General features: G+C 44.5%; 2 protein-coding genes and 1 pseudogene across 2 annotated transcripts; 2 read left to right on the forward strand and 1 right to left on the reverse strand.

The window, feature by feature from the left end:
- The first annotated feature begins 6,822 nt into the window (after nucleotides 1-6,822).
- Nucleotides 6,823-18,830, forward strand: LOC135571469 (mucin-2-like). Its single transcript, XM_065017922.1, has 5 exons — nucleotides 6,823-7,005; nucleotides 14,839-15,766; nucleotides 16,656-17,189; nucleotides 17,297-17,890; nucleotides 18,805-18,830. The coding sequence occupies exons 1-5, from the start codon at nucleotides 6,823-6,825 to the stop codon at nucleotides 18,828-18,830; spliced, it is 2,265 nt and encodes a 754-aa protein (XP_064873994.1).
- A 5,837-nt stretch (nucleotides 18,831-24,667) lies between these two features.
- On the reverse strand, nucleotides 24,668-41,968 carry LOC115120755 (guanylate-binding protein 1-like). Its single transcript, XM_029649732.2, has 9 exons — nucleotides 41,753-41,968; nucleotides 32,893-33,020; nucleotides 32,620-32,729; nucleotides 31,813-32,009; nucleotides 29,520-29,762; nucleotides 29,137-29,417; nucleotides 28,595-28,807; nucleotides 28,330-28,432; nucleotides 24,668-26,110 (listed from the first exon to the last, which is right to left on the reverse strand). The coding sequence occupies exons 1-9, from the start codon at nucleotides 41,922-41,924 to the stop codon at nucleotides 25,653-25,655; spliced, it is 1,905 nt and encodes a 634-aa protein (XP_029505592.1). The 5' UTR covers nucleotides 41,925-41,968; the 3' UTR covers nucleotides 24,668-25,652.
- Nucleotides 41,969-46,683: 4,715 nt separating this feature from the next.
- On the forward strand, nucleotides 46,684-59,429 carry LOC115120754 (guanylate-binding protein 1-like; annotated as a pseudogene).
- The last annotated feature ends 12,660 nt before the right edge of the window (nucleotides 59,430-72,089 follow it).

Here is a 72,089-nt window from a genome sequence, read left to right on the forward strand (position 1 = left end):
AAAAATAAAAATAGATATAGTCATTGTTCACTCCAGACCTGTCTGCCCTTGACCAGCACAAAAACATCCTGTGGGGTACTGCATTAGCATCGAATAGCCCCCGTGATATGCAACTTTTCAAGGAAGATAGGAACAAATATACACAGGCAGTTAGGAAAGCTAAGGCTGGCTTTTTCAAACAGAAATTTGCATCCTGTAATACAAACTCCAAAAAGTTCTGGGACACTGTAAAGTCCATGGAGAGTAAGATCACCTCCTTCCAACTACCCACAGCACTGAGGCTAGGAAACACTGTCACCACCGATAAATCCACGATAATTGAGAATTTTTCTACCACTTGCCTTGCTTTCCACCTGGCTACCCCTACCCCGGTCAACTGCCCGGAACCCCCCACAGCAACTTGCCCAATCCTCCCTCATCTAAAATTATCTGCTGAAATTGTTGCAACCCCTATTACTAGACTGTTCAAATTCTCTTGCGTATCATCTGAGATTCCCAAAGATTGGAAAGCTGCCGCGGTCATCCCCCTCTTTAAAGGGTGTGACACTCTAGACACAAACTGCTACAGACCTATATCTATCCTACCCTGTCTTTCTAAGGTCTTCGAAAGCCAAGTTAACAAACAGATCACCGACCATTTTGAATCGCACCGTACCTTCTCCGCTATGCAATCTGGTTTCAGAGCTGGTCATGGGTGCACCTGAGCCACGCTCAAGGTCCTAAACGACATCATAACCGCCATTGATAAGAGACATTACAGTGCAGCTGTATTCATCGACCTGGCCAAGGCTTTCGACTCTGTCAATCACCACATTCTTATTGGCAGACTCGACAGCCATGGTTTCTCAAATGATATCCTCGCCTGGTTTACCAACTACTTCTCTGATAGAGGTCAGTGTGTCAAATCGAAGGGCATGTTGTCTGGACCTCTGGCAGTTTCTATAGGGGTGCCACAGGTTTCAATTCTCAGGCCGTCTCTTTTCTCTGTATAGATCAATGATGTCGCTCTTGCTGCTTGTGGTTCTCTAATTAACCTCTACGCAGATGACACCATTCTGTATACTTCTGGCCCTTCTTTGGACACTGTGTTAATTAACCTCCAGACGAGCTTCAATGCCATACAATCCTCCTTCCGTGGCCTCCAACTGCTCTTCAACGCAAATAAAATTAAATGCATGCTATTCAACCGATCATTGCCCGCACCTGCCCGCCCATCCAACATCACTACTCTAGACGGCTCTGACTTAGAATACGTGGATAACTACAAATACTTAGGTGTCTGGCTGGACTGTAAACTCTCCATCCAGACTCACATTAAGCATATCCAAACAAAAATTAAATCTAGAATTGGCTTCCTATTTTGGAACAAAGCTTCCTTCACTCATGCTGCCAAACATACCCTCGTAAAACTGACCATCCTACCGATCCTTGACTTCGGCGATGTCATCTATAAAATTGCCTCCAATATTCTACTCAGCAAACTGGATGTAGTCTATCACAGTGCCATCCGTTTTGTCACCAAAGCCCTATATACTACCCACCACTGCGACCTGTACGCTCTCGTTGGCTGGCTCTCGCTTCATACTCGTCGCCAAACCCACTGGCTACAGGTTATCTACAAGTCTCTGCTAGGTAAAGCCCCGCCCTATCTCAGCTCACTGGTCACCATAGCAGCACCCACTCGTAGCACACGCTCCAGCAGGTATATCTCAATGGTCACCCCCAAAGCCAATTCCTCGTTTGGTCGCCTTTCCTTCCAGTTCTCTGCTGCCACTGACTGGAACGAACTGCAAAAATCACTGAAGCTGGAGATTCCCATCTCCCTCACTAGCTTTAAGAACCATCTGTCAGAGCAGCTCACAGATCACTGCACCTGTTCATAGCCCATCTGTATACAGCCCATCTATCTACCTCATCCCCTGTATTTATTTATTTTGCTCCTTTTGCACCACATTATCTCTACTTGCACATCCATCTTTTGCACATCTACCATTCCAGTGTTTAATTGCCATATCGTAATTACTTCGCCACCATGACCTATTTATTGCCTTATTTGACCTTATTTGCACTCACTGTATATAGACTTTGTTTTTTTTTCTACTGTATTATTGACTGTATGTTTCGTTCATTCCATGTATAACTCTGTGTGTGAGTAATTCCATGTGTAACTCTGTGTTGTTGGATGTGTCGAACTGCTATGCTTTATCTTGGCCAGGTCGCAGTTGCAAATGAGAACTTGTTCTCAACTAGCTTACCTGGATAAATAAAGGTGAAATAAAATAAAAAATAAAAATCACTGAGCCTGAACATGGTAAGGATCTGTGTCTCTGCTTCGTATTTCTGACAGAGTAGAGATAATCAGCCAATTAAGTATTCTCTGATTATGCCCAGATAGCAATTTACTCTGCTTTCTTTTTTCCAATGTTGTAAATATAATCCTTTGATTGGTTCATGATTTTTAAAATGTTGATTCTTTCTTTTGAAGCAGTGCTGGTGTCAGCTTGGTAGGTTAGGTCCAACACCAGCTGACTGAGAGGGCTCATTTCTGGGCTCAGCTCTTGGGTTTGAAACGCTTGACATTGGAGACTTGAGGGTGAGAGAGGGTCAAAAATAATGTTTTGCAGCGTCTAGACTAGCGTACTGCTGTCTTAGGCCCTACTATCTCCAAATATTCCAGTGCACCTGTATAATGAAATCCATTCTAATCATCAAAACATTGTCATGATCTGATACAAATCTTAGCAATAAGGGTGTTTGGTGTTTTGCTGGCATTGTTGTCACGAAACATCAAACCCGTTCTACAACAATCTAAGACGTCTTGGGGTTAGCTTTCTTTTTTTTGTGATAAAAACATTGTAAATATTGGTTAGACAGGTACTAATGGAAAAAGGGTTCTCTTTCTAAACTAATAAAACAAATAAGAGATTCATATTGATCATCTGAGTAAATTTCAATAATGAATAACATTAATATCTGGTGGTAAAATCAGTCCTTTATCGTTGTTACGAATCCCTTTTGGCCCGACAGTCTAGGGGGGATGGTAATGAGACCCGTAACATAACTCATGCAAATTATTATTGTGACAAAGTAAAAGTGTGCACGAAATAACCACGACAACAGAAATCTACCGTCAAACTCTAGGTTTATTTATAAACACACGGTAATGGGGGGAGCAGGAAAAGGGGCTGAGCTGGACCCAAGGAAAGAAACAATAAGTATTCAAAAACACCCCTAAGCTAGACTAGCCTACTTTAACAACAGCTAACTAACCAACCAAAAATACAGTTGGTGGTCCGCCCAGTTCTAACTAGTGTATTTAACAAAGTTCACCTACGGGTAGTGTATGCCCATGGGCGACTTGTCTTGGTTTCCCCCTTTTCCCACCAGCAACAAACAAACACCATAACCAAAAACAATACTCACAGGTGATGACAAAGTGCTATGGAGGTGCTTTAAACAAAAGAGAGGTTAAGACACAAAGCGAGAGTGAAACACAGAGACCTACAGACATGGCATTTACAGAGAGATTGAGCTAGAGATTGCTCTAGAGCAAACAAATGATGGGGTTTTTAAACCATGGGGAAGGAACTGTGATAGGATAGGAAGTAGGAGGAGGTGTGTCTTCTGATTGATGATTGATTGTTGACTGATTGGGGAGTGATGGTTTTCACCTGTGAGGGGAGAAGGAGAGAAAAGAAACACACACAGGATACACACACACACAGGATAACTGTATCCGTAACAATCGTGATCTTGCCCACATTCTGATGGTGCCCACATTCTGATCTTGCCCACATTCTGATCTTGCCCACATTCTGATGGTGCCCACATTCTGATCTTGCCCACATTCTGATGGTGCCCACATTCTGATCTTGCCCACATTCTGATCTTTCCCACATTCTGATGGTGCCCACATTCTAATCTTGCCCACATTCTGATGGTGCCCACATTCTGATCTTGCCCACATTCTGATCTTGCCCACATTCTGATGGTGCCCACATTCTGATCTTGCCCACATTCTGATCTTTCCCACATTCTGATGGTGCCCACATTCTGATGGTGCCCACATTCTGATCTTGCCCACATTCTGATGTTGCCCACATTCTGATCTTGCCCACATTCGGATGGTGCACACATTCTGATCTTGCCCACATTCTGATGGTGCCCACATTCTGATCTTGCCCACATTCTGATGGTGCCCATATTCTGATGGTGCCCACATTCTGATCTTGCCCACATTCTGATGGTGCCCACATTCCGATCTTGCCCACATTATGATCTTGCCCACATTCTGATGCTGCCCACATTCTGATGGTGCCCACATTCTGATCTTGCCCACATTCTGATCTTTCCCACATTCTGATGGTGCCCACATTCTGATCTTGCCCACATTCTGATGGTGCCCACATTCTGATCTTGCCCACATTCTGATCTTGCCCACATTCTGATGGTGCCCACATTCTGATCTTGCCCACATTCTGATGGTGCCCACATTCTGATGGTGCCCACATTCTGATCTTGCCCACATTCTGATCTTTCCCACATTCTGATGGTGCCCACATTCTGATCTTGCCCACATTCTGATGGTGCCCACATTCTGATGGTGCCCATATTCTGATCTTGCCCACATTCGGATGGTGCACACATTCTGATCTTGCCCACATTCTGATGGTGCCCACATTCTGATCTTGCCCACATTCTGATGGTGCCCATATTCTGATGGTGCCCACATTCTGATCTTGCCCACATTCTGATGGTGCCCACATTCCGATCTTGCCCACATTCTGATGCTGCCCACATTCTGATGGTTCCCACATTCTGAACTTGCCCACATTCTGATCTTGCCCACATTCTGATGGTGTCCACATTCTGATCTTGCCAACATTCTGATGGTGTCCACATTCTGATGGTGCCCACATTCAAGCTGTTGAATCTACACATGGTATAAAAATATCTCTCTTATCTGTCCACTGTCACCATTGTGACCAGATTTCCTTGTGTAACGGTGTGATTAAGTTGTTAAATTCCGGCATAAAATGGTTATTATGCCACCTCCTGGTTGATTAGTGTGTTTACGTTGTCTAATACACTCAGTGATAAAAATATGGGCTTCTGGGTAATCCACAGCATATTTATGGAGAGTTGCTGTGGAAATTGAATGGTCCCGGGATAGAAATTTATAAGGTTGACATTATGTCATAAAATCAACATTTAACATCGTACATTAGCAATTTATGTAATTAGTAACTAATGTTGTTGGTTTGGCGTCAAATAAGCCACTCTTTGTATGTTATTTGCTGAAGCTCAATTTGCCATTTGGGTTTTATGCTTTATGTTTTATGAATTTATGAGCACCAGCTAGCAGTGTATTAGCCTGGTTCTGTTAGCTGAGGAAAATATGTGATACATTCTAGGTGTTATATTTCTTTGCCACAAGAGCGTGACATTGAGTCATTTTTCAGGTTCATTTTATGTATTTTGAATACTAAAATGGATGATAGTTTATTCTGTTGTGAATATGAAATTACACATGGAAACATTATATATTTTTTATTATAGTAAATTTGGAATTATTAGAAATGGTTAAATCCACTATTTGATCACAATGACTTTGAAAGACATTTAAATTGTTCTTTTGCCAGTATATTATACAGCAGATATATGGAGAATTACTGTGGGAGTGCTATTATATCCCGTCTAATACTCATCATTCATCCATACTGTGTGTGTCCCATGATCGCAGCTTTGGAAATAAAATAACTATCCATCCATTACTCCTTCCTGTGTTGACACACCGACTTGAGGGATGGGATCAGGAAGGTCACATTGGTGCCGTGACCCGGATCATCAATCAAGATTGGTGTTCCTCATCAAACTGATAGGACATCTTCTCAGAGTCTCCAGGCAGCGAGAGGAAACACAACAAGCTGTAACGCTGATACAACACTGATGCATCTGTCATTTGATATGATTTTTTTCTTTCATTCATTACAATGAATTTCAAACGTATTGGTTGTTCAGATCTGCTTACACCTGTCAATGTTGGTAGGGGAAGAGGTGTGTTGAGGTCACCTATTCCTTTCCCAACTGGTTGTCCTAGTGTGTGTGGTGATGTCAATGGTAGTGAAATTGCAGGGGAAGTTGCTTTAGTCAGTGGGGACAATGCAGCTTCTCATGGTCATCATGCAGTCAACTCACCTAGGCCCGAGGTTGTTGGCACCTCCACTCCTAACCACAACGACGATTGAGTGCTAATAGGCCAGATGAGTACCATAGTCCGAACAAATAGGATAGTAGCTAGCTTATAGCATTATCATGCACTTCAGCTCTATTAGCCCAACAGGAGCTACAGCCACAGGCCAAAGTGAACAAAGACAGAGACCTGACCCTCCAGTTAGCCAAGTTCTAGACTTCTCCCAAGTCCAAGCAGTCACCCAAAGAAAAGTCTAAGAACCACCTTCCTTTAGAGGGGAGAGATCAGACACAGTTAACTCTGATGAATGGGAAGAGGCCATGACAAACGTAATTAAAAAGGGACACATGAAAATAGAGGAGCAGGCCGAAGAGATTCTCATCCATCTCAAGGGAAGAGCAAAAGATGTAGTCAAAATGGAAAATAAAAAATAGTGACATTGGCATTCTAGCTAACCCAGATAACATCTATAGTGTCCTCAGGAAGCACTTTAGCTGCAGTCAATATTCAAATATTCCACTCCAAGTTTTCTACATGACTCTACCCAAAGAACAGGAGGACCCATATGAATACTAGGCCTGAAGGAACATGGTAAGGCAAATGAGGATCTTAGTACGGACATCACACGGATGTTCATCAGGAACTGCCCCAGCAAAGAACTAGCCTTCACGTTCAGAGCCAACGCAATGTACAAATGGTCTGCACCTGAAGTACAAGATGTGTTAAACGACTACCATGCAGAGATGAGTTTCAAAGCCACCGCAAAAGTGCACAGAGAAACGAGTGAGAGATTCACTGTGAACAGAGTCGAGGTTAGTTCCACTTCAGTCCCATCTGCAGATATACAGGAGCCACAGCAACTTAAGAGCTCAGATCACTCTGCTCTAGAGAGAGTAATTGATATGCTAGAGAAGGTATTGCTGTGTGGCCCTAGCCCAGTTCAGATCTTAGGGAAACGGACTGCTAGTATTCTACCCAAGATTAAATGCCTGAATGCCACACCATGTTCTGTGTGCAATGATTGGACTCACTCTGCCCATCTCTTGCCCCACCAGGCCACGCCCTAGCTGCACTCAGAGAAAATGCATTTTTCTCAATGATGGATTTCACGTCAGGCTTCTATAACGTTCCTTTACACGAAGAGGACAAGAAGTATATTGCGTTTTCACAACCGTTTGGACTCCATGAATACAATAGGTTACCACAGGGCCTGTCGAACAGTCCAACTATCATGCGTATGATTACATTTACATTTAAGTCATTTAGCAGACGCTCTTATCCAGAGCGACTTACAAATTGGTGCTTTCACCTTATGACATCCAGTGGAACAGCCACTTTACAATAGTGCATCTAGGTCTTTTAAGGGGGGAGGGGGGGAGAAGGATTACTTTATCCTATCCTAGGTATTCCTGAAAGAGGTGGGGTTTCAGGTGTCTCCGGAAGGTGGTGATTGACTCCGCTGTCCTGGCGTCGTGAGGGAGTTTGTTCCACCATTGGGGGGCCAGAGCAGCGAACAGTTTTGACTGGGCTGAGCGGGAACTGTACTTCCTCAGTGGTAGGGAGGCGAGCAGGCCAGAGGTGGATGAACGCAGTGCCCTTGTTTGGGTGTAGGGCCTGATCAGAGCCTGGAGGTACTGAGGTGCCGTTCCCTCACAGCTCCGTAGGCAAGCACCATGGTCTTGTAGCGGATGCGAGCTTCAACTGGAAGCCAGTGGAGAGAGCGGAGGAGCGGGGTGACGTGAGAGAACTTGGGAAGGTTGAACATCAGACGGGCTGCGGCGTTCTGGATGAGTTGTAGGGGTTTAATGGCACAGGCAGGGAGCCCAGCCAACAGCGAGTTGCAGTAATCCAGACGGGAGATGACAAGTGCCTGGATTAGGACCTGCGCCGCTTCCTGTGTGAGGCAGGGTCGTACTCTGCGGATGTTGTAGAGCATGAACCTACAGGAACGGGCCACCGCCTTGATGTTATTTGAGAACGACAGGGTGTTGTCCAGGATCACGCCAAGGTTCTTAGCGCTCTGGGACGAGGACACAATGGAGTTGTCAACCGTGATGGCGAGATCATGGAACGGGCAGTCCTTCCCCGGGAGGAAGAGCAGCTCCGTCTTGCCGAGGTTCAGCTTGAGGTGATGATCCGTCATCCACACTGATATGTCTGCCAGACATGCAGAGATGCGATTCGCCACCTGGTCGTCAGAAGGGGAAAGGAGAAGATTAATTGTGTGTCGTCTGCATAGCAATGATAGGAGAGACCATGTGAGGTTATGACAGAGCCAAGTGACTTGGTGTATAGCGAGAATAGGAGAGGGCCTAGAACAGAGCCCTGGGGGACACCAGTGGTGAGAGCACGTGGTGAGGAGACGGATTCTCGCCACGCCACCTGGTAGGAGCGACCTGTCAGGTAGGACGCAATCCAAGCGTGGGCCGCGCCGGAGATGCCCAACTCGGAGAGGGTGGAGAGGAGGATCTGATGGTTCACAGTATCGAAGGCAGCCGATAGGTCTAGAAGGATGAGAGCAGAGGAGAGAGAGTTAGCTTTAGCAGTGCGGAGCGCCTCCGTGATACAGAGAAGAGCAGTCTCAGTTGAATGACTAGTCTTGAAACTGGACTGATTTGGATCAAGAAGGTCATTCTGAGAGAGATAGCGGGAGAGCTGGCCAAGGACGGCACGTTCAAGAGTTTTGGAGAGAAAAGAAAGAAGGGATACTGGTCTGTAGTTGTTGACATCGGAGGGATCGAGTGTAGGTTTTTTCAGAAGGGGTGCAACTCTCGCTCTCTTGAAGACAGGAGGGACGTAGCCAGCGGTCAGGGATGAGTTGATGAGCGAGGTGAGGCAAGGGAGAAGGTCACCGGAGATGGTCTGGAGAAGAGAGGAGGGGATAGGGTCAAGCGGGCAGGTTGTTGGGCGGCCGGCCGTCACAAGACGCGAGATGTCATCTGGAGAGAGAGGGGAGAAAGAGGTCAGAGCACAGGGTAGGGCAGTGTGAGCAGAACCAGCGGTGTCGTTTGACTTAGCAAATGAGGATCGGATGTCGTCGACCTTCTTTTCAAAATGGTTGACGAAGTCATCTGCAGAGAGGGAGGAGGGGGGGGAGGATTCAAGAGGGAGGAGAAGGTGGCAAAGAGCTTCCTAGGGTTAGAGGCAGATGCTTGGAATTTAGAGTGGTAGAAAGTGGCTTTAGCAGCAGAGACAGAGGAGGAAAATGTAGAGAGGAGGGAGTGAAAGGATGCCAGGTCCGCAGGGAGGCGAGTTTTCCTCCATTTCCGCTCGGCTGCCCGGAGCCCTGTTCTGTGAGCTCGCAATGAGTCGTCGAGCCACGGAGCGGGAGGGGGAGGACCAAGCCGGCCTGGAGGATAGGGGACATAGAGAGTCAAAGGATGCAGAAAGGGAGGAGAGGAGGGTTGAGGAGGCAGAATCAGGAGATAGGTTGGAGAAGGTTTGAGCAGAGGAAGAGATGATAGGATGGAAGAGGAGAGAGTAGCGGGGGAGAGAGAGCGAAGGTTGGGACGGCGCGATACCATCCGAGTAGGGGCAGTGTGGGAAGTGTTGGATGAGAGCGAGAGGGGAAAAGGATACAAGGTAGTGGTCGGAGACTTGGAGGGGAGTTGCAATGAGGTTAGTGGAGGAACAGCATCTAGTAAAGATGAGGTCGAGCGTATTGCCTGCCTTGTGAGTAGGGGGAAGGTGAGAGGGTGAGGTCAAAAGAGGAGAGGAGTGGAAAGAAGGAGGCAGAGAGGAATGAGTCAAAGGTAGACGTGGGGGAGGTTAAAGTCGCCCAGAACTGTGAGAGGTGAGCCGTCCTCAGGAAAGGAGCTTATCAAGGCATCAAGCTCATTGATGAACTCTCCGAGGAACCTGGAGGGCGATAAATGATAAGGATGTTAAGCTTGAAAGGGCTGGTAACTGTGACAGCATGGAATTCAAAGGAGGCGATAGACAGATGGGTAAGGGGAGAAAGAGAGAATGACCACTTGGGAGAGATGAGGATCCCGGTGCCACCACCCCGCTGACCAGAAGCTCTCAGGGTGTGCGAGAGCACGTGGGCGGACGAAGAGAGAGCAGTAGGAGTAGCGGTGTTGTCTGTGGTGATCCATGTTTCCGTCAGAGCCAAGAAGTCGAGGGACTGGAGGGAGGCATAGGCTGAGATGAACTCTGCCTTGTTGGCCGCAGATCGGCAGTTCCAGAGGCTACCGGAGACCTGGAACTCCACGTGGGTCGTGCGCGCTGGGACCACCAGATTAGGTGGCCGCGGCCATGCGGTGTGGAGCGTTTGTATGGTCTGTGCAGAGAGGAGAGAACAGGGATAGACAGACACATAGTTGACAGGCTAGAGAAGAGGCTACGCTAATGCAGAGGAGATTGGAATGACAAGTGGACTACACGTCTCGAATGTTCAGAAAGTTAAGCTTACGTAGCAAGAATCTAATTGACTAAAATGATTAAAATGATACAGTACTGCTGGGGTAGGCTAGCTGCGTTGTTGACACTACCCTAATCAAGTCGTACCGTTGAGTGTGAAGTTTCTACAATGCTGCTTTTCGGGAGCTAGCTGGCTAGCTAGCAGTGTTGGTTACGTTACGTTGCGTTAGGAGAACGACAATAGCTGGCTAGCTAACCTAGAAAATCGCTCTAGACTACACAATTATCTTTGAAACAAAGACGGCTATGTAGCTAGCTATGTAGCTAGCTACGATCAAACAAATCACACTGTTGGGACTGTAATGAAATGAAATGAAAATGTGATACTACCTGTGGAGCGAAGCGGAATGCGACCGGAATGCGAAAGTTCTATTCAGTAGACGTTGGCTGGCTATTGGCTAGCTAGGAGTGTCTCCTACGTTAAGGACGACAAAATAGCTGGCTAGCTAACCTCGGTGAATTAAGATAATCACTCTAAGACTACACACTCTAAACTACACAATTATCTTGGATACGAAGACAGCAAAGACAACTATGTAGCTAGCTAATACTACACTAATCAAGTCGTTCAGTTGAGTGTGATAGTTACTACAGTGCTACGGTAGCCGGTGAACGTATGCTAGCTGGCTAGCTGCTAGGCAGATAGGAGGACGACGAAATACGATAATAACGCAATTATCACTCTAAGACTCCACACTCTAAACTACACAATTATCTTGGATACGAAGACAGCAAAGACAACTATGTAGCTAGCTAACACTACACTAATCAAGTCGTTCAGTTGAGTGTGATAGTTACTACAGTGCTACGGTAGACGGTGAACGTGTTGGGCAGATAGGAGACGACGAAATACGATAATTACCCAATTATCTTTGATACAACGACGACTATGTAGCTAGCTAAGAAGAAATTGCTAAGATTAGACAAATCAGACCGTTGTACTATAATGAAATGTAATGAAATGTAATGAAAAAGTTATACAACCTGCAGACCGAAGCGCGGATGCGACCGGCTCGCTCCAACCCGGAGCGTGTGTTGACTCACGGACTTGAGGGACGGGACCAGGAAGGTCACAATTGTAAGCAAATTATTTGATATTTTTCCTAAGTAAAATTTATTTTAAGATACAGTACATATTGATGCCACCTGTCAATGATTTTAGAGGGCAGGACAATGGTGATTTAAATGGTTTCAGTCTTCAGAGCAATCACACACAGGGCTCCCAAGTGGCGCAGCGGTCTAAGGTTGTCACGATCGTTGTTGTAAGAATCTAACCAAAGTGCAGCGTGGAATGGTTTCATCATCTTTATTCGAGTGAAACGCACAGAAAACAATAAAAAGCCAAATGAACATGAAGCTATGCAGTGATCACAAGCAACAATACATAAACAAGATCCCACAAAAACCCAGTGGGTAAAGGCTGCCTAAATATGATCCCCAATCAGAGACAACGATAGACAGCTGCATCTGATTTGGAACCATACCAGGCCAACATAGAAATAGAAAATCTAGAGTACCCACCTTAGTCACAACCCGACCTAACCAAATTAGAGAATAAAAGGCTCTTTAACCTGTTGCTTCTACTCGGGATGCTTGCGTCCCAACTAGAGCTCTGGAAATGCAAATGCGCTACGCTAAATGCTAATAGTATTAGTTAAAACTCAAAAGTTCATTAAAATACACATGCAGGGTATCAAATTAAAGCTACACTCGTTGTGAATCCAGGCAACAAGTCAGATTTTTAAAATGTTTTTCGGCGAAAGCATGAGAAGCTATTATCTGATAGCATGTAACACCCAAAAAGACCCACAGGGGACGTAAACAAAATAATTAGCATTTCGGCGTTACACAAACCGCACAATAAAATAGAAAACATTCATTACCTTTCACCATCTTCTTTGTTGGCACTCCTAGATGTCCCATAAACACTATTTGGGTCTTTATTTCGATTAAATCGGTCCATATAAAGCCTAGATATCGTTATATGTAGACTGTGTGATAAACGAAAAAAACATTGTTTCAAAACGTAACGTCATTTTTTAAAATTCAAAAAGTCGACGATAAACTTTCACAAAACACTTCGAAATACGTTTGTAATGCAACTTTAGGTATTAGTAAACGTTAATAAGCGATAAAATTCATCAGGAGGCGATGTAAAGATCATTAGCTGTCCGTCTGGAAAAATGTCCGGCTAGAAACTCAACGAAAATATCCGGTCCTAGACCATAGGAGATACGGTGCCCTGCATGTGTTTGACCAAGAAAAAACTCGAAGGGAAATGACAAGACTCTAGACACCGTGTGGAAGCTGTAGGTACTGCAACCTCAGTCAATTAATTGTGGTTCACGTTTATCAATGGGTTCAAGTAGCGCATGGATATATTTTCCCATTTTCAGTGATCAGTTTTTCCTGTGCTTTTCAATGTAAATGCCGTTCTGTTAAAGCCACAGCAGTGATTTAACCAGTTTTATAAACGTCTGAGTGTTTTCTATCCACACAGACTAAGCAAATGCATATACTATATTCCTGGCATGAGTAGCAGGGCGCTGAAATGTTGCGCGATTTTTAACAGAATGTTCAAAAAAGTAGAGGGTCGACTTAAGAGGTTAAGATCAGGGCGTGACAAAGGTACTACATATCTGTGCTAAATGTGTCCCTACAGACCCTGGTTCGATTCCAAGCTGCATCACACCTAGCCGTGATTGGAAGTCCCATAGGGCTGCACACAATTGACCCAGTGTTGTCTACAAAGCATGTGACAAATAACATTTGGGCTTATGACACCATGGTCTTGGAGGCTACTTTCACATTCAGTAGCCTGCTGTGTAGTTTTTGCCATTTATAGATGGTGGGATGAGGGTTTGCAGGGGATCCTTGAATGTTTCTGGCAAAGAAAATACGAGTCTACGTGAGTATCAGGATTTCAGGGATCCAAATGGGCTGAATACTAACTTTAGATCTGCAGGCTAAACTTATTTCAATTCAATCTATCATGGCAAACTCCCATCAATAACAATTGCTTTGCAAATGCATCTCAAGATTGAATTCTGCCCTATTCTTCCTAGGCATCTCCAAGTATGTGTTCCACATCTGCACTAACACGCCTGTTTCAAATATTCCACTTATAATGGCCTTAAGTCTGGACCTTTAATATTTGAATATCGTGCTAATGCTGGGTTGGAATAAAATATACATACATGTTGTCTCTTGGCACAAGAGAGTGGAATGCATTATCATGGGAATTTAATATAAGAATCAATGATGATTAACTTGTATCAACCATTAGCTGCTTTGAAGTGATCATTTGATCATGGATTTCCCAACGTGCCTCTTTAAAAACAATGACATGTTATTGTTCTCAGAAAGCAGTCCTGAGCCATACTTTCCTGACTCCATAGACTATACGCAGTACACTGATATTTTTTCATGCAATTGTTTTTACTTGAGAAATACTGCACCCAACATCTTAGCTAGATGTAAAATGCGCGACTAAGATTTTGACCCCGGCAAAAAGTATTAAATTAATTATAGATTTCTTTATGCACCTTAGAATAATTCTGATTATTTTGAGGGAGTCACTATTTTGAGGAAGTGGCTATGATGCTACGGTGACTCAGGAGGGACAAACAACAGAACCTGCCAGGGTATTCAGTCATAGCCTCTAACATTTCTTAATTAGCTTTGGTGAAAAACAAGGTGAAATAAGGAAGTACATTCGTCCATTAAATATTTGAATAGTGTGTTAGTGCTTGGTTGGAATGAAAGCCTTGTATTTTGCAATCGGCACAAGAAAGAGTGTGTTATGGTTTATTTGGGGGACTTAATATTTAAAACTCAAATATTTAATATTTAGGTATTATTGAGGATTAATCCAATAACTCAAATAACTCATTCACAAAAGCGTTTGGGGATTTGCGTGTTGGCCATTTGGTGTGCTTAAATTAGGCCCTAAGGTTTAGGCTTAAACACTAATGCCAGATAGTTTTTTAAATCTATGAAGGAGAAAACCTATAGATATAAATTACACAACAATGATGATTCATTCATGGATTTTTAATGTATTATTTTCTCTTTATTCAACCAGAGCATACAGTGCCCATCCACCCCTCAACCAGACCGCCACCCATCCGCCCTCCAACCAGACCGCCACCCATCCGCCTCCAACCAGACCGCCACCCATCCGCCTCCAAATAGAGCTCCACCCATCCACCCTCCAACTGTAGACCAAATGCCACCCATCCGCCCTCCAACCAGACCGCCACCCATCCGCCCTCCAACCAGAGCTCCACCCATCCACCTCCAACCAGACCGCCACCCATCCACCCTCAGTACAACCAGACCGCCACCCATCCGCCCCCAACCAGACCGCCACCCATCCACCCTCCAACCAGACCGCCACCCATCCGCCCTCCAACCAGAGCTCCACCCATCCACCCTCCAACCAGACCATCTACCCATCCGCCCTGCAATGGCCAGACCGCCACCCATCCGTCCCAGGATCCAACCAGACTGCCACCCATCCGCCCAACCAGACCGCCACCCATCCGCCTCAACCAGACCGCCACCCATCCGCCCTCCAAAGCCAGAGCTCCACCCATTCCGCCACAGAAGACTCCAACCAGACCGCCACCCATCCGCCCTCCAACCAGAACCATAGTACCCATCCGCAGGTTTCCTCCAACCAGACCGCCACCCATCCCCCTCCAACCCAGACCGCCAAATCCTTCCGCCCTCCAACCAGACCGATATTGTCACCCATCCGCATTGATTGGTGTAATATTCCTCCAATTTCAGACCGCCACCCATCCGCCCTCAAAATGGCCAGACCGTCCACCCATCCGCCCTCCAACCAGACCGCCACCCATCCGCCCTCCAACCAGACCGACCCATCTCTGCCTCTGGGAGACAGACTGCCACCCATCCGCACCTCCAACCAGACCGCCAGCCCATCCGCCATCCAACCAGGACCGCCAGAGTTCCCATGCCCATGCCAGGACCAGGGCCGCCCTCCAACCAGACCGCCACCCAATCCTGCCTCCAACCAGACCGCCACCCATCCGCCTCCAACCAGACTGCTGCCACCCATCCGCCCCTCCAACCAGAGCTCCACCCATCCGCCCTCCAACCAGACCGCCACCCATCCACCCTCCAGTTGAGACCGCCACCCATCCGCCCTCCAACCAGACCGCCACCCATCCACCCTCCAACCAGACCGCCACCCATCCACCCTCCAACCAGACCTGCTTTGTTTTGTCCCATCCACCCATCCAACAGACCGAACCCATCCGCCCTCCAACCAGACCGCCACCCATCCACCTCCAATTTAGACCGCTACACCCATCCACCCTCCAACAAGACCGCCACCCATCCACCCTCCAACCAGACCGCCACCCATCCGCCTCCAACCCTCCACCCATCCGCCTCCAAAACAGAGCTCCACCCATCCACCCTCTGTGGCCAGACCATTTTATATATAGCCACCCATCCGCCCTCCAACCAGACCGCCACCCATCCACCCTCCAACCAGACCGCCACCCATCCGCCCTCCAACCAGACCGATCACCCATCCGCCCCTCCAACCAGACCGTGACCCATCCGCCTGCTCCATTACCAGAGCTCCACCCATCCGCCCTCCAACCAGAGCTCCACCCATCCACCCTCCAACCAGACCGCCACCCATCCGCCCTCCAACCAGATCACGCCACCCATCCGCCCTCCAACCAGACCGCCACCCATCCATAGCCCTCCAATTTTTCAGAGCTCCACCCATCCGCCCTCCAACCAGAGCGCCACCCATCCTCCTCCAACCAGACCGCCACCCATCCGCCATCCAACCAGAGTGCCACCCATCCACCCTCCAACCAGACCGCCACCCAACCGCCCTCCAACCAGAGCGCCACCCATCCGCCCTCCAACCAGAGCGCCACCCATCCGCCTAGGCTCCAACCAGAGCGCCACCAAATATTTAATATTTAGGTATTATTGAGCCAATCCAATCCGCCCTCCAACCAGAGCGCCACCCATCCGCCACTCCAACCAGAAGGAGAAAACCGCCACAACCGCCTCCAACCAGACCGCCATGATGATTCAACCGCTCTCCAACCAGACATCGCCACCCATCCGCCCTCCAACCAGACCGCCACCCATCCGCCCTCCAACCAGACCGCCACCCATCCGCCCTCCAACCAGACCGCCACCCATCCGCCCTCCAACCAGAGCTCCACCCATCCACCCTCCAACCAGACCGCCACCCATCCACCCTCCAACCAGACCGCCACCCATCCGCCCTCCAACCAGACCGCCACCCATCCACCCTCCAACCAGACCGCCACCCATCCACCCTCCAACCAGACCGCCACCCATCCACCCTCCAACCAGACCGCCACCCATCCACCCTCCAACCAGACCGCCACCCATCCGCCCTCCAACCAGACCTCCACCCATCCACCCTCCAACCAGACCGCCACCCATCCACCCTCCAACCAGACCGCCACCCATCCGCCCTCCAACCAGAACCAGCTCCACCCATCCACCCTCCAACCAGACCGCCACCCATCCGCCCTCCAACCAGACCGCCACCCATCCGCCCTCCAACCAGACCGCCACCCATCCGCCCTCCAACCAGACCGCCACCCATCCGCCCTCCAACCAGACCGCTCCACCCATCCACCCTCCAACCAGACCGCCACCCATCCGCCCTCCAACCAGAGCGCCACCCATCCGCCCTCCAACCAGACCGCCACCCATCCGCCCTCCAACCAGACCGCTCCACCCATCCGCCCTCCAACCAGAGCGCCACCCATCCTCCCTCCAACCAGACCGCCACCCATCCGCCATCCAACCAGAGCGCCACCCATCCACCCTCCAACCAGACCGCCACCCATCCGCCCTCCAACCAGAGTGCCACCCATCCACCCTCCAACCAGAGCGCCACCCATCCGCCCTCCAACCAGAGCGCCACCCATCCGCCCTCCAACCAGAGCGCCACCCATCCGCCCTCCAACCAGAGCGCCACCCATCCGCCCTCCAACCAGAGCGCCACCCATCCGCCCTCCAACCAGAGCGCCACCCATCCGCCCTCCAACCAGACCGCCACCCAACCGCCCTCCAACCAGAGCGCCACCCATCCGCCCTCCAACCAGAGCGCCACCCATCCGCCCTCCAACCAGACCGCAACCCATCCACCCTCCAACCAGAGTGCCACCCATCCACCCTCCAACCATAGCGCATTTCATGACCCTAAACCTTCCCGCCCTGTGGATATAACCACAGAAGGTATTTTTCTTTACTGTCTTACAATCTAGTCTTACTCGCCCTACAGACGATTCACCTCTCCTCTCTTGACACTAACAATGGATTCAAACTGAGCAAATAAGAAATGAATCTCTGTCTTTGTTGTTGAGTGTTCCAACTACTTTTTGCCTCGAATTAGTCCTTTTAAAAGGTTTTTCTTGATAAGCCCTTGTTGTTAGAACTACATTGTACAGTTCCATTGGCACCCATGAATAAAAGCAACTGTGAATTGTTGGAGGGAACCATTAAGGAGAGAGCTGAGCTATAAATAGGTCTGGTTGCAAGGCTGAAATAGCAAGGGCATGCACATTAAGAGAAGATGACACCCAGGCCTCATGACACAAAGCTATACTCTATTTTTGAAAGAGTACATTAACCAAGACCATACGAACATTTATGACAGCTGGACATACTATGGTCAGCAGGATACAGAAAGAAAGATGGAAGCAAGATAACTGATGACTAACACGTGAAACATAAGCATGCAATGCATACATTATCTTTAGAACATGGAAAGAGTTCTACAATCATTATAACCTAACCAAAAGCAGATATTAGCGTTAGTGGGCGTGAACTAGCTCTGAGATGAGGAGAAAATAATAAAAGGTCAAGGGGAGCTATTTTTATATAGAGGGAGGGGACTTCTGTATACTTCCGGCCCGTCCTTGGACACTGTGCTATCTAACCTCCAAACGAGCTTCAATGCCATACAACACTCCTTCCATGTTCTCCAACTGTTCTTAAACGCTAGTAAAACCAAATGCATGCTTTTCAACCTTTCGCTGCCTGCACCCGCACGCCCGACTAGCATCACCACCCTGGATTGTTCCGACCTAGAATATGTGGACATCTATAAGTACCTAGGTGTCTGGCTAAACTGTAAACTCTCCTTCCAGACTCATATCAAACATCTCCAATCTAAAATCTAGAGTCCGCTTTCAATTCCGCAACAAAGCCTCCTTCACTCACGCCGCCAAACTTATCCTAGTAAAACTGACTATCCTACCGATCCTCGACCGGCGATGTCATCTACAAAATAGCTTCCAACACTCTACTCAGCAAACTGGATGCAGTTTATCACAGTGCCATCCATTTTGTTACTAAAGCACCTTATACCACCCACCACTGCGACCTGCATGCTCTATTCGGCTGGCCCTCGCTACATATTCGTCGCCAGACCCACTGGCTCCAGGTCATCTACAAGTCCATGCTAGGTAAAACTCCGCCTTATCTCAGTTCACTGGTCACAATGGCAGTTTTACTAGGGTAAGTTGGCGGCATGAGTGAAGGAGGCTTTGTTGCGGAATAGAAAGCCGACTCTAGATTTGATTTTCGATTGGAGATGTTTGATATGAGTCTGGAAGGAGAGTTTACAGTCTAGCCAGACACCTAGGTACTTATAGATGTCCACATATTCAAGGTCGGAACCATTCAGGGTGGTGATGCTAGTCGGGCGTGCGGGTGCAGGCAGTGAACGGTTGAAAAGCATGCATTTGGTTTTACTAGCGTTTAAGAGCAGTTGGAGGCCACGGAAGGAGTGTTGTATGGCATTGAAGCTCGTTTGGAGGTTAGATTGCAGTAAAGCTCATAGCCTCCTGGTGTGGCGTACGTCCCCTCCTTCATCCCCTGATCCATTTGAGGAGACAGCTTCTCCAGAAGGGCCTTGGACTTCTTCTCTGCGGCATCCTTGTTTTGATTGAAAAGGTCAGCGGAGTGGTTACGAATGGCCTCCTGAAAGATTAATTGGGAATTTTCAGAATCAGGTGTGCAGAATATGATAAAAGATCAGACAACTATAGAAAGACAGTTGTAGAAAAGGTTTATTACAGCATGCTAACATTGGAGAAGAAAGTATAAACCACATGAGAAACACAGCAGCTGTAAGTCAACCTCGATACAATAACACGTTGTAGATCAGAATCTTCTCTAAGAAGCAACTTTTTATAGTATACAAGGTCAGGTTGACCTTCAGCTGATACTAGCTTCAGACATGTGACCCCGGTATGAGCTGATACTAGCTTCAGACATGTAAACCCTGGTATGAACTGATACTAGCTTCAGATATGTGAACCCTGGTATGAGCTGATACTAGCTTCAGACATGTGATCCCTAGTATGAACTGATACTAGCTTCAGACATGTGAACCCCGGTATGAGCTGATACTAGCTTCAGACATGTAAACCCTGGTATGAACTGATACTAGCTTCAGACATGTGACCCCTGGTATGAGCTGATACTAGCTTCAGACATGTGACCCCGGTATGAGCTGATTCTAGCTTCAGACATGTGACCCCTGGTATGAGCTGATACTAGCTTCAGACATGTAAACCCTGGTATGAACTGATACTAGCTTCAGACATGTGACCCCCGGTATGAGCTGATACTAGCTTCAGACATGTAAACCCTGGTATGAACTGATACTAGCTTCAGACATGTGACCCCTGTTATGAGCTGATACTAGCTTCAGACATATGAACCCCAGTATGAGCTGATTCTAGCTTCAGACATATGAACCCTGGTATGAGCTGATACTAGCTTCAGACATATGAACCCTGGTATGAGCTGATACCAGATTCAGACATATGAACCCTGGTATGAGCTGATACTAGCTTCAGACATATGAACCCTGGTATGAGCTGATACCAGATTCAGACATATGAACCCCGGTATGCCATGTTCCTATAGTGATAAAGGGTTACATATTGGCACCATATCTATATTAAGCTTTAATTCAATATAGTGTTATTTTTTATCCGAGTTTAAATAACAAATTTGAGCACTGATTTTCACAGTAGTGTTATTTTGTCTCTAGAAGTTAATTGAGTGAGGAATTGCACTCCTTGGTCATATTCCACCTGGTGTCCTTGGGTCCTACTGGTGTTACTGTTACTGGTGATTATAATTTTGATGCATAAGCTAATCAATCATGTTTCAGTTGAATGGCCTTGACAATGTTAAAAATGCATTGTGTGTATCAGGCACAGATCTAGAATGATGATCCATACCGCAAGAGCTTTCAAGAATTCTCAAATTTCGTCTTTGAAGGATCGCTTCATGAATGCCTGTGTGGCCTAGGTCTCTGAGCGAAGGTGGTTCTCTGACAGCTGATTGATGTCCACTGGGAATAAGGCCTTCACATCCTCCATTCCCTTCTGGTACACCGCCAGGCCCTCAACCATAGCAGCCTTGTCACGCTCGCTATCCTCAAATTCCCTGTCATAAATCGACCAAGGAGCAGCATGTAGTTCCACATCTTTCAATGAAAGTGAAACCGAAACAACCAAAAACCAAACAGGTAAACAGCAAAGAGAACCCGAGGTCAAACACACACGGAAAAATAACTACCCACAACCCACAGGTGGAATAAGGCTACCTAAGTATGGTTCTCAATCAGAGACAACGATAGACAGCTGCCTCTGATTGAGAACCACACCCGGCCAAACACAAAGAAATAGAAAGCATAGAAAAATTAACATAGAATGCCCACCCAAATTACACCCTGACCAAACCAAAATAGAGACATAGAAAGCTCTCTACGGTCAGGGTGTGACAAGCCTGTTTCTCAATTTTAGCCATGGCCAACATAGCATTCTCCAGACAGGGCACATTGCCTTTGGCTATGGTCTCCACATAGGTGGTGACCAAGTGCCCCAACACTGCAATCAGATAGAGGTGGGAGGAAAAATATGTGGCACTAAATATTTAGTGGTACAATAATATTCAATATATCAATATATTTATCCGTTTTCACATACTGTACTATAGGTAGATATCTGACTCACTCTCTCCAGTCAATGTGTGTCCCCCTATAACAGTCTTCATACGGCTCTCATGGAAAATAAAGCGGCAGAAAGTATCTGCGACCTCTCTGAAGCGTTCAGAAAGCTCAGCCTCGTCCATGGAGTCCAGTCGGTGCATGATGTCAGGAGTTGTAGGGGAGGGGAACACAAAACACTTGCGTGAGGGGAAGAAGTTCCGGATGCACTCTCGCGGGAGGTTGTAGTCACTGATCTTTTTACTATAACCTGAAAGATAACATTGGCATTACTACATTTTATAGTACATGCAGATCTTGGGTACGTCCCAATAATATGTCCTTTCTCCTCCAACCTATTAGAGCTCTTGCACCATGAACTGATATGTTGTCCACCCAATCAAAGGATCAGAGAATGAATCTAGTACTGAAAGTATAAGCTACAGCTAGCTAGCACTACAGTGTATAAAGTGTGGTGAGTAATGGACGTAAAGAGAGAGAAAGACAATAGATTAACAGTTAACAAATTTATTTCTTTAAAAATGAAGGAGATGCAAAAGAGAGAGAGAGAGCAATATTTGCTTGCATTTTTTAAACTTTCGAATGCAACTAGCTAGATTAACTTACTCAAACATCAGGCTAAAATAGTGAGGGATGCTATGTTAGCTATCTGGCCATGGCTATCCAACACTGGAACTCGTCCAAGGTAAACTTTTGGTTTTATGAATTAATTGCCACCGGGGCCTGCAGGTGTAACTGCTAAACTGGTTGCTGACTGTACACTGTACTGGATGATTGTAGCTGGTTAACTAATGCATTAGTTATAGTAGCTATGTTGTCTAGCTATGACGTTAGCTAATATGCTGACAATAATGTTGGCTGTGTGTAGCGTTTAGTGGCAATGATATGAAGGTCTGGTTTGGAAAGGAATTTCTCGTCTGGTCACTGACAGCTGATGTGTTGTCTACTGAAGTCCACAAGCGAAGGGAAAAGGTGAGAGGAGGAGAGAGCATAGATGTGAGAAGGAATTATACAATGAACAAAATGATCATGCTGTTTGTATGTGTTTACGTGTGATCAGAGGTGTATTCATTCCCCCGATTCTGTTGAAAAACATTTCTGAAATGGAACAAAACGGGGATAAACATACTTGAATTTGTCCAATAGAAATTCTCGTTTGCAACTGTTGGACTAATGATTACACCCTAGATCAGCTAGATGCAGGCCAGAATGTGTAAGATGGTATTGATCGTGTCACTGTCTGTCACCTTGATTACTGAAATATGTCTCTCGACCTGTGCACCTACGTTGTAAACTTCAATTCATAGGCTAAGTTGTAGCAACCTCATGATGGGTGTAGGGAACATTAAAGTATCATGTAGTACCCTAAACCTATCACTGTTACATTGAACTGGTGAATGGAATATGAATGACAGTCATCCAATATGCTTTAATAGAAATAAGGCCAAGCTCACAAACATTACTGACCGCCACTGTTTCATTCATCTGCTGGATCTTGAATTGAGCTTCACAATGAAGTTTTTACCCTTTTCCTTTATAAACAACCAGGACTACAAGTATAACATAACAATTGCAATTGCAGTTGCATTCGTGAGTTGTATTGTGAATGTCAATAAAAAAATAAGGTCCGCCTTAACAGAAACCCGATTTAAAAAATGTAAGTACAGCAATTGTTTACTCAGTGGGAAATTAATATCCAACTCATCAGTGACAAGTTTGTGGAGTTTAGAGATTGTGACAGCAACTATGTGATCTTATTACAGTATTATAGACACCATAGCTTCCGACCACTCTTGTGTAGCTTACATGTGTGTTTGTGAGTGTCTCAACTTTTCATATTGGGGTCATAATTGTCTGTAGCTCAAACTGGTGGCACATTACAGACGTTTTTTTTGTGAAGAGAACTGTTTTCGGGATCCTTTCTTGTCACACAAACTCCACTCTATCTCAGCCCCCATTAATCACACAGGTTAATGGTTGGTTTCTGCAGATGAAGAAGGAATAGACACATCTGATTAAAAAGTATGTAGCTCAAAAATTAAGGGGTTGGAAGTATTAAATCACAGTGGTGTGATTGTGGGACTCAAAGCAAGATGGATAAAAATAATAGGCTTATTGCTGATTTATCATGATTATACTGTAATTTGTAAATAGTAGAGGCCTGAGAGAGTGAGGTATATTTAAGCAGTGCAGCCTGAGAGAGTGAGGTATATTTAAGCAGTGCAGCCTGAGAGAGTGAGGTATATTTAAGCAGTACAGCCTGAGAGAGTGAGGTATATTGAAGCAGTACAGCCTGAGAGAGTGAGGTATATTGAAGCAGTACAGCCTGAGAGAGTGAGGTGCAGCCTGAGAGAGTGAGGTATATTTAAGCAGTGCAGCCTGAGAGAGTGAGGTATATTTAAGCAGTACAGCCTGAGAGAGTGAGGTATATTGAAGCAGTACAGCCTGAGAGAGTGAGGTATATTTAAGCAGTACAGCCTGAGAGAGTGAGGTATATTTAAGCAGTACAGTCTGAGAGAGTGAGGTATATTTAAGCAATATGGCCTGAGAGTGAGGTATATTTAAGCAGTACAGCCTGAGAGAGTGAGGTATATTTAAGCAGTACAGCCTGAGAGAGTGAGGTATATTTAAGCAATAAGGCCTGAGAGAGTGAGGTATATTTAAGCAGTACAGCCTGAGAGAGTGAGGTATATTTAAGCAGTACAGCCTGAGAGAGTGAGGTATATTTAAGCAATAAAGCCTGAGAGAGTGTGGAACATGGCCCAAATACCATGGCTAAGGGCTGTTCTAATTTACGACGCCACGCAGAGTCCCTGGATACAACCCTTAGCCGTTGTATATTGGCCAAATATAACAAACCCATGAGGTGCCTTATTGCTATCATAAACTCAGATTCATTCTTCCAATTATTCCTCTCTTTGGTGTGTCGTGGAAATGTCCTCTATTTACCAAATCATGAGAGCAAACCACAACACAAGTCAGAGTTAGTTATCAAAGTCCATCTTTAATTATATGAGCTCCATCACAACCCTGTGACTCTCAGATCAATTCAGTGTCTATCAATGAATTCTCTGAGAGTCCCTTCCATATTTCAACTGAGATCCTTTAATAGCAAAAAACACACATAGCTAGACAGCATAGACATAATTTATCTTTCAGCTTTGTCTCCTAAACTATGTTATTTACTCAAACTCAGAACCATAAACAAATCCTCCATATCAACAGGCATATATCAAATCCATCCTATCTTGACAAGATCACAGAGACACACTGACTGGCACACAGACATTGTGGAGCCAAGAGATACACGCTTGACCTCTCCCCTCTCCCCGGTCCAAATAACTTAGTCTTGACAGAGAACAGATACTGCGACCCCGCCACAGTATTATACAAACACATTCTGATGAGAAGTAACTTACAAACATATGATGAATACAAAACATCTAACCTATGTTACCAACTAATTCTGATTATTCCCCAACAGGTGTGAACAGGAACGATTCACGCTACTAAATCAAACAATTGGAAAACGAGACGGACTTGTGTTGCTCTAACTAACCTTTCCCTTTGTGGTAGAGTGCTTACCCACTGGATGTTGTGTGCTGAAGTTTGTACTTGTTCTCACACATTTTATAATCACAAACAATGAGTTATTATTCAATTTGCTGGTTTAAGAAAACGACAAAGACGACGATGACTAAGCCGGATTCGGGGTTGAGATCATGATCCCAGTCATGTGCTTATAGCATTTATCTGAAAGATTCTCGCGATCTGTGTGTGGAGTGTTTAGGGTTTGGAGGGTTCACAAGAGGTCAATCAATCAAATGTTTTTTATAAAGCCCTTTTCACATCAGCTTTCATAGATAACCAGCAGGGTTAGATAAAAAATAATGATGGTTATAGAAGACAAACACTTCAAGACTCAATATCAGTTTACTTTTCATAGTCAAGAATTCAAGGTGGAGTAGATCACATTACGATACAGGACGGCTGAGGAACAAGGCGTTCAACAACTTGTACAGGGGCCTGTGATCTATTGTTGAGCTCCCTCATTAACATTTCCATCTGTTCTTTCTGTCCCACAGCCTGCCGATTTAATAATTCCATCAGAACCTTCTGATTCTGGGTATTGGTCTCCCTTTCCAATTCATCCCTCTTCTTAATCTCCAAGATCTCTTGTCTCATTAGCTCAGCCTTCTCCTTATGGCCCTTCTCCAGGAGATTTTTCTGATCCTGCATCCTGCGTTCCAGCATCCTGTTGAACTCCTGCTGCTGTTGCTTCCTCTCCTCCTCCATCTTCTCTTTCATCTCCTTCAAGTACTTCTCCTGGCTAATGCGATTGTTCTCAATGGTGCGCTCCATCTCTGCCTGTTGCTCCCTGAATGCTGCCTTCTCCTGCTCCAGCTCAGCTGTTTTCTTCTTCTCAGCTGGAAGATCCAAGGAGAGAGAGAAATAAATAGGAAAACTGGACAACTCATTTTCTCATATAGATTCATACACATTAAAACCCTCTCGAGTCTATTGGCCAACAGTGCTTCAATCTAAGTAACATAATAAAAACAAAAATGATTTAAAATCTGTCAGTTAAAGCTAGAGATATGTATATTTGCATTGGGCTGCGTCTCAATCCACCACATCCATCTACGTCGCCGTTCCTCACCAGAAGGTGGGAAGGGGCAGATCTACAGCCCTGTTTGTCAGATCAGGAGACATCCTGAAAACGGTTTAGCCTACAAACTAATATGACCACAGAAAGGGGAGACTCTCACCAACACGATGAAATTCCCCATTTTGCTCTACGACCACAAGTGTCACGGGACTCATCTGAAGGTATCCCGGTACCCGTTTAAAAAAGGAAGTAGCTTTTTGCCAACAAAAACAATTGTTAAATATTTGTCCCAAAAAACCTATATATATTTTTTCCCCCTGAGCTTTGTTATATCACTTAGATTTAGGACAGATATTTCAAAACCTTATTCCTTATGATTTCATTTTTGATTAACTTTTTTTGCTATTTCAGAGTGTGCTATTTAATATGTTTCTTAGGGGCAAGAGTAGTAAAGGCCAAATTCAATATTTTATTTAAAAAAAATGTTTTATACTTTTTTCTACTTTTAAGAATTAATCAAAGAACAAATGGGCAAGATGATCGTTGCTGGACCAGGCAAACACATTTTGAGTTATTTTGTAAATCAACTTTATCACCACTCTAAATTCATGAAGTCAGTCTCACACAGAACAGATGTAAATGAAGGTTGGGTTTGTTTCAATCCACATGCCCACTGCTGGCAGCACTCAGGTAATCATCCATTCAGAATGCAGCTGCACGCAACCCGATCTCAATGCCTGTGGTAAATTTGGGTTCAATTTGGATATCCCTATGGCGCTAGTTAGTCGGGCACCAGATTGGTATACAGTGCATTCAGAAAGTATTCATACCCCTCGACTTATTTCACATTTTGTTGTGGATTAAAGATATTTTTTCACTCAATCATCTACACACTACAATGACAACATGTTTTAAACTTTTTTTAAATGAAATACAAAAATGTGTAATTTACATAAGTTTTCACTTTTGGCAGCGATTACAGCGGTGAGTCTTTTTGGGTAAGACTCTGAGAGCTTTCCACACCTGGATTGTACATTTACATATTTGCCCATTATTATTTTCAAAATTCTTCAAAGTGGTTGTGTTGTTGAACATTGCTAGACAACCATTTCCAGTCTTGCCATAGATTTTCAAGCAGATTTAGGTCCAAACTCGGCCTAAACTGTGACTGTCTTCTTTGTAAGAATTTCCAGTGTAGATTTGGCCTTGCGTTTTAGGTTATTGTCCTGCTGAAAGGTGGGAAGCTGAACAAGGTTTTCCCCTAGGATTTTACCTGTGCTTAACTCCATTCCATGTATTGTTTATCCTGAAAACTACAAAGTTCTTAACAATTACAAGCATACCCATAACATGCAGTCACCAATATGCTTGAAAATGTGGAGAGTGGTACTCAGTCAATTAGGTTAGTATTGTGGAGTAACTACAATGTTTTTGATCCATCCTTTGTTTTCTTCTATCACAGCCACACTCTGTAACTGTTTTAATGTCACCATTGGCCTAATGGTGAAATCCCTGAGCGGTTTCCTTTCTCTACGGCAACTGAGTTAAGAAGGATGCCTGTATCTTTGTAAAGACGGGGTGAATTCCATCCAAAGTATAATTAAGAACTTTACCATGGCCAAAGGGATATTCAGCGGCTACTTTTATTCTTCTTTTTACCCATCTACCAATAGGTGACCTTCTTTGCGAGGCATTGGAAAACCTCCCTGGTCTTTGTGGTTGAATCTGTGTTTGAAAAAGTCCAGGGGTGGGAATAATTTCTGAAGGCACTGGAAAATAATCATATCATTCAAAATAGCAGATAATAGCAAAATGCTTATTCATGAAATCTGTCATAATTTATATGTTTGAGTCGGCCACCAATACTTTCTACTCCATAATACTTAAAGTTTTATTTTTGGGCGGGGCCTGGCATTAGGGTGGGGCCTGGCATTAGGGCGGAGCCACTGGTCTTGTTTTCATCTTCCGAACATTAGCCTAACACAGTTGATTTTTATTTTATAATTGGAAGTAAAAAAAGATTGAGGTGTGGATTACCTTGGATTTCTTTCTCATTTTCCGTCAGTTGTTTGTCAGCTTGCAGGATGGAGTTGGACTCTGCACTCTTGTCCTTCAGGAACTGCTCCAGAACCTCTTCAGCCTGCAGGAAACAGGGCCTTATAGGTTGTTGTATTGATTTTGATTCAAACCGTAACCAGCTGACTGAAATTTGTTGAAATGTTTAATTGTTCATTACTGACTAATGATGGATGTTTTTGATTCTCTAAAATTATGATGTTGCTGTTTGGTTTCCAGCTCTTACCCTGACTCCTTTGTTAGGTTCGGCCCGGTACTGTGCCACTATGTTGTCATGGTGATTGCAGTAAAGCCTATAGCCTCCTGGTGTGGCGTATGTTCCCTCCTTCATCCCCTGATCCATCAGAGCAGACAGCTTCTCCAGAAGGGCCTTGCAATTCTTCTCTGAGGCATCCTTGTTCTGTTTGAAAAGTTCGTCGGAGTGGTTGACAATGGCCTCCTGAAAGATTTATTGGGAATTTTCAGATTCAGGCATGTGAACACTGGTATGCCATGTTCCTACAGTGATAAAGGGTTACATATTGACTCCATATCTATATTAGGCTTTTATTCAATATAGAGTACATTTTAATCCAAGATTTAAAATCTCATCTGAGCAATCATTTTCACAGTAGTGTTCTTTTGTCTCAATAAGTTAATTGATTGAGGAATTGCACTGATTGGCCATATTCCACCTGGTGTCACTGGTGTTGCTGTTGATGATTATGCTTTTGTTGCATAAGCTTATCCATCATGTACCAGGCACAGATCTAGAATGATGATCCATACCGCCAGAGCTTTCAAGAATTCCCCATCGTTGTCTTTGAAGGATCGCTTCATGAATGCCTTTGTGGCCTGGGTCTCTGAGCGAAGATGGTTCTCTGACAGCTGATTGACGTCCACTGGGAATAAGGCCTTCACATCCTCCATTCCCTTCTGGTACACCGCCAGGCCCTCATCCACAGCAGCCTGGTTCTCAATTTTAGCCATGGCCAACACAGCATTCTCCAGACAGGGCACATTGCCTTTGGCAATGGTCTCCACATAGGTGTTCACCAAGTGCCCCAACACTGCAATCAGATAGAGGTGGGAGGAAAAACATGTGGCACTAAATATTTAGGAAAACCTCTCTCATTTTCACATACTGCACTATAGGTAGATGTCTGACTCACTCTCTCCAGTCAATGTGTGTCCCCCTATAACAGTCTTCATACGGCTCTCCTGGAAAATAAAGCGGCAGAAAGTATCTGCGACCTCTCTGAAGCGTTCAGAAAGCTCAGCCTCGTCCATGGAGTCCAGTCGGTGCATGTTGTCAGGAGTTGTAGGGGAGGGGAACACAAAACACTTGCGTGAGGGGAAGAAGTTCCGGATGCACTCTCGCGGGAAGTTGTAGTCATTGATCTTTTTACTAGTACCTGAAAGAAACATTGGCATTAATAGATTTTATAGTACATGCAGATCTTGGGTGTGTCCCAATAATATCTCCTTTCGCCTCCATCCTATCAGAGCTCTTGCAGCATGAACTGACATGTCAACCCAATCAAAGGATCAGAGAATGAATCTAGTACTGAAAGCATAAGCTACAGCTGTCTTGCCCTACAGTGGGTGAAGTGTGGTGAGTAATTGACTCAAAGAGAAAGACAAGTGATAGAGTGCTACATCTTCTTATATTTTTTTTACTTTCACTTAGCTAGTGAATGCAGCTAGTTAGATTATCCTACTCAAACAACTGGCTAAAACAGAGAGGGATGCCATGTTACCTAGCCGAATGTCTATCCAACACTGGAACTCTTCCAAGGTAAGATTTTGGTTTTATTAATTTATTGCCACCGAGGCCCACCGGTTTAACTGCTAAACTGCTTGCTCACTGTTAACTGTAACATTACTGCATGAATGTAGCTGATTTAGTACCACCTTACTTCTATTAGCCATGTTGACTATGACGTTAGCTAATATGGTGATAACGATGTCGACTATGTGTAGCGGTTAGCGGTTATGATATGAAGGTTTGGCTTTTTTTTGTCTGGTCAGCTAGACAGCTGATGTGTTGTGCACTGAAGTCTACAAGCAATGGGAAAAGGTGAGAGGAGATGCGAGAAGGAATTATATATTATATATATATCATAATGCGCAAAAGAATCATACTGTTTGTATGTGGCTCCTATGAAAGTGAACTGTGTTTGCGTGTGGTCAAGGGTGCATTAATTCCGCAGATTCTGTTGAAAAACATTTCTTAAATGGAAAGGACCCGTGATAAACCTGCATTTGTCCAATGGAAACTCTCGTTTGCAAAAAAAATCTTTAATGTCTCTGACCTGTTTCATTCATCTGCTTGATCTTATATTTAGCATCACATTGAAGTGTTTTACCACGCTCTTTCTATGTAGAAGAACCCCTTACAGTATCATAGACACTATGTCCTGGGATTTACTATGGTCTTCTATGTAGAAGAACCCCTAACAGTATTATAGACACTATGTCCTGGGATTTACTATGATCTTCTATGTAGAAGAACCCCTTACAGTATTATAGACACTATGACCTGGGATTTCATATGATCTTCTATGTAGAAGCACCCCTTCCAGTATCATAGACACTATGTCCTGGGATTTACTATGGTCTTCTTTGTAGAAGAAACCCTGACAGTATTATAGACACTATGACCTGGGATTTACTATGATCTTCTATGTAGAAGAACCCCTTACAGTATTATAGACACTATGACCTGGGATTTCATATGATCTTCTATGTAGAAGCACCCCTTCCAGTATCATAGACACTATGTCCTGGGATTTACTATGGTCTTCTTTGTAGAAGAAACCCTGACAGTATTATAGACACTATGACCTGGGATTTACTATGGTCTTCTTTGTCGAAGAACCCCCAGCTATGTTACAAGCTATTTTGTCGCCAGTAGCTATGACTGGTCTGTAGCGTAACCTCCATGATAAGGCTTTTCCCCTTGGTCTATTTTTTAATGCATGCCTTCCAGCGCTGGGTGCCAGCCGGTTGCCGGAACACATCTTACTGTCTAAACCGAGTGAGGCTCATCACTGATCGCAGGAGCCTGTGTACCCAGAGTGGGCTAGGCTTTAGGCAAACCTTGGCACATGAACACAGGTTTTTCAACTGAGATCCACAGTGTTCACGAGTGTAAAAACTGGTGTGTCTCCCACATATGAGTTAGATGAAAAGTGTCCCATCTCCACATTCAGACACACAGTTGTCAAGATTGGTGGAAGAATCTCTCCCAGACCCAGGATTTCATTGGCCTTGTCAGACATGATTGTAGATCCTTCAGCCAAAGTCGCGAGAGTACTCCTTCAGGGAACAGTAATTATAGTCATAAGGCTATGCTTTGCATCATACCGTGGTATATTGTCTGATATACACACAGCTGGAATGCTGTTTAAGCCAATCAGCATCTAGGTCTCAAACTACCTGGTTTATATGAATGAAAATCACCTGTCTTGAGTTTCAGGGAATTCTCCAGATACTCGTCTGGAGTGATTTCTCTGCCGTCTATCTCGAGCTTTAGAGTGAAATCTCTGACGGTCCACACAAAATTAGGAAAGAACTGCATAAACGGTGTGCCCTCTCCTTCCTCCTCATCGCCAGTGGAAGACTTAACCTTGATCATCTCTGTCAGCTCGTTCACATATCTGTAGGACCGGTTGAGGATTGATACAGCATTTCCCAAAGCTCATGTCAATGTCTTACACAGTTTGTGTTCAGGGGCTTGAATTTCAGGGAAATTACAAACAAACATAAAAACTAACAAAACAAGTCATTGTCAGTTTAGATTTCAATTGACACAGTAACTTCATTTGTTTGAAAGTCACAGACATTGCTTTTAGTCAACACCAGCTCTTCATGTTCACTGAAGCTAAGAATCAATCACGGGAACCGGCATCCTGAGATTTCTCAAACCCTTTACAGTTTCCAGAGAAATAAATGACTACGAATGACTGATAAACACGACATATGCAACTTGCATATGCTATATTTAATTAAATGGAACATATTTAGTTGGTGAATTATGAACATTTAAATGCTCTACCATATCACTGATTAGGTCTAGCCTACAATTAAATAATGTTAAAAATATACATACAAATTCATTAAAATGTTCATCACAATTAGCTAGGCTTTCACTAATATGGCTGAGATTACTGTCAAAAGCCTAACAAACAAGCAAACTATCAAATACCACAACAGATTTTGTCCACAAGATGCCACAGAATGGAGCCAAATGTTGACCCAAAAGGATACTGAAGCTTCTCCACAGCATCATTGTCGATGGTCCCTCGACTGTTGTAGACCAGAGTACTGCTTAACAGAATGGCCAGCGAGAAGATCCAGGCATCATTCTTAGAATCCCCCTGAAACAAGTATCACAACATGTATCGGATCTCTGACGAAGTAATCATCTTGTTTAAATGATGAGGGTGCAGATACAGTATGTGTTCACTGTGCTTTGTTAGTAAATGAAGGAATGTGAATATGTCATGTGGATTGTAAAGAGATTGAACTTTGACCTCCTACCTTCTCCACGTCCCCCAGTCCCTCCGTATCCAGCAGCACGAGGGTGTGGTCTGTTTTTTCAGGATGAGGGACACACCACATCCAGATGCCCTTAGTCTTAGATTGGATGGTGGCTCCAAGGGCAAAACCTAAATGAACAGAGATTGATGAGGACATTTACAGTATAAATATTAAACCAGCCTATAACACTGTTACAGAGCTGGATCAGAGCTACTGCACACCAGAACTAGCTAGTTACGACTTAGACCAGAGTTAGTTAGTATGGACCAGAAATAGCTAGTTACTAGCTACGCCTTAGACCAGAGTTAGTTAGTATGGACCAGAACTACTGCAGACCAGAACTAGCAAGCTACTAGCAAAGCCCTAGACCAGAGTTAGTTAGTAGGGACCAGAACTAGCTAACTACGCCTTAGATCAGAGTTAGTTAGTATGGACCAGAACTAGCTAGCTACTAGCAAAGCCCAAGACCAGAGTTAGTTAGTGTGGACCAGAACTACTGCAGAACAGAACTAGCTAACTACTAGCTACGCCTTAGACCAGAGTTAGTTAGTACGGACCAGAACTAGCTAGCTACTAGCAAAGCCCAAGACCAGAGTTAGTTAGTGTGGACCAGAACTACTGCAGAACAGAACTAGCTAACTACTATCAAATCCCTAGACCTGTAAGGGTTTTCCTGTGGTGAAGGAAAAGCGGACCAAAATGCAGCGTGGTGGTTATTCATGTTCTTTAATAAAGGAACTAGACATGAAATAACTAACAAAACAATAAATGTGCGAAAACCTAAACAGTCCTATCTGGTGCAAACACAGAGACCGGAACAATCACCCACAAACACACAGTGAAACCCAGGCTACCTAAGTATGATTCTCAATCAGAGACAACTAATGACACCTGCCTCTGATTGAGAACCATACTAGGCCGAAACATAGAAATACCCCAAAACATAGAAAAACAAACATAGACTGCCCACCCAACTCATGCCCTGACCATATTAAATAAATACAAAACAAAGAAAATAATGGTCAGAACGTGACAGTACCCCCCCCAAAGGTGCGGACTCCGGCCGCAAAACCTTAACCTATAGGGGAGGGTCTGGGTGGGCGTCTGTCCGCGGTGGCGGCTCTGGCGCGGAACGCGGACCCCACTTCACCATTGTCTTAGTCCGCCTTATTGTCTGCTTCCGTGGCCTCCTAACCACGGCGACCCCTCTAAATGACCCCACTGGACTGAGGGGCAGCTCGGGACTGAGGGGCAGGGGCTCTTGGCTGAGGGGCAGGGGCTCTTGGCTGAGGGGCAGGGGCAGGGGCTCGTGGCTGAGGGGCTCTGGCGCCTCTGGGCTGAGGGGCTCTGGCGACCCCTGGCTGACTGGCGGCACTGGCGGCCCCTGGCTGACTGGCGGCACTGGCGGCCCCTGGCTGACTGGCGGCACTGGCGGCCCTGGCTGACTGGCGGCACTGGCCCCCCTGGCTGACTGGCGGCACTGGCGGCCCCTGGCTGACTGGCGGCCCCTGGCTGACTGGCGGCACTGGCGGCCTGGCTGACTGGCGGCACTGGCGGCCCCTGGCTGACTGGCGGCACTGGCGGCCCCTGGCTGACTGGCGGCACTGGCGGCCCCTGGCTGACTGGCGGCACTGGCGGCCCCTGGCTGACTGGCGGCACTGGCGGCCCCTGGCTGACTGGCGGCACTGGCGGCCCCTGGCTGACTGGCGGCACTGGCGGCCCCTGGCTGACTGGCGGCACTGGCGGCCCCTGGCTGACTGGCGGCACTGGCGGCCCCTGGCTGACTGGCGGCACTGGCGGCCCCTGGCTGACTGGCGGCACTGGCGGCCCCTGGCTGACTGGCGGCACTGGCGGCCCCTGGCTGACTGGCGGCACTGGCGGCCCCTGGCTGACTTGCGGCACTGGCGGCCCCTGCTGACTGGCGGCACTGGCGGCCCCTGGCTGACTGGCGGCACTGGCGGCCCCTGGCTGACTTGCGGCACTGGCGGCCCCTGGCTGACTGGCGGCACTGGCGGCCCCTGGCTGACTGGCGGCACTGGCGGCGCCGGGCAGACGGGCGGCTCAGGCGGCGCTGGGCAGACGGAAAGCTCCGGCAACGCTGGAGAGGAAGGCTCTGGCAGCGCTGGACTGAGTAGCTCTGGTGCCTCTGGAATGAGGGGCGGGAGCTCTGGTAGCGCCGAACAGGCGGGAGACTCCGGCAGCAGCGCCGGACAGGCGGGAGACTCCGGCAGCAGCGCCGGACAGGCGGGAGACTCCGGCAGCAGCGCCGGACAGGCGAGAGACTCCGGCAGCAGCGCCGGACAGGCGGGAGACTCCGGCAGCAGCGCCGGACAGGCGGGAGACTCCGGCAGCAGCGCCGGACAGGCGGGAGACTCCGGCAGCGCTGGAGAGGAGAGACAGCCTGGTGCGGGGGGCTGCCACCGGAGGGCTGGTGCGTGGAGGTGGTGACGGATAGACCGGACCATGCAGGCGCACTGGAGCTCTTGAGCACCGAGCCTGCCCAACCTTACCCGGTTGAATGGTCCCGGTCGCCCTGCCAGTGCGGCGAGGTGGAATAGCCCGCACTGGGCTATGCAGGCGAACCGGGGACACGGAACTAGACATGAAATAACTAACAAAACAATAAATGTGCGAAAACCTAAACAGTCCTATCTGGTGCAAACACAGAGACAGGAACAATCACCCACCAACACACAGTGAAACCCAGGCTACCTAAGTATGGTTCCCAATCAGAGACAATGACTAACACCTGCCTCTGATTGAGAACCATATCAGGCCAGACATAGAAATAGACAAACAAGACATCCAACATAGAATGCCCACTCAGATCACACCCTGACCAACCAAAACATAGACAAGACCAGAGTTAGTTAGTGTGGACCAGAACTACTGCAGACCAGAACTAGCTAACTATCAAATCCCTAGACCAGAGTTAGTTAGTGAAAGATTATTGGAATCTGTGTGGGTAGCTGGACAGGTAGGATGACTGACAGTGAAGGTGAACAGGTGGTCACGTGTCAGGTGACAGAGGAATGGATGAGACTGAGGCAGGAATTCCTTTAACCATAAAGTGGTATATTTACTGAGTAGTCTGTGCTGCATCACAAAGGAAACAAATAACATGTATACAATCAAATTCATAATCAAAGATCAAATCATATCAGTCATTATTAACACAAGTTAAGGAATTCAACAGTCCAGTTCATTAAGAAGTCAATAGTAATCATCCGTGAGTCATTTAGGCTCATAACTAATTATCATAAATCATGAAAGAATACAAACAGTGAATGGTTATACAATCTATAATCCCCATGATCAAAGTCAATCAGTTAGCAAACAATGACGTTTCTCATTTCACGCTTTCAATTGTCTTCATGTGTACATATAATTAATTTCAATACACATGAACCATATCGATTGCATAATTGGCCTATGAGCCTTCGGATAAAGTAATCCTTCTCACCCCCCCCCCTTAAAAGACCTAGATGCACTATTGTAAAGTGGCTGTTCCACTGGATGTCTTAAGGTGAAAGCACCAATTTGTAAGTCGCTCTGGATAAGAGCGTCTGCTAAATGACTTAAATGTAAATGTAAATGTAAATGTGATGAGGATCCGTAGGGCCGTGATCATTGGCAATTCACATTACACAATATGTTTGAAGCTGCGCTCCAAGCCGCGCTCCGCGGTAATAACTATTAACAGTAACTGAATGGCCCACTCTCCCGATCACCACAGATCATTCAGATGAAAGGTAAGAGTCGGTGGATTTACGTGGATTCATGGACGCACAGAACTTCTGGATGAGATGGAGTTAAGGAAGAGAAAGCAGCGAGATCAGGCGATGGCAATTTCCTCCTTTTATGGAGTTGAGATCTGTCGGACATTTCCACCTGACCTAATTAAAGCGCCCCTGGCCCAGCTGAGTAAATGGCAATGAATTAAAGGAGTATTCCACCAACTCCATGGGCCTTTTCTACAGCCACCCCGGAAATTTGTTAAATTCCACATTCCTCAAAAAAGGCTCATTGCTCCCCGTCCTCTGTCATCTCAGGGAGAGGAATTAGTCGGGCAACTGGCCGGATATATGTCCGGTTCTTCACCTGGATTTCCACTGATCTAACACGACCATCGGTCCCAGGCATGGTCTTAGTTATACGGCCCACCGGCCAGGAGGCTCGAGGCAGCTGAGGGTCCACCATCATTACTACTTGGCCAGTTTCCAGGCTGGCCATTTCTCTCCGCCATTTCCCTCTGTGCTGTGGACTTGGTAGGTAATCCCGAATGAATCGGGGCCAAAAATGGTCAGCTAAGATTTGGCTGTGTCGCCACCGGCGTCTGCCAACAAGGTTGGTATCAGCATACATGGCTTGAGGAAGTGACGCATCTCGGCGTCCCATCAAGAGCATATTCGGTGTAACCGGATCGGGGTCAGCGATGTCTGCAGAGAGATATCCCAAGGGTTCTGGTCCATACTAACTAACCAGAGTTAGTTAGTATGGACCAGAACTACTGCAGACCAGAGCTAGGGGGGAGGGGGAGATAGTTGCCCCATTTTAGGGGGCAAAAAGTATTGGGACAAAATTCACTTTGAATTAAATGGTAAATAATGTATTGTGTCATATTTGTGTCACTTTTGTTGTAAATAAGAATAGTATATGTTTGTTAACACTTCTACATTAATGTGGATGCTACCATGGTTACGCATAGTCCTGAATGAATCGTGAATAATGATGAGTGAGGAAGTTCATACCCCCAAGACATGCTAACCTCTCACCATTACAATAACAGGGGAGTTTAGCATTTTATATCATACCTCCAAGACATGCTAACCTCTCACCATTACAATAACAGGGGAGTTTAGCATTTTATATCATACCTCCAACACATGCTACCCTCTCACCATTACAATAACAGGGGAGGTTATCACGTTTCTTTAAAATGGTATAAAATACTTCTATGTTTGAGGAATATTAATTATGAGATTTCTGTTGTTTTGAATTTGGCGCCCTGCACTTTCACTGGCTGTTGTCATATAGATCCCGTTAGTGGGATCTCAGCCATAAGAAGTTTTAACAGTGGCGTGCCGTGGGCCTGGGGCCTGGGCCTTCAGTGAGGTCCTACACAGTCCCACCCAAATTAATCCACCTCTTATTACCATCATTATGATGCCATGGCTCTAGACACTATACATTTAGACAGAAACGCAGTATAACCAGGCGTTGCGTCACCTTGAAATTGACATTTTTATTCAGAGAATTGCAGGGGAAGAGTACAATACAGTAAAGTTCAACTAATAGGCAAGAACATAGTCGAGTGCAACAGAGTTATATTAATATTCTTCTTCTATCCATTTCTGGTCCACAAACTTAGAGCTTTATGTCCAAATAAAAAGTATTTTCAATATTTCCCTATTTTTCTTCAAATTTTCATTGTGCAGCTCTGTTGCCCTGCGCGCTTGTTCGTTGAGCTGTAGATCCACTCGGGTGTCCCCAAAAGTTTTCAAAAGCACCATTGCTTGTAAGTGCCCAGCCGTACTTTGGTGTCTCGTTGCTGCCTTGGTTAGACAACTCAGGTTTGCAAAGCCAGTGTGGCTCCAAACACCAAATTGATCACTTGCAAATAATAGGCATTCCCAGCAGTACAGTTTGCAGTGCTTCTCGGAGCCTGTGAGCCATTGATAGCGCTCGTAGTTGGAACTTTGAAAGTGGCGAACGAACCCCTTTCCCGCCTGTGACTGGCTTTGTAGCGTCGGCGTCGGCGTCGGCGTCGGCGTCGGGCGACCTCTCCTTTCAATGTCTAACTTTTCTTGGAAAGTTCGTCTTGAGAATGGCGTTATAATTATATCCTCGACCAAATCGATATCTTCTCCTCCTTTCGCCATTGTGGGTTGAAAAAACAGCTTAGTAGTACGCAAATTAATTTGTTTATCAAATTCATTTTCCTAGTTCTGCATAGACCTGCCCATAGGACTTGCCTCTCAATATTGGTAATCCAATCAAAAGACGTGCACGCACTACGCGTAACACTGGAGCCAGCCAGCAGGCGTACAATAGCCAACTCTAAAGCTGATTGGTTGACACAAAATGTTCATTTCCATTCCCTTTAAGCTACAAGCGCCCGCACTGTTGATTCTGAAGGCATGAGGGCAGATTTTAGACCCCTGGCAACACATGATTGGATAAAAGATCTAACATAAAGACTAGCCCTCCAAATCTCAACCTGGGGCTGGAAGCAGTGCAACCAAGAGGAAAGCTATGAAATGAAGAGTATAAATCTTACTTTGGGGAGTAATTTAATACATATTTGTGGGAAAATATATTTAAAAATATATATATATTCTGATGATGTTTAGGCCAGCAGAGAAGGCCTTGCAGGCCCTGACGGCCCACCACTGAGTTTTAAGTATACAATTATTATATATTTATATACAAATATATATATTATTAGCATTACTTTATAACAATATTTAACAACCAACTCTGTATTTAAAATGTACTTACCCAGAAGCAAGCAATTTAATCTAAAGTGAGGTGACATTTTTAATTACTATGTAGTTACAATGTAACAACCTTTATAGACAACAGGCTAAACAGGAAAAATTAGGTTTGTTTGACATCTCAGTTTGACATCTCTTTCAAGGTAGAGAAAGTAATTTCAGAAGCCAGCAGATTTCATTATTTATCAACAACAGCTGCAAATTCCAACAAAACCACTTCATGTTTTTAAGTTCTCGTTCCTTGCTTTGTCTAACAATAGTATCATGAATCAAATACCTGTTGTGGTTCAGAGTGTAGTATTTATTTAGTTTTATAAGGGAGATGGAGATGACAGGTTATGATTGTGACCATGGTGATTTCAATACTTTTGTTCAAAAGTAGAGAACTTTACCGACCGTGAGTGGTCTTGTTTCACAACATGTAATGAGGTCATGAAGAGGTCATGAAGAAGTGGTCCTTATGGTAAAGCTGACCTGCTCCTTCATGATTAATTTAAGATTTTAGAAAAATCTGAGTTGGCCAAAATTCTGCACACGTTTTTAAGGAATTTTGGGACAGTTTTGGGAGAAATACTCCTTGGGCTGTTGTCAGGAACCACATAAGATCATTTTTTAAAACATTTTTACAACCACATTTAGGGAAAGTTTGAAATTGCTATCCTTTCCTCAGGACACGGGCATTTTTGTTCATAGAAAAAACACAGAAATTAATAAATAAAATAAAAAATGAATATATACTGTCAAAGTCAGAAGTTAACATACACTTATGTTGGAGTCATTTAAACTCCCTTTTCAACCACTCCACAAATGTCTTGTTAATTAACAAACTATAGTTTTGGAAATCCGGTTAGGATATCTACTTTGTGCATGACACAAGTCATTTTTCCAACAACTGTTTACAGACAGATTATTTCACTTATAATTCACTGTATCACAATTCCAGTGGTTCAGAAGTTTATATACACCAAGTTGACTGTGCCTTTAAACAGCTTGGGAAATTCCAGAAAATTATGTCATTCTTTCTTAAAATAAAGTGGTGATCCTAACTGGATTACATTTTTACAGATTAAATGTCAGGAATTGTGAAAAACGGAGTTTAAATGTACTTGGCTATGGTGTATGCAAACTTCAGACTTCATCTCTATATATCGCGATCTATTTTATTGCAACAAAATCCTTTCTTTTTTTTGTTAAATATATATTTTTTTTTCTGCCATAAAAAGACTGTACCAGTTTCAAGAATCCCTGTCCTACTATCTTTCTACAGTTATTACTGTATTGAGTTGAGTTTGAGTTGAGTTGATTTTATTTTTACAGGGACAGTGCACATTAATCAACATTTCAGTAAAAGTGCCGGTTTTAGCCAGCCGGCTAATTTTCAACCGCAGTACCTGGGCAGGTTATTAAAAACAATTACAATATAGACAATAGCAACATAGGACAAGCAAGACATAGCATACAGACAGAGCAACATAGGACAAGCAAGACGTAGCATACAGACATAGCAACATAGGACAAGCAAGACATAGCATACAGACAGAGCAACATAGGACAAGCAAGACGTAGCATACAGACATAGCAACATAGGACAAGCAAGACGTAGCATACAGACAGAGCAACATAGGACAAGCAAGACGTAGCATACAGACAGAGCAACATAGGACAAGCAAGACATAGCATACAGACAGAGCAACATAGGACAAGCAAGACGTAGCATACAGACAGAGCAACATAGAACAAAAAACAGCAAGACAAAGTTCATAAAAGCAACAAAGTGTTTCCACACCTCACAAGTTACAGACAACAGACATGGAAAGCGGTAACACAAAGCTAGGGACCATGTTCACAAATCTGATTGACCTTTAGCCATGTCTTCAAGCATTTTGTGAAAGTGTGATATGTGGTGCAGTTATGTGTGTCTGATGGCAGTGTATTCCAGACATGGGAAGCTCTCACAGAGAAAACAGATTTACTAAAGGTGCTTTTCCTTAAGGGAACTATACAGTCACCTCTCATGGCAGACCTTGTGGATCGGCTGCCAGATGTTTGGGTTTTCTGTTTAACAGTAATAATGAGTGAGCCCAGGCCGTTTAGGATCTTGAATACAAGACATGCATCGGTGTATTGCACAAGATTTTCCCAACTCAGGAACGCATGCTTTCTGAGGATGTAACAGTGATGATGGCTATTGGGCTTCCTATCAAGCACTTTGAGAGCTGTCTGTTTGTAGACAGACTAAATAGGTCTTAATGTTGTACAGCAAGCTTGGGCCCAACTAGTCAAGCAGTATGACAAAGTAGTAGGGGAAACTTAATGTATGATGTCAAAACCTGTTTGTAAAGAAATATATATTTGTCTCTCACCACTTCTCTTCTGAGCCAGCTTGTTCATGAGGTAGGACTTTCCGGTGCGATACAGCCCGACCACAGACACAACTACAACTTTCTGTTTCAGTCCCATCAGGTAGTCGATGGCCTCTGGTTCTACGCAAAGCTCTCCGTCAGCGTTTTTAACGAGGCACATTGGGGATTCCATGGTCAAGTGGCTTCACAAGATCGCTTAAAAGCAAATGGTTGATACAAGTTAATCATCATTAATACTTATTTAACCTCTATGATGTTATTCCTTATCATGACAATAGCAAAATACAACACATTTTGCCATCATATACCATTTAAATTCCAATAATGATCTGTAACAATAATAAATAGTAAATAGTTTGACATCATCTTAAGACACAATTCTAACGCAGGAATCTCCTGCTCCAGTCCAGTAGTGACTGGTTCTACAAGCTTGTATTGTAGTCCAGCACTAACATGCCTGATTCAAAATATCAAGGTCCAGACTGAAGATCATCATTAGTAGATAATTTGACACAGGTTTGTTATTGCTATTGGTGTTTGTCTGCCAGAGTGATAATACGACATGAGAACAATTCTACAGCCAAATCAGGGTGGGGCAGCTGATATAGATAACCTCTAAAACATATTGATCATGAAGGAATGCCTGGGGTGACAAATGTTATAAATGTCTCTTCATAATAATACAACGATCAGAGTTTTTCAGTTTGGCATCTTTAGTACAAGCAATAGGAAAGTGGTCCCTGAAATCATTTTTAAAAACACCACTGTCCAAGCTCTTATGGAGTCAATTTGTCTGGATTTTTTTTCCGTGTTTTCTCTATGAACAAAAATGCCCTTGTCCTGAGGAAAGGATAACAATTTCAAACTCTCCCAAAATGTGGTTGTAAAAACGTTTTAAAAAATGATCTTATGTGGTTCCTGACAACAGCCCTCTGTGACGTCAGGGAGTATTTCTCCCAAAACTGTGATTCCTTAAAAACGTGTGCAGAATTTTGGCCAACTCAGATTTTTCTAAAATCTTAAATTAATCAGGAAGGAGCAGGTCAGCTTTACCATAAGGACCCCTTCTTCATGACCTCTTCATGACCTCATTACATGTTGTGAAACAAGACCACTCACGGCCTGGAAAGTTCTCTACTTTTGATAGATTTAAACAAAAGTATTGAAATCACCATGGTCACAATCATAACCTGTCATCTCCATCTCCCTTATGAAACTAAATAAATACTACACTCTGAACCACAACAGGTATTTGATTCATGATACTATTGTTAGACAAAGCAAGGAACGAGAACTTAAAAACATGAAGTGGTTTTGTTGGAATTTGCAGCTGTTGTTGGTAAATAATGAAATCTGCTAGCTTCTGAAATTACTTTCTCTACCTTGAAAGAGATGTCAAACTGAGATGTCAAACAAACCTAATTTTTCCTGTTTAGCCTGTTGTCTATAAAGGTTGTTACATTGTAACTACATAGTAATTAAAAATGTCACCTCACTTTAGATTAAATTGCTTGCTTCTGGGTAAGTACATTTTAAATACAGAGTTGGTTGTTAAATATTGTTATAAAGTAATGCTAATAATATATATATTTGTATATAAATATATAATAATTGTATACTTAAAACTCAGTGGTGGGCCGTCAGGGCCTGCAAGGCCTTCTCTGCTGGCCTAAACATCATCAGAATATATATATATTTTTAAATATATTTTCCCACAAATATGTATTAAATTACTCCCCAAAGTAAGATTTATACTCTTCATTTCATAGCTTTCCTCTTGGTTGCACTGCTTCCAGCCCCAGGTTGAGATTTGGAGGGCTAGTCTTTATGTTAGATCTTTTATCCAATCATGTGTTGCCAGGGGTCTAAAATCTGCCCTCAGGCCTTCAGAATCAACAGTGCGGGCGCTTGTAGCTTAAAGGGAATGGAAATGAACATTTTGTGTCAACCAATCAGCTTTAGAGTTGGCTATTGTACGCTTGCTGGCTGGCTCCAGTGTTACGCGTAGTGCGTGCACGTCTTTTGATTGGATTACCAATATTGAGAGGCAAGTCCTATGGGTAGGTCTATGCAGAACCTCAGAACTAGGAAACTGAATTTGATAAACAAATTAATTTGCGTACTACTAAGCTGTTTTTTCAACCCACAATGGCGGAAGGAGGAGAAGATATCGATTTAGTCGAGGATATAATTATAACGCCATTCTCAAGACGAACTTTTCAAGAAAAGTTAGACATTGTAAGGAGAGGTCGCCCGACGCCAACGCTACAAAGCCTGTCACAGGCGGGAAAGGGGTTCGTTCGCCACTTTCAAAGTTCCAACTATGAGCGCTATCAATGGCTCACAGGCTCCGAGAAGCACTGCAAACTGTACTGCTGGGAATGCCTATTATTTGCAAGTGATCAATTTGGTGTTTGGAGCCACACTGGCTTTGCAAACTTGAGTTGTCTAACCAAGGCAGCAACGAGACACCAAAGTACAGCAGGGCACTTACAAGCAATGGTGCTTTTGAAAACTTTTGGGGACACCCGAGTGGATCTACAGCTCAACGAACAAGCGCGCAGGGCAACGAAGCTGCACAATGAAAAGGTCAAGAAAAATAGGGAAATATTGAAAATACTTTTTATTTGGACATAAAGCTCAAAATTTGTGGACCAGAAATGGATAGAAGAAGAATATTAATATAACTCTGTTGCACTCGACTATGTTCTTGCCTATTAGTTGAACTGTACTGTATTGTACTCTTCCCCTGCAATTCTCTGAATAAAAATGTCAATTTCAAGGTGACGCAACGCCTGGTTATACTGCGTTTCTGTCTAAATGTATAGTGTCTAGAGCCATGGCATCATAATGATGGTAATAAGAGGTGGATTAATTTGGGTGGGACTGTGTAGGGCCTCACTGAAGGCCCAGGCCCCAGGCCCACGGCACGCCACTGTTAAAACTTCTTATGGCTGAGATCCCGCTAACGGGATCTATATGACAACAGCCAGTGAAAGTGCAGGGCGCCAAATTCAAAACAACAGAAATCTCCGGCTCTACGCATTTGGTCTCCAGTACGTCTCCTTGGGCCGGCTTACATGGCACCAGCCTTGCGCACGGTGTCCCTTTTTAGTTCGCCAGAAATGGATAGAAGAAGAATATTAATATAACTGCATAGCCCAGTGCGGGCTATTCCACCTCGCCGCACTGGCAGGGCGACCGGGACCATTCAACCGGGTAAGGTTGGGCAGGCTCGGTGCTCAAGAGCTCCAGTGCGCCTGCATGGTCCGGTCTATCCGTCACCACCTCCACGCACCAGCCCTCCGGTGGCAGCCCCCCGCACCAGGCTGTCTCTCCTCTCCAGCGCTGCCGGAGTCTCCCGCCTGTCCGGCGCTGCTGCCGGAGTCTCCCGCCTGTCCGGCGCTGCTGCCGGAGTCTCCCGCCTGTCCGGCGCTGCTGCCGGAGTCTCCCGCCTGTCCGGCGCTGCTGCCGGAGTCTCCCGCCTGTCCGGCGCTGCTGCCGGAGTCTCCCGCCTGTTCGGCGCTACCAGAGCTCCCGCCCCTCATTCCAGAGGCACCAGAGCTACTCAGTCCAGCGCTGCCAGAGCCTTCCTCTCCAGCGTTGCCGGAGCTTCCCGTCTGCCCAGCGCCGCCTGAGCCACCCGTCTGCCCGGCGCCGCCAGTGCCGCCAGTCTGCAAGGGGCCGCCAGTGCCGCCAGTCAGCCAGGGGCCGCCAATCAGCCAGGGGCCGCCAGTGCCGCCAGTCAGCCAGGGGCCGCCAGTGCCGCAAGTCAGCCAGTGGCCGCCAGTGCCGCAAGTCAGCCAGGGGCCGCCAGTGCCGACAGTCAGCCAGGGGCCGCCAGTGCCGCCAGTCAGCCAGGGGCCGCCAGTGCCGCCAGTCAGCCAGGGGCCGCCAGTGCCGCCAGTCAGCCAGGGGTCGCCAGAGCCCCTCAGCCCAGAGGCGCCAGAGCCCCTCAGCCCAAAGGCGCCAGAGCCCCTCAGCCACGAGCCCCTGTCCCTGCCCCTCAGCCACGAGCCCCTGTCCCTGCCCCTCAGCCAAGAGCCCCTGCCCCTCAGTCCCGAGCTGCCCCTCAGTCCAGTGGGGTCATTTAGAGGGGTCGCCGTGGTTAGGAGGCCACGGAAGCAGACAATAAGGCGGACTAAGACAATGGTGAAGTGGGGTCCGCGTTCCGCGCCAGAGCCGCCACCGCGGACAGACGCCCACCCAGACCCTCCCCTATAGGTTAAGGTTTTGCGGCCGGAGTCCGCACCTTTGGGGGGGGTACTGTCACGTTCTGACCATTATTTTCTTTGTTTTGTATTTATTTAGTATGGTCAGGGCGTGAGTTGGGTGGGCAGTCTATGTTTGTTTTTCTATGTTTTGGGGTATTTCTATGTTTCGGCCTAGTATGGTTCTCAATCAGAGGCAGGTGTCATTAGTTGTCTCTGATTGAGAATCATACTTAGGTAGCCTGGGTTTCACTGTGTGTTTGTGGGTGATTGTTCCTGTCTCTGTGTTTGCACCAGATAGGACTGTTTAGGTTTTCGCACATTTATTGTTTTGTTAGTTATTTCATGTCTAGTTCCTTTATTAAAGAACATGAATAACCACCACGCTGCATTTTGGTCCGCTTCACCACAGGAAAACCCTTACAGGTCTAGGGATTTGATAGTAGTTAGCTAGTTCTGTTCTGCAGTAGTTCTGGTCCACACTAACTAACTCTGGTCTTGGGCTTTGCTAGTAGCTAGCTAGTTCCGTACTAACTAACTCTGGTCTAAGGCGTAGCTAGTAGTTAGCTAGTTCTGGTCCGTACTAACTAACTCTGGTCTAGGACTTTGCTAGTAGCTAGCTAGTTCTGGTCTGCAGTAGCTCTGATCCAGCTCTGTAACAGTGTTATAGGCTGGTTTAATACTTATACTGTAAATGTCCTCATCAATCTCTGTTGATTTAGGTTTTGCCCTTGGAGCCACCATCCAGTCTAAGACTAAGGGCATCTGGATGTGGTGTGTCCCTCATCCTGAAAAAACAGACCACACCCTCGTACTGCTGGATACAGAGGGACTGGGGGATGTGGAGAAGGTGGGAGGTCAAAGCTCAAAGCTCAATCTCTTTACAATCTACATTAAAGATTCATATTCCTTCATTTACCAACAAAGCACAGTGAACACATACTGTATCTGCACCCTCATCATTTAAACAAGATGATTACTTCGTCAGAGATCCGATACATGTTGTGATACTTGTTTCAGGGGGATTCTAAGAATGATGCCTGGATCTTCTCGCTGGCCATTCTGTTAAGCAGTACTCTGGTCTACAACAGTCGAGGGACCATCGACAATGATGCTGTGGAGAAGCTTCAGTATCCTTTTGGGTCAACATTTGGCTCCATTCTGTGGCATCTTGTGGACAAAATCTGTTGTGGTATTTGATAGTTTGCTTGTTTGTTAGGCTTTTGACAGTAATCTCAGCCATATTAGTGAAAGCCTAGCTAATTGTGATGAACATTTTAATGAATTTGTATGTATATTTTTAACATTATTTAATTGTAGGCTAGACCTAATCAGTGATATGGTAGAGCATTTAAATGTTCATAATTCACCAACTAAATATGTTCCATTTAATTAAATATAGTATATGCAAGTTGCATATGTCGTGTTTATCAGTCATTCGTAGTCATTTATTTCTCTGGAAACTGTAAAGGGTTTGAGAAATCTCAGGATGCCGGTTCCCGTGATTGATTCTTAGCTTCAGTGAACATGAAGAGCTGGTGTTGACTAAAAGCAATGTCTGTGACTTTCAAACAAATGAAGTTACTGTGTCAATTGAAGTCTCAACTGAAAATTACTTGTTTTGTTTGTTTTTATGTTTGTTTGTAATTTCCCTGAAATTCAAGCCCCTGAACACAAACTGTGTAAGACATTGACATGAGCTTTGGGAAATGCTGTATCAATCCTCAACCGGTCCTACAGATATGTGAACGACTTGACAGAGAGGATCAAGGTGAAGTCTTCCACTGGCGATGAGGAGGAAGGAGAGGGCACACAGTTTATGCAGTTATTTCCTAAATTTTGTGTGGACCGTCAGAGATTTCACTCTAAAGCTCGAGATAGACGGCAGAGAAATCACTCCAGACGAGTATCTGGAGAATTCCCTGAAACTCAAGACAGGTGATTTTCATTCATATAAACCAGGTAGTTTGAGACCTAGATGCTGATTGGCTTAAACAGCATTCCAGCTGTGTGTATATCAGACAATATACCACGGTATGATGCAAAGCGTAGCCTTATGACTATAACTACTGTTCCCTGAAGGAGTACTCTCGCGACTTTGGCTGAAGGATCTACAATCATGCCTGACAAGGCCAATGAAATCCTGGGTCTGGGAGAGATTCTTCCACCAATCTTGACAACTGTGTGTCTGAATGTGGAGATGGGACACTTTTCATCTAACTCATATGTGGGAGACACACCAGTTTTTACACCCATGAACACTGTGGATCTCAGTTGAAAAACCTGTGTTCATGTGCCAAGGTTTGCCTAAAGCCTAGCCCACTCTGGGGTCACAGGCTCTGGCGATCAATGACGAGCATCACTCGGTTTAGGCGGTAAGATGCGTTCCGGCAACCGGATGGCACCCAGCTCTGGAAGGCATGCATTAAAAAATAGACCAAGGGGAAAAGCCTTATCATGGAGGTTACCCTACAGACCAGTCATAGCTGCTGGCGACAAAACACCTTGTAAATCAAATCAAATCAAATTTATTTATATAGCCCTTCGTACATCAGCTGATATCTCAAAGTGCTGTACAGAAACCCAGCCTAAAACCCCAAACAGCAAACAATGCAGGTGTAAAAGCACGGTGGCTAGGAAAAACTCCCTAGAAAGGCCAAAACCTAGGAAGAAACCTAGAGAGGAACCAGGCTATGTGGGGTGGCCAGTCCTCTTCTGGCTGTGCCGGGTAGAGATTATAACAGAACATGACCAAGATGTTCAAATGTTCATAAATGACCAGCATGGTCGAATAATAATAAGGCAGAACAGTTGAAACTGGAGCAGCAGCACAGTCAGGTGGACTGGGGACAGCAAGGAGTCATCATGTCAGGTAGTCCTGGGGCACGGTCCTAGGGCTCAGGTCCTCCGAGAGAGAGAAAGAAAGAGAGAATTAGAGAGAGCATATGTGGGGTGGCCAGTCCTCTTCTGGCTGTGCCGGGTGGAGATTATAACAGAACGTGGCCAAGATGTTCAAATGTTCATAAATGACCAGCATGGTTGAATAATAGTAAGGCAGAACAGTTGAAACTGGAGCAGCAGCATGGCCAGGTGGACTGGGGACAGCAAGGAGTCATCATGTCAGGTAGTCCTGGAACATGGTCCTAGGGCCCAGGCCAGTTGAAACTGGAGCAGCAGCATGGCCAGGTGGACTGGGGACAGCAAGGAGTCATCATGTCAGGTAGTCCTGGGGCATGGTCCTAGGGCTCAGGTCCTCCGAGAGAGAGAAAGAAAGAGAGAAGGAGAGAATTAGAGAACGCACACTTAGATTCACACAGGACACCGAATAGGACAGGAGAAGTACTCCAGATATAACAAACTGACCCTAGCCCCCGACACATAAACTAATGCAGCATAAATACTGGAGGCTGAGACAGGAGGGGTCAGGAGACACTGTGGCCCCATCCGAGGACACCCCGGACAGGGCCAAACAGGAAGGATATAACCCCACCCACTTTGCCAAAGCACAGCCCCCACACCACTAGAGGGATATCTTCAACCACCAACTTACCATCCTGAGACAAGGCAGAGTATAGCCCACAAGATCTCCGCCACGGCACAACCCAAGGGGGGCGCCAACCCAGACAGGCCGACCACAACAGTGAATCAACCCACCCAGGTGACCACCCCCCCAGGGACGGCATGAGAGAGCCCCAGTAAGCCAGTGACTCAGCCCCGTAACAGGGTAGAGGCAGAGAATCCCAGTGGAAAGAGGGGAATCGGCCAGGCAGAGACAGCAAGGGCGGTTCGTTGCTCCAGAGCCTTTCCGTTCACCTTCCCACTCCTGGGCCAGACTACACTCAATCATATGACCCACTGAAGAGATGAGTCTTCAGTAAAGACTTAAAGGTTGAGACCGAGTTTGCGTCTCTGACATGGGTAGGCAGACCGTTCCATAAAAATGGAGCTCTATAGGAGAAAGCCCTGCCTCCAGCTGTTTGCTTAGAAATTCTAGGGACAATTAGGAGGCCTGCGTCTTGTGACCGTAGCGTACGTGTAGGTATGTACGGCAGGACCAAATCAGAGAGATAGGTAGGAGCAAGCCCATGTAATGCTTTGTAGGTTAGCAGTAAAACCTTGAAATCAGCCCTTGCTTTGACAGGAAGCCAGTGTAGAGAGGCTAGCACTGGAGTAATATGATCAAATTTTTTGGTTCTAGTCAGGATTCTAGCAGCCGTATTCAGCACTAACTGAAGTTTATTTAGTGCTTTATCCGGGTAGCCGGAAAATAGAGCATTGCAGTAGTCTAACCTAGAAGTGACAAAAGCATGGATTAATTTTTCTGCATCATTTTTGGACAGAAAGTTTCTGATTTTTGCAATGTTACGTAGATGGAAAAAAGCTGTCCTCGAAATGGTCTTGATATGTTCTTCAAAAGAGAGATCAGGGTCCAGAGTAACGCCGAGGTCCTTCACAGTTTTATTTGAGACGACTGTACAACCATTAAGATTAATTGTCAGATTCAACAGAAGATCTCTTTGTTTCTTGGGACCTAGAACAAGCATCTCTGTTTTGTCAACGAGTTTAATAGTAGAAAGTTTGCAGCCATCCACTTCCTTATGTCTGAAACACATGCTTCTATCTTGAGGGCAATTTTGGGGCTTCACCATGTTTCATTGAAATGTACAGCTGTGTGTCATCCGCATAGCAGTGAAAGTTTACATTATGTTTTCGAATAACATCCCCAAGAGGTAAAATATATAGTGAAAACAATAGTGGTCCTAAAACAGAACCTTGAGGAACACCGAAATTTACAGTTGATTTGTCAGAGGACAAACCATTCACAGAGACAAACTGATATCTTTCCGACAGATAAGATCTAAACCAGGCCAGAACATGTCCGTGTAGACCAATTTGGGTTTCCAATCTCTCCAAAAGAATGTGGTGATAATGGTATCAAAAGCAGCACTAAGGTCTAGGAGCACGAGGACAGATGCAGAGCCTCGGTCCGTTGCCATTAAAATGTCATTTACCACCTTCACAAGTGCCGTCTCAGTGCTATGATGGGGTCTAAAACCAGACTGAAGCATTTCGTATACATTGTTTGTCTTCAGGAAGGCAGTGAGTTGCTGCGCAACAGCCTTCTCTAAAATTTTGAGAGGAATGGAAGATTCGATATAGGCCGATAGTTTTTTATATTTTCTGGGTCAAGGTTTGGCTTTTTCAAGAGAACTTTATTACTGCCACTTTTAGTGAGTTTGGTACACATCCAGTGGATAGAGAGCCATTTATTATGTTCAACATAGGAGGGCCAAGCACAGGAAGCAGCTCTTTCAGTAGTTTAGTTGGAATAGGGTCCAGTATGCAGCTTGAAGGTTTAGAGGCCATGATTATTTTCATCATTGTGTCAAGAGATATAGTACTAAAAGACTTGAGCGTCTCTCTTGATCCTAGGTCCTGGCAGAATTGTGCAGACTCAGGACAACTGAGGTTTGGAGGAATACGAGGTTTAAAGAGGAGTCCGTAATTTGCTTTCTAATAATCATAATCTTTTCCTCAAAGAAGTTCATGAATTTATCACTGCTAAAGTGAAAGTCATCCTCTCTTGGGGAATGCTGCTTTTTAGTTAGCTTTGCGACAGTATCAAAAAGGAATTTCGGATTGTTCTTATTTTCCTCAATTAAGTTAGAAAAATAGGATGATCGAGCAGCAGTATGGGCTCTTCGGTACTGCATCGGTAACGTCCTTCCAAGCTAGTCGGAAGACTTCCAGTTTGGTGTGGCGCCATTTCCGTTCCAATTTTCTGGAAGCTTGCTTCAGAGCTCGGGTATTTTCTGTGTACCAGGGAGCTAGTTTCTTATGAGAATTTTTTTTAGTTTTTAGGGGTGCAACTGCATCTAGGGTATTGCGCAAGGTTAAATTGAGATACTCAGTTAGGTGGTTAACGGATTTTTGTCCTCTGGCGTCCTTGTAACATATCTGGGAATGGGACAGACAGCTGTTGTAACAAACTGGAGTGAATCGTAATTCAATATAATTCCCAGGAATGAAAAGAGTTGAGGTGCGGGAAGCAAAAGGGGCTCTGGCAAGGAAGGCTAGCTTGCATCTTTGACTATTTAGAATAACCAAGCGAATTTAAGCTACGTATTCTTAACAAGAGAGCTACCCCAGCAACTCAACTGTGGGCAGGAAGGAAAAGCTAGTTATATGCAGCGCTTGTTTAGCTAGCCCAGTCTCGAAAGTCCAGGTAGGAAACGGTTTACTGGGGTGGGACAGTACCGTTCATCAACATGTCTGGGAAGAGAGGTAAACGGTGCTTGACCAAGGCAGACACAGGCAGCGGGGGTACCCACCGAATCTGGCCGCCCTCTCTCTTCAAGTAGCCTCACCCTAACTGGCGACAGAGCACACAGGAGCTGGGTGGGGGCACGGGTAGGGACTCGCTTTGAGTCGCACAATCACACCAGCGTGATTTATTAACTTCAACCCCTTTTAAACATTGTGTGTTTGAGCTACATACTCCTTTTTTTGCATCAGATTTGTCTATTCCTTCTTCATCTGCAGGAACCAACCATTAACCTGTGTGAATAATGGGGGCTGAGATAGAGTGGAGTTTGAGTGACACGGGTGGGTCCCGAAAACAGTTCTCCTCACGAAAAAACGTCTGTAATGTCCGAACAGTTTGAGCTACAGACTTTTATGACCCTGATATGAAAAGCTGAGACACTCACAAACACACACATGTAAGCTACACAATAATTGTTAGAAGGTAAGGGGTTCTTCTACAGAGAAGACCATAGTAAATCCCAGGTCATAGTGTCGATAATACTGTAAGGGGTTCTTCTACATAGAAGATCATAGTAAATCCCAGGTCATAGTGTCTATAATACTGTAAGGGGTTCTTCTACATAGAAGATCATAGTAAATCCCAGGACATAGTGTCTATAATACTGTTAGGGGTTCTTCTACATAGAAGATCATAGTAAATCCCAGGACATAGTGTCTATAATACTTTAAGGGGTTCTTCTACATAGAAGATCATAGTAAATCCCAGGACATAGTGTCTATGATACTGTAAGGGGTTCTTCTACATAGAAAGAGCGTGGTAAAACACTTCAATGTGATGCTAAATATAAGATCAAGCAGATGAATGAAACAGGTCAGAGACGTTTAAGATTTTTTTGGCAAACAAGAGTTTCCATTGGACAAATGCAGGTTTATCCCCGTTTCTTTCCATTTAAGAAATGTTTTTCAACAGAATCTGCGGAATTAATACACCCTTGACCACACGCAAACACAGTTCACTTTCATAGCAGCCACATACAAACAGCATGATTCTTTTGCGCATTATAATATATATATAATATATAATTCCTTCTCGCATCTCCTAACACCTTTTCCCTTTGCTTGTAGACTTCAGTGCACAACACATCAGCTGTCTATCTGACCAGGCAAAAAAAAAGCCAAACCTTCATATCATAACCGCTAACCGCTACACATAGTCGACATCGTTATCACCATATTAGCTAACGTCATAGTCAACATAGCTAATAGAAGTAAGGTGTTACTAAATCAGCTACATTCATGCAGTAACGTTACAGTTAACAGTCAGCAAGCAGTTTAGCAGTTAAACTGGTGGGCCCCGGTGCAAATAAATTAATCAAACCAAAATCTTACCTTGGAAGAGTTCCAGTGTTGGATAGACATTCGGCTAGGTAACATGGCATCCCTCTCTGTTTTAGCCAGTTGTTTGAGTAGGATAATCTAACTAGCTGCATTCACTAGCTAAGTGAAAGTAGAAAAAATATAAGAAGATGTAGCACTCTATCACTTCTCCTTCATTTTTAAAGAAATACATTTGTTTAAATCTGTTAAACTATTGTCTTTCTCTTTGAGTCAATTACTCACCACACTTCACGCACTGTAGTGCAAGATAGCTGTAGCTTATGCTTTCAGTACTAGATTCATTCTCTGTTCCTTTGATTGGGTTGACAACATGTCAGTTCATGCTGCAAGAGCTCTGATAGGATGGAGGAGAAAGGAGATATTATTGGGACACACCCAATATCTGCATGTACTATAAAATCTAGTAATGCCAACGTTATCTTTCAGGTACTAGTAAAAAGATCAATGACTACAACTTCCCGCGAGAGTGCATCTGGAACTTCTTCCCCTCACTCAAGTGTTTTGTGTTCCCCTCCCCTACATCTCCTGACAACATGCACCGACTGGACTCCATGGACGAGGCTGAGCTTTCTGAACGCTTCAGAGAGGTCGCAGATACTTTCTGCCGCTTCATTTTCCAGGAGAGCCGTATGAAGACTGTTATAAGGGGACACACATTGACTGGAGAGAGTGAGTCAGATATCTACCTATAGTGCAGTATGTGAAAATGGATACAATTATTAATTCTGAAATGTTTTGTGCACTAAATACAAACATTCATATTTTTCCTCCCATCTCTATCTGATTGCAGTGCTGGGCCACTTGGTCACCACCTATGTGGAGACCATTGCCCAAGGCAATGTGCCCTGTCTGGAGAATGCTGTGTTGGCCATGGCTAAAATTGAGAACCAGGCTGCTGTGGTTGAGGGCCTGGCGGTGTACCAGAAGGGCATGGAAGATGTGAAGGCCTTATTCCCAGTGGACATCAATCAGCTGTCAGAGAACCAGCTTCGCTCACAGACCCAGGCCACAGAGGTGTTCATGAAGCGATCCTTCAAAGACGAAAATGGGGAGTTCTTGAAAGCTCTTTCGGTAAGTCATAATCATTCTAGATCTGTGCCTGGTACATGATTGATTAGCTTATGCAACAAAGGTATAATCATCAACAGTAACACCAGGGACACCAGGTGGAATATGGCCAATCAGTGCAATTCCTCAATCAATTAACTTCTTAATACAAAAGAACACTACAGTGAAAATCATTGCTCAGATTAGATTTTTAATCTTGGATTAAAAATTACACTATATTGAATAAAAGCCTAATATAGATATGGAGCTAATATGTAACAATTTATCACTATAGAAACATGGCATACCGGGGTTCATATGGCTGAATCTGAAAATTCCCAATAAATCTTTCAGAAGGCCATTAGCAACCACACCGCCGACCTTTTCAAGCAGAACAAGGATGCCTCAGAGAAGAATTGCAAGGCTCTTCTGGAGAATCTGTCTGCTCTGATGGATCAGGGGATGAAGAAGGGGACGTACGCCACACCGGGAGGCTATAAGCTTTACTGCATTCACCATGACAACATAGTGGCACAGTACCGGGCTGAGCCTAACAAAGGAGTCAGGGTAAGAGCTAGAAACCAAACGGCAACATCATACTTTTAGAGAATCAAAAACATCCATCATTAGTCAGTAATGATGACCAACATTTCAACTAATTTCAGTCAGCTGGTTACGGTTTGAATCAAAATCAATAGAACAACCTATAAGGCCTGTTTTCTGCAGGCTGAGGAGGTTCTGGAGCAGTTCCTGAAGGACAAGAGTGCAGAGTCCAACTCCATCCTGCAAGCTGACAAACAACTGACTAAAAAAGAGAAACAAATCCAAGGTAATCCACACCTCAATCTTTTTTTACTTCCAATTATAAAATAAAAATCAACTGTGGTAGGCTAATACAGAAAATGCAAATAAGAGCAGTGGCCCCACCCTAATGCCAGGCCCCACCCTAATGCCAGGCCCCACCCTAATGTCAGGCCCCGCCCAAAAAGACAATTTCTAAGTATTATGGAGAAAAAGTATTGTTAGTGGTTGGCTAGAACATATAAATTATGACAGATTTTAAAAATAAGCATTTTGTTAGTATCTGTTATTTTGAATGATCTGATTTTATTTCCAGTGCCTTCAGAAAGTATGACTTTTTGATTTTTTTGTGACTTTTTCAAACACAGATTCAACAATAAAGACCAGGGAGGTTTTCCAATGCCTTGCAAAGAACGCCACCTATTGGTAGATGGGTAAAAATAATAAAAGCAGACGCTGAATATCCCTTTGAGCATGGTGAAGTTGTAAAATTACACTTTGTATGGAATACACACAGTCTTTACAAAGATACAGGCATCCTACTTAACTCAGTTGCCAGAGAGGAAGGAAACCGCTCAGGGATTTCACCATTAGGCCAATGGTGACTTTAAAACAGTTACAGAGTTTAATGGCTTATGATAGAAAAAAACTGAGGATAGATCAAAAACATTGTAGTTACTTCACAATACTAACCTAATTGACAGAGTGAAAAGATGGAAGCCTGTACAGAACAAAGTATTCCAAAACATGCATCTTGTTTGCAATATGTCATACTATCCAGGTCTGTGCCCAAACAATTCAAGTTTCTACTTCTAAAAATCTACCTTTCCAGAAACAAGTCTCTCACTGTTGCCTTTTGATATAGACCATCTACTGCCCCCAGCTGTGCCCTGGACACCATATGTGAATTGATTGCCCCCCATCTATCTTCGGAGCTCGTACTGTTAGGTGACCTAAACTGGGACATGCTTAATACCCCGGCCGTCCTACAATCTAAGGTAGATGCCCTCAATCTCATACAAATGATCAATGAACCTACCAGGTACAACCCCAAATCCGTAAACGCGGGCACCCTCGTGGATATCATCCTTACCAACCTGCCCTCTAAATACTCCTCTGCTGTCTTCAACCAGGATCTCAGCGATCACTGCCTCATGCCTGCGTCTGTAATGGGTCTGCGGTCAAACGACCACCCATCATCACTGTCAAACGCTCCCTAACACACTCCAGCGAACAGGCCTTTCTAATTGACCTGGCCCAGGTATCCTAGAAGGATATTGACCTCATTCCGTCAGTAGAGGATACCTGGTTATTCTTTAAAAGAGCATTCCTCACCGTCTTAAATAAGCATGCGCCATTCAAGAAATATAGAACCAGGAACAGATATAGCCCCTGGTTCACTCAAGACCTGACTGCCCTTGACCAGCACATAAACATCCTGTGGCGTACTGCATTAGCATTGAATAGCCCCCGTGATATGCAACTTTTAAGGGTAGTTAGGAAAGCAAAGGCTAGCTTTTTCAAACACAAATTTGAATCCTGTAGCACAAACTCCAAAACGTTCTGGGACACTGTGAAGTCTATGTAAGGTCAGCTGCCCACTGCACTGAGGCTAGGAAACTGTCACCACTGATAAATCCACGATAATTGAGAATTTCAATAAGCATTCTTCTACGGCTGGCCATGCTTTCCACATGGCTTCCCCTACCCCAGGTCAACAGCCCTGCACCCCCCACAGCAACTTGCCCAAACCTGCCCCATTTCTCCTTCACCCAAATCCAGATAGCTGATGTTCTGAAAGAGTTGCAAAATCTGGACCCTACAAATCAGCTGGACTTGACAACCCTCTATTTCTAGAAGTATCTACCAATTATTACTAGCCTGTTCAACCTCTCTTTCGTATCGTCTGAGATCCCAAAAGATTGGAAAGCTACCATGGTCATCCCCCTCTTCTTAGGGGGAGACACTCTAGACCCAAACTGTTACAGACTTATATCTATCCTTCCATGCCTTTCTAAGGTTTTTAGAAAGCCAAGTTAACAAACAGATCACCGACCATTTTGAATCCCGTCGTACCTTCTCCGCTATGCAATCTGGTTTCCGAGCTGGTCATGGGTGCCCCTCAGCCACGCTCAAGGTCCTAAATGACATCATAACCGCCATCGATAAAAGACAATACTCTGCAGCCATATTCTTCGACATGGCCAAGGCTTTCTACTCTGTCAATCACCACATTCTTATCGACAGACTCAACAGCCTTCGTTTCTCAAATGACTGCCTCGCCTGGTTCACCAACTACTTATCAGACAGAGTTCAGTGTGTCAAATCGGAGGGCCTGTTGTCCGGACCTCTGGCAGTCTCTATATGCGGGTGCCACAGGGTTCAATTCTCGGGCTGACTCTTTTCTCTGTATACATCAATGATATCGCTCTCGCTGCTAGTGATTCTCTGATCCACCTCTACGCAGACGACACCATTCTGTATACTTCTGGCCCTTCTTTGGACACTGTGTTAACTAACCTCCAGTTTGAGCTTCAATGCCATACAACTCTCCTTCCGTGGCCTACAACTGCTCTTAAATGCAAGTTAAACTAAATGCATGCTCTTCAAACGATCGCATATGTGGACAATTACAAATACCTAGGTCTCTGGTTAGACTGTAAACTCTCCATCCAGACTCACATTAAACATCTCCAATCCAAAGTGAAATCTAGAATCGGCTTCCTATTTTGCAACAACGCATCCTGCCAAACATGCCCTCGTAAAACTGATTTTTTTCAAGTTTTCCAACATATTGGTGACTGCATGTTATAGGTATGCTTGTAATTGTTAGGAACTTTGGAGTTTTTTAGTATAAACAATAAATGGAATGCCGCTAAGCACAGGTAAAATCCTAGGGGAAAACCTTGTTCAGCTTTCCACTTTTCAGCAGGACAATAACCTAAAACGCAAGGCCAAATCTACACTGGACATTTTTTACAGGCAGTTGCTCTTTAAAATCAAGGGGAATAGACCAGGCCCTAGCTATGAAGCAGCCCACCACTGCAAAGCACTGAATAATCTCCCCTCTTCAAACTTCATACATGCAATATGTGCTGTTGAGGGTAATTTAGAGTGGTGATAAAGTTGAATTACAAAATAACTCAAAATGTGTTTGCCTGGTCCAGCAACGATCATCTCGCCCATTTGTTCTTTGATTAATTCTTAAAAGTATAAAAACGTATAAAACTACTATAGCCCCTAGAAACACATTAAATAACACTCTTAAATGGCAAAAACAAGATACTCAAAAATTAAATCATATCAGTGACATAGATGGATGTGGTGGATTGAGACGCAGCCCAATGCAAAATAAATTTCTAGCTTAAAACTGACAGATTTGAATGGGTATTTTTTTATTATGTTACTTAGATTGACGCACCGTTGTGCCAATAGACTCTAGACGGTTTAAATGTGTATGAATCTGTATGAGAGAATGAGTTGTCCAGATTTCCTACTTATTTCTCTCTCTCCTTGGATCTTCCAGCTGAGAAGAAAACAGCTGAGTTGGAGCAGGAGAAGGCAGCATTGAATGAGCAAAAGGCAGAGATGGAGTGGACCATTGAGAACATTGGCATTAGCCAGGAGAAGTACTTGAAGGAGATGAAAGAGAAGATGGAGGAGGAGAGGAATCAACAGCAGCAGGAGTTCAACAGGATGCTGGACCGCAGGATGCAGGAGCAGAGAGATCTCCTGGAGAAGGGCCATAAGGAGAAGGCTGACCTAATGAGACAAGAGATCTTGGAGATTAAGAAGAGGGATGACTCAGAAAGGGAGAACAATACCCAGAATCAGAAGGCTATGATGGAATTATTCAAGCAGCTGGCTGAGGGACAGAAAGAACAGATGGCAATGTTAATTGAGGAGCTCAGGAATAGACCACAGGTCCCACCCTGTAACCTCATGTGAACCACTTTGATCCTTTGAATGCCTGACTATGAAAAGTAAAGTGATATTGAGTCTTGGAGAGTTGAAGTGTTTGTCTTCTATAGCCATTAATGTTTTTATCTGATCCTGCTGGTTATCTATGAAGTTTGACCATCTTGAAAATGTATCTGGCGTTCATGGCCTCATGAGCCTGGTTCCTCTTTAGGTTTCTTCCTAGGTTCCTGGTTTCTTCCTACGTTCCTGGTTTCTTCCTAGGTTCCTGCTTTTTTTGTTTAGGGTTTTAGACTGTGTTTCTGTAAAGCACTTTGCGACAACTGCTGATGTAAAAAGGGCTTTATAAAATATATTTGCTTGATTGACCTCTTGTGAACCCTCCAAGCCCTAAACAGTCCACATACAGATTGTGAGAATATTGGCCATATACCACACACTCTCAGGACCTTATTGCTTAAAAATATCTCACTCTCTCAGGCCTTATTGCTTAAAAATATATCACTTGATCAGGTCTTATTGCTTAAATATACCTCACTCTCTCAGGCCTTATTGCTTAAATCTACCTCACTCTCTCAGGCCTTATTGCTTAAATATACCTCACTCTCTCAGGCCTTATTGCTTAAATATACCTCACTCTCTCAGGCCTTATTGCTTAATATACCTCACTCTCTCAGGCCTTATTGCTTAAATATACCTCACTCTCTCAGGCCTTATTGCTTAATATACCTCACTCTCTCAGGCCTTATTGCTTAATATACCTCACTCTCTCAGGCCTTATTGCTTAAAAATATATCACTCTCTCAGGCCTTATTGCTTAAATATACCTCACTCTCTCAGGCCTTATTGCTTAAATATAGCTCACTCTCTCAGGCCTTATTGCTTAAATATAGCTCACTCTCTCAGGCCTTATTGCTTAAATATACCTCACTCTCTCAGGCCTTATTGCTTAAATATAGCTCACTCTCTCAGGCCTTATTCTCAGGCCTTATTGCTTAAATATACCTCACTATCTCAGGCTGTACTGCTTAAATATACCTCACTCTCTCAGGCTGTACTGCTTAAATATACCTCACTCTCTGACTGTACTGCTTAAATATACCTCACTCTCTCAGGCTGTACTGCTTAAATATACCTCTGCTATTTACAAATGACAGTATAATCATGATAAATCAGCAATAGGCCTATTCTTTTTTATCCATCTCGCTTTGAGTTCCACAATCACACCAGAGTGATTTAATACTTTTTAATCGGATGTGTCTATTCCTTCTTCATCCGCAGATACCAACCATTAACCTGTGTGATTAATGGGGGCTGAGATAGAGAGGTGTTTGTTTGACGGATGCCGAAAACGGTTCTCCTCGCAAAAAAACGTCTGTAAAGTCCGAACAGTTTGAAGTACAGATTATTATGACCCTAATATGAAAAGCTGAGACACTCACAAACACACACATGTAAGCTACACAATAATTGTTAGAAGTTAAGGGGTGCTTCTGCATAGAAGATCATAGGATATCCCAGGACATAGTGTCTATAATACTGTAAGGGGTGCTTCTACATAGAAGATCATAGGATATCCCAGGACATAGTGTCTATAATACTGTAAGGGGTGCTTCTACATAGAAGATCATAGGATATCCCAGGACATAGTGTCTATAATACTGTAATAATCTCACATAGTTGCTATCACAAACTCCAAACTCCACACAGTTGTCACTGACTAGTTGGATTTTCATTTTCCACTGAGCAAACAATTGCTGTACTTACAAAATTCATTTAAATACAGTTTTTGCTTGGCGGACCTTATTATTGTATTGACATTTGCAATTCAACTCACGAATGCAACTGCAATTTGAAAGCAACGTTTATGTTCTACTTGTAGTCCTGGTTGTCCTGAGGAGGAAAATGTTAAACACTTCATTGTGAGAATAAATATAAGATCCAGCAGATAAATGAAACAGTGGCGGTCTGTGATGTTTATGAGCTTGGCTTTATTTCTATTACAGCATATTGGATGACTGTCATTCATATTCCATTCACCAGTTCAATGTAACATTGATAGGTTTAGGCTACTACATGATACTTTAATGTTCCCTACACCCATCGTAAGGTTGCTACAACTTAGCCTATGAATGAAAGTTTACAACGTAGGTCGAGAGACATATTTGAGTAAACAAGGTGACAGACAGTGACACGTGCAATACCATCTTACACATTCTGGCCTGCATCTAGCTGATCTAGGGTGTAATCATTAGTCCAACAGTTGCAAACAATAATTTCTATTGGGCAAATGTAAGTATGTTTATCCCCGTTTTTTTCCATTTCAGAAATGTTTTTCAACAGAATCCAGGGAATGAATACACCTCTGACCACACGCAAATGCAGACAAACAGCATGATAATTTTGTTTCTTGTAGAAATCCTCCCCAGTCTATGCGCTCTCCTCTCACCTTTTCCCTTCACTTGTGGACTTCAGTAGACACAACATATCAGCTGTCTGTAACCAGACGAAAAATACCTTTTCGAACCAAACCTTCATATCATAACCACTAACCGCTACACACAGCCTACATCATTGTCACCATATTAGCTAACGTCATAGCTAGACAACATAGCTACTAGAACTAATGCATTAGTAAACCAGTGTCGTGTCTTTACTATCATTAAATTGAAGACATAGTTTTATCAAAGATTCCCTGTAATTAGTATAATGTGATCAAAGTAATTAATCACGTAACTGTAATTAACTAGGAAATAGGGGCACCAAGGAAAGTATTCAGATTACAAAGTTATAATTTCCCAATATAACCTTTCAGATATTTTCATATCTGATGAATAGTCTTCTGATTATTTATTTATTTATTTTACCTCACGTTAGTCTCATTCCAAATGTCGTAAATTGTTGGTTATCTGAACGAATCCAGTTTTCACTATGAGTCATCCATACACCAATTGTCTTAAATCATTTATTTATTACTAACTAAGTAATTCACAGAAATGCATTAACAAACAAACAAGGTAAATGTGGTTACATGAAATGATAGAATGTGCCCTAGTCGGCTAAACCAGCATCGCGGCTTGTTTGCCAAAAGGGGAGTGGGGTCGACTGAGAAGTCACTACAGAGTTAATAATTATAACAATTGAAATGCTAATCCTTACACATGAATGCTCACTCAGTCGGTCGGGAACAATTGCAATCAATATATATATTTACGCTCAGTGTGTCGTCTTGATCGCTGGTGAAAAGTTCATTTATTTTGCAGAATTGTCCGTCTCTCTCCCTCTCTCTCTCGGTTGTGGTTAGAGGGGATTGTTCAGAGTGACATTCTTTATAGAATGGATGTTTCGGCGGTTGTCGTTCTTCGAGTTCAATGATGCCAAATTCCTAGCTGCAGACTAGTAATTAGTATCAAAGACTTGTTCTTATTCTGTCGGTATCGATAGTCTAAGAGTTTAACCACGTGGTATGGTTAAAAGATTCAGCAATGGTCCACAACCTTTAGTCCCCCTCCTACTGGAGAAAAACATGGCCAACTGATAATTTCTCAAAGTGGGGTTTTATTCAGAATGGCAGAAGAGGGCTGTCTCAGGATGTCTGGCCCTAACTGGGCTCAGGGGCGGTCCTCTGATTTAGTTCAAATCAAAAGGAAATTGTATTTTTCTTCATTAAACAGTCCACAATCATATTACACCATTATTCAAACAGTATCATCTTCACTCATTCATCTTATACAACAATTAGATGTAAACCTCATATCTGAGGCTTTCATATAAACAGCGTTATGGTAATGTGGCCGAACCGTCTCTCTTGAGCTTCCCAAGTTGTGACAAACGCACCAGTTCGTAGCTGGATTCTTCACCGATCTTTTACACTTTCTCTGGAACATGAAATTTGTTCGTACCTCAAGTTCTGTGAGGTGGAAGGATTTCCTTTGTCTCCATGAAAAACTACTCTCTTTAACTGTGTGTCCATGAGGCAGGGTCTTCCTTAGGAATTTACGACCTCACTCTGCCCACAGCAGTCTGGTTGTAGAAGTAGAGAGCGCTGGATGGTGCTCGATGTACTCAAAGAGGGCAACATCATGACACCAGCTACAATCATCCAGTACAGTGTACAGTCAGCAACCAGTTTAGCAGTTACACCTGCAGGCCCCGGTGACAATTTAATTCATAAAACCAAAGGTTTACCTTGGACGAGTTCCAGTGTTGGATAGCCATGGCCAGATAGCTAACATAGCATCCCTCACTATTTTAGCCTGATGTTTGAGTAGGATTATCTAGCTAGTTGCATTTGATAGTAAAAAAAATGCTCTACCTCTCTCTCTTTTGCTTCTCTTTCATTATTAAAGAAATTCATTTGTTAAAAATCTATCTATCTATCTCTCTCTCTTTGCATCCATTTCTCACCACATGTTATACACTGCAGTGCTAGCTAGCTGTAGCTTATGCTTTCAGTACTTGATTCATTCTCTGATCCTTTGATTGGGTGGACTACATGTCAGTTCATAGTGCAAGAGCTCTGATAGGTTGGAGGAGAAAGGACATATTATTGAGACGTACCCAAGATCTGCATGTACTATAAAATCCAGTAATGTCAATGTTATCTGGTAAGTGTCATGGTAAGTGGCATGGTAAGTGTCCATGGTTGTTTATCGTCTTCACGCTACACGTTCCCCAAGGGCCCCCCCCCCCCACACCCCCTCAACTCAAAAAGTGGCGCACAGAATGCATTATTATGCAATATTTAACCTCCACACATTAACAAGTCCAATAGACTTAAACACCTTGTTCATCTACCCAGCGAGTCAGATTTCTAAAATGTTTTACGGCGAAAACATAGCACATATGTATATCAAACCACCACAAAGTCACAGACGATATGTAGCCATTTTGATGGAATCACAGATGCAATCACAAAGATGCAATCACAAACGCAGGATTAAAAGAAAAATAATTCACTAACCTTTTGAAAATCTTTATCAGATGACAGTAATAGGACATGTTACACAGTACATTTATGTTTTTTTCAATAATATGCAATTTATATCCATAAATCTCCGTTTACATTGACGCAATGTTCAAAAAATGCTACAAAAATGTCCAGAGAAATTATAGATAACTCCGCCAGATAACGCCAGATAACAGCAATACACATCATAAACTTTGACTAAATATACATGTTCTACATATAGTTAGAAAGATACACTGCTTCTTAATGCAATCGCTTTGTCACATTTCTTTTACACGTTACAGAAATCGCTCACTATTCAATAATCTGAGACGGCGCTCAGACATAAGCAATATTTCTCCGCTATGTTGGAGTCAACAGAAACACAAAATTACAACATAAATATTCCCTTACCTTTGATGGTCTTCGATCAGAATGTAGTGGAAGAAGTCATACTTACCTAAAACATCGTTTGGTTTCAAGTCGTGTGTCTTTGTATTAGCATATGCTGCAAGTTCCAGCTGAAATGCTACCAAAAATTACTTCTGGTCACGAACAGTTGCGTATCAAAACTTCAAAATTACATATTATATGTTGACTAAACTGGTCAAACTAAGTGCAGAATCAAGCTTTAGGATGTTCTAAGCGTACAAAACAATTATCTAATCTCTCGGACATTCTTGCTTGCTCTCAGGCATTCTGGAACAAAAGGACGTCTCTCCGAAATGCGCGCTCTCCTGACTTGGTATTTTCTCGCGACACTCAGTCTTTTGCCTCCCAAAGGGTCAAAACCCACGGGATTTGCACAATTAACGATACACAATACAACGCTGTACTGAATGAGGACATCTAGTGGAAGACATAGAAAGTGTCTCCAGATCCATAGCTGGTTGGGAAGGGTGGGGGCGATGACGTCAAAGTTGCCCCAAGTTTCAGGCTCCCAAAAATAGTTTGGGAGATTGCCTGCCCTGTGAGTTCTGCTATACTTACATACCTTAAGGGAACATTTCGGCAGTTGCTGTATGGTTAGTGAGAAAGTTCATATTGCAAATGTACGGTCCCTTACTAGACGTCCGAAAACGTTTGTAAAATTTGCGGACAGCGTCGGGCCGAGCGGCAGGGCCGGACCTACCGGGAAGTCATCAAATGAACTTTGTCGGACATTCGGTTTCCGTTTTACAAAAATAATCACATTTTGGTAATTTTTCCACTGTCCCGGAAAATCCCACAAGAGGGCATAAGCAATCATATTGCTATTGGACAAAACATCACGATTCACGACGGGGCCTTATCTCGAAAACGGAAAATATTTCGAAGCCGAAACTCGGTGAGCGTAGGTTTGGCATAATGGGTAGTTGGCCCCGAACAAAATGGCGTCTAGGCCTCAACGGTTTTTGAATTATGGCCATTTATCTGGGATTAAAGGTCCAAAATGAAAATAGAGAAATTATTTTTCCACTTCACGTCAAAGTCAAGGAGCCTCCGGTGTCAATAAAAAAAGAACCAGCCATTTATCTATCGTCATTTAAGAGAAATCGTACAATGACAGATTGGTGATGTTCACGGATAGGTGTTTTTTTTCTTCCAACGGTTACAGATCCAGTTGCAGGGTGTTCTTACGAATCTTTTTAAAGTGTGCTGCGGAGCTCTGCGAGATTTCTGTGATTTTCTATGATTTTCTGAAATAACACACACTCACTAAACCCTCCGTAAATAACTCAGTTCTTAACGTAAAGACTTAAAACTCAGGATTCTGTAAAGGCATACCCCAATCAGGATATGAGTTTATTTATAGCTTCCTGTGCCAACCGGAAGTGCCTTAAATGGTGTCACAGTGGCAGTTTCCAAGGGTTAAAAAGGTCAGATCTTTTCAAAACTTCATATGTGTGATTAGGCAACCCCCATAAACTGTAAATCAATAGCTCTCTCTCACACACACACACACAGAAACACACACACAGCAAGGATGGAGTGACAAAGTGCGGTGCTTAAAGACACACAAAGCCTACAATGGCATTTACATATTCTCTAGGCCGTGCCGAGTACAACGAGATGCCCCGCTTGACCGTAGCTCGCTCGGTCTAAGCACAGCGACCATGAGAAAAGTAGGCCCAAAATGAAGCCTGTCCCACAACGTCATTTGCTTTTGGGTGACAGTGAGAGAACCGTTAGGGTGAGAAGCACAATTCGACCTCAGGTATGTTCCTAAGGTCCTTCCGATCCGTGCAAGCCTAACCTTGACCGTGTGGCATTAACCCTTAATAGTTAAAAGAAGGTGTTTACTTTAAAGAGTTTGCATTGACTTCTCTCCCCATAGGAATACATTGCCTGCACCCCTAAATTCAACCTGAAGCCTATGTGGGTTATGAATGCCTTATGAACCTGTCTTCGATGACAGTCCATCAGATCCACTACGAGGTCTACCTGTGCCAATTCTAAGATTCCTGGACCAACCGGAAGTGGTTAAAATCACCCTAAAAGTGTTTATCCATACCCTGCCTGCAGTTTGATAGACATAGTGCATTCAACCCTGTGTAAATCAGTCAGTTCTTAACGTAAAGACTTAAAACTCAGGATTCTGTAAAAGCATACCCCAATGAGGATATGTGTTGACATATAGCTTCCTGTGCCAACCGGAAGTGCCATAATTGGTGTCTCTTGGGCTGTTTTGAAGGGTTAAAAAGTCAGATCTTTCCAAAACTTCATTTATGTGATTAGGTAACCCCCATGAACTGTAAATCAGTCATTTATCCCATAAAATTTCAAAGAAAACTAAATCACACACACACACAGGATGGATTGACCCATTGCGGTGCTCAAACATACACTGCCTGCATTAGCAATGGCAACTTTTAAACATAATCTCGGACCTAGAGTTCAAACTTTAGAATCCTGTTCTAGACCTCCGGTCGATAGTGAGTGGTGAGTTACAGTGGCTCTAGAAGGTTCTCGGCCCAAAAACAGCCTCGCATTTCCAATGACTTCAATTCATTTTGACCATTGAAAATGACAACATTTAGAAAAGTCTCAGAGACACAAGACTAGGTGCATTGCGACCGTCTTCGGCCCATAGAGACGGTCCTAACCTTGACCGATTAACCCTTAATAGTTAAAAGAAGGTGTTTACATTTCTGTCCGATTGCTCATTCAAGGACCCTGCACCCCTAAAGTCATGGAAAAAGTGGATTTTCAGCACCAATGAACCTTTTGCTCGATGACACCAAATGAGGCCACTACGAGGTCTACCTGGGTTGATTCGCCTCAGCTGGCCTACCAAACATAAGAAATGGACCCGCAGCTAAAATCACCCTAAAAGTGTTTTATCCATTTTTGCCTGGTTTGAACCATAGTGCGTTGTGAACCCTGGGCCAGCTCTGAAGTATGTTCTTGGCTACTAAGGACTTGGAAAACTGGGTTTCTGTCAGTTTGTATCAGTCTGGTGTCAGAATGATATCTAATTGACTGATGGACGGTGACTTGCTGGTGACTCTTGTCCATTTGCAATATGTTTAAACAGTGAGGTACCATCACCAAAGTGACATTCTGAAATCAACCCTAACGAATTGAGATGAACCAGAATCACTGCCCAGCCATCCCGAGTTCATCGGGCCAGTCAATTTTTCATTCCTGCAGGATTTTTCCATAGCATGACAAATTTGTGATGGTACCTGCCCATTGAACCATATTGCAAATGCACAGTGACTTTGCAAAAGTAAAAAACATAAACAATTGGACATAATGAAATCACCATATTTTTATTTTTGGACCCATACCAGTTGCACAACAATACACTGCCTGCATTTGCAATTGATTCAACAGTGAAAAACATCACCAAATGGACATGATGAAGTCAACACAACGAGCGATGGAAAGGAGCAACTATCACTGCCAGGCCATCCTGTGTTCATCAGGCCAGTCAAATTTTTGAGCATGTCAAATTTCTTATGGTAATGCCCATTGAACCATTTTGCAAATGCATTACTTGCAAAATGATTCTATTTGAAAAACATCACCAAATGGACATGATGAAATCAACACAACGACTAGTGATGAAAGGAACTACTATCACTGCCCGGCCATCCTGTGTTCCCATAGCGGGCATTAATATCAGAATTGCAAGGAATGACCGGTAAATGCATTTACAACCATATTTTTATTTTTGGGTTACCAGGTGCCTATTTTCAATCACCAGTTGCACAACAATGCGATCCATCAGAATATTTTAAACAGTCCATAAAGCACTCAGGTTTGAACCCATAGATAGAGGGCCAGCTCTGAAGTATCCCATAGCGGGCATGGACAATAGGAGTCCCGGTAAATGCATTTACAACCATATTTTTTATTTTTGGGTTACCAGGTGCCTATTTTCAATCACCAGTTGCACAACAATGCACATGCATTTGCAATATGATTCTATAGTGAAAAAACATCACCAAATGGACATGATGAAATCAACACAACGAGTGATGGAAAGGAACAACTATCACTGCCAGGCCATCCTGTGTTCATCAGGCCAGTCAATTATGCATTCCTGCGGGATTTTTATAGCATGACAAATTCGAGATGGTACATGCCCATTGAACCATATTGCAAATGCACAGTGACTTTGCAAAAGTGAGAAAACATAAACAAATAGACATGATGAAATCAACACAACGAGTGATGGAAAGGTACAACTATTACTGCTCAGCCATCCTGTGTTCATCAGGCCAGTCAATTTAGCATTTTTGAGCATGTCAAATTTCTTATGGTAAATGCCCATTGAACCATATTGCAAATGCACGTGCACTTGCAATATGATTCAACAGTGAAAAAACATCACAAAATGGACATGATGAAGTCAACACAACGAGCGATGGAAAGGAGCAACTATCACTGCCAGGCCATCCCTCTTCATCTGGCTTCAGTCAATTTTGCATTTCTGCAGGATTTTTGAGCATGTCAAATTTCTTATGGCATTTGGCCCCAAAAAAAGTGACTTTTTTGACTTTGACTTTTGACTTCCTATGAAATCATATTAAGCAGCACTGTAGAAACTTCACACTCAACGGTACGACTTGATTAGGGTAGTGTCAACAACGCAGCTAGCCTACCCCAGCAGTACTCTATCATTTTAATCATTTTAGTCAATTAGATTCTTGCTACGTAAGCTTAACTTTCTGAACATTCGAGACGTGTAGTCCACTTGTCATTCCAATCTCCTCTGCATTAGCGTAGCCTCTTCTCTAGCCTGTCAACTATGTGTCTGTCTATCCCTGTTCTCTCCTCTCTGCACAGACCATACAAACGCTCCACACCGCATGGCAACTCAGCCACCCTAATCTGGTGGTCCCAGCGCTTCAAGACCCACGTGGAGTTCCAGGTCTCCGGTAGCCTCTGGAACTGCCGATCTGCGGCCAACAAGGCAGAGTTCATCTCAGCCTATGCCTCCCTCCAGTCCCTCGACTTCTTGGCTCTGACGGAAACATGGATCACCACAGACAACACCGCTCTCCTACTGCTCTCTCTTCGTCCGCCCACGTGCTCTTGACCAACCCGAGGCTTCTGGACTCAGCGGGGTGGTGGCACCGGGATCCTCATCTCTCCCAAGTGGTCATTCTCTCTTTCTCCCCTTACCCATCTGTCTATCGCCTCCTTTGAATTCCATGCTGTCACAGTTACCAGCCCTTTCAAGCTTAACATCCTTATCATTTATCGCCCTCCAGGTTCCCTCGGAGAGTTCATCAATGAGCTTGATGCCTTGATAAGCTCCTTTCCTGAGGATTCTCACCTCTCACAGTTCTGGGCGACTTTAACCTCCCATGGTCTACCTTTGACTCATTCCTCTCTGCCTCCTTCTTTCCATCTCTCCTCTTTTGACCTCACCCTCTGACCTTCCCCCCTACTCACAAGGCAGGCAATCTGCAGACCTCATCTTTACTAGATGCTGTTCCTCCACTAACCTCATTGCAACTCCTCCAAGTCTCCGACCACTACCTTGTATCCTTTTCCTCTCGCTCTCATCCAACACTTCCCACACTGCCCCTATCGGATGGTATCGCGCCGTCCCAACCTTGTCTCTCTCCCCCGCTACTCTCTCCTCTTCCATCCTATCATCTCTTCCCTCTGCTCAAACCTTCTCAACCTATCTCCTGATTCTGCCTCCTCAACCCTCCTCTCCTCCCTTTCTGCATCCTTTGACTCTCTATGCCCCCTATCCTCCAGGCCGGCTCAGGTCCTCCCCTCCCGGCACTCCGTCTCGACGACTCATGCGAGCTCACAGAACAGGGCTCCGGGCAGCCGAGCCTGGAAATGGAGGAAAACTCATCCCTGCGGACCTGGCATCCTTTCAACCCTCCTCTCTACATTTTCCTCCTCTGTCTCTGCTGCTAAAGCCACTTTCTACCACTCCACTGGCTTCCAAGCATCTGCCTCTAACCCTAGGAAGCTCTTTGCCACCTTCTCCTCCCTCTTGAATCCTCCTCCCCCTCCCCCTCCTCCCTCTCTGCAGATGACTTCATAACCATTTTGAAAAGAAGGTCGACGACATCCGATCCCTCGTTTGCTAAGTCAAACGACACAGCTGGTTCTGCTCACACTGCCCTACCCTGTGCTCTGACCTCTTTCTCCCCTCTCTCTCAGATGACATCCCTACATCTCGCGTCTTGTGACGGTGGAACAAACTCCCTCACGGCCAGGACCCAACAACCTGCCCGCTTGACCCTATCCCCTCCTCTTTCTCCAGACCATCTCCTAGGTGACCTTCTCCCTTACCTCACCTCGCCATCAACTCATCCCTGACCGATGGCTACGTTCCACTGTCTTCAAGAGAGCGAGAGTTGCACCCCTTCTGAAAAAACCTACACTGGATCCCTCCGATGTCAACAACTACAGACCAGTATCCCTTCTTTCTTTTCTCTCCAAAACTTTTATTTTGCCGTCCTACCAGCTCTCCCGCAATCTCTCTCAGAATGACCTTCTTGATCCAAATCAGTCAAAAAGACTAGTCATTCAAATGGACTGATCTTCTCTGTATCACGGAGGCGCTCCGCACTGCTAAAGCTAACTCTCTCTCCTCTGCTCTCATCCTTCTAGACCATCGGCTGCCTTCGATACTGTGAACCATCAGATCCTCCTCTCCACCCTCTCCGAGTTGGGCATCTAAGGCCGGCGCGGCACTTGCAATATGATTGCGTCCTACCTGACAAACATCCTACCAGGTGGCGTGGCGAGAATCCGTCTCAACCACGTGCTCTCACCACTGGTGTCCCCCAGGGCTCTGTTCTAGGCCCTCTCCTATTCTCAGCTATACACCAAGTCACTTGGCTCTGTCATAACCTCACATGGTCTTCCTATTTTGCTATGCAGACGACACACAATTAATCTTCTCAATCCCCAGTCTGCACAACAAGGTGGCGTATCCATCTCTGCATGTCTGGCAGACCATATCAGTGTGGATGACGGATCATCACCTCAAGCTGAACCTCGGCAAGACGGAGCTACTCTTCCTCCCGGGGAAGGACTGCCCGTTCCATGATCTCGCCAAATCATTTTGACAACTCCATTGTGTCCTTTTGGCGCTAAGAACCTTGTGCGTGATCCTGGACAATCACCCTGTTGTTCTCAAATAACATCAAGGCGGTGGCCCGTTCCTGTAGGTTCATGCTCTACAACATCCGCAAATGGACCCTGATGAAATCACACAGGAAGCGATGCAGGAACCTAATGCCAGGCACTTGTCATCTCCCAGTCTGGATTACTGCATTCG

Source organism: Oncorhynchus nerka, linkage group LG1 (assembly GCF_034236695.1).
Source record: "Oncorhynchus nerka isolate Pitt River linkage group LG1, Oner_Uvic_2.0, whole genome shotgun sequence".
Classification (NCBI taxonomy): Eukaryota; Metazoa; Chordata; class Actinopteri; order Salmoniformes; family Salmonidae; genus Oncorhynchus; species Oncorhynchus nerka.

What these genes read in the sequence shown, in the direction of transcription:
- LOC135571469 (XM_065017922.1), top strand. Translation starts at nt 6,823, where the DNA reads ATGTTCATCAGGAACTGCCCCAGCAAAGAACTAGCCTTCACGTTCAGA. An exon ending in TCACTGTGAACAGAGTCGAG is followed by an intron (nt 7,006 to 14,838) that starts GTTAGTTCCACT and finishes CTCCAACTGTAG; the next exon opens with ACCAAATGCCACCCATCCGC. An exon ending in CGCCACCCATCCACCCTCCA is followed by an intron (nt 15,767 to 16,655) that starts GTTGAGACCGCC and finishes CACTCCAACCAG; the next exon opens with AAGGAGAAAACCGCCACAAC.
- LOC115120755 (XM_029649732.2), bottom strand. Translation starts at nt 41,924, where the DNA reads ATGGAATCCCCAATGTGCCTCGTTAAAAACGCTGACGGAGAGCTTTGC. An exon ending in GACTGGGGGACGTGGAGAAG is followed by an intron (nt 32,730 to 32,892) that starts GTAGGAGGTCAA and finishes TACTTGTTTCAG; the next exon opens with GGGGATTCTAAGAATGATGC. An exon ending in TTCCCTGAAACTCAAGACAG is followed by an intron (nt 29,763 to 31,812) that starts GTGATTTTCATT and finishes TGTTTCTTTCAG; the next exon opens with GTACTAGTAAAAAGATCAAT.